Source organism: Dendropsophus ebraccatus, chromosome 12, assembly GCF_027789765.1.
Source record: "Dendropsophus ebraccatus isolate aDenEbr1 chromosome 12, aDenEbr1.pat, whole genome shotgun sequence".
NCBI classification, from domain to species: Eukaryota; Metazoa; Chordata; class Amphibia; order Anura; family Hylidae; genus Dendropsophus; species Dendropsophus ebraccatus.
The window spans coordinates 80558834-80621218 of NC_091465.1; the positions used below are offsets into that span (position 1 = coordinate 80558834).

General features: G+C 42.1%; 1 protein-coding gene across 1 annotated transcript; it reads right to left on the reverse strand.

Moving 5' to 3' along the window:
* Positions 1-18310: 18310 nt before the first annotated feature.
* Positions 18311-60440, reverse strand: LOC138768809 (sialoadhesin-like). Its single transcript, XM_069946763.1, has 23 exons — positions 60308-60440; positions 57033-57087; positions 54719-54976; positions 52420-52782; positions 50058-50321; positions 48698-48961; positions 44492-44752; positions 43550-43591; positions 43057-43188; positions 41558-41605; positions 39656-39714; positions 38185-38220; positions 35414-35505; positions 34265-34356; positions 33309-33674; positions 31119-31385; positions 27474-27509; positions 25272-25520; positions 23822-23857; positions 22590-22637; positions 21541-21663; positions 19667-19722; positions 18311-18713 (listed from the first exon to the last, which is right to left on the reverse strand). The coding sequence occupies exons 3-23, from the start codon at positions 54777-54779 to the stop codon at positions 18699-18701; spliced, it is 2910 nt and encodes a 969-aa protein (XP_069802864.1). The 5' UTR covers positions 54780-54976; positions 57033-57087; positions 60308-60440; the 3' UTR covers positions 18311-18698.
* Positions 60441-62385: the final 1945 nt, after the last annotated feature.

The following is a 62385-nucleotide window of genomic DNA, read 5'->3' on the forward strand; positions in this document are numbered from 1 at the left end:
TTAAATTATACCGCACCCGCTGCCGCGTACACTTCTCACCCGTGACTCCTCCACCTGGACGGGGGCCAATCCTCATAAACAAGAGAAGAACGGCCAATGAATTACCGCTCCTCACTGACGACCAGGCATTTTACTTATATACAGATCTCATCAGTCACCGATCCCGGGGACGGCTCTCACCTTCCTCTAGGTTTGCACCTTGCGGATACATACGGAGGTAGAGCCAAGACTTTTCATTTCTTTCTGTGGTGGGTTTCAGAAAGTTATATAGATTTGTAATTTACTTCTATTTAAAGATCTCTAGCCTTCACATACTTATCAGCTGCTGTATGTCCTGCAGGAATTGGTGTATTCTTTCCAGCCTGACACAGTGTTCTCTGCTGCCACCTCTGTTTATGACAGGAACTGTCCAGAGCAGAAGCAAATCCCCATAGAAAACCCCTCCTGCTCTGGACAGTTCCTGACATGGACAGAGGTGGCGGCAGAGAGCAGTGTCAGACTGGAAAGAATCCACCACTTCCTGCAGGACATACACCAGCTGATAAGTACTGGAAGACTTGAGATTTTAAAATAGAACTGAATTACAAATCTGTATAATTTTCTGAAAACAGTTAATTTGAAAGAAAAAGATTTTCATTGGAGTACGCCTTTAATTGCACTGTATATAGGAGTTTTGGTGGTCTGGCATACATCTCCATGCTTTACACTGCAGCTCCACTCTCTTCTAATACAGGGATCAGTTATCTATAGGAGCCAGAACCTGTGATTGGTGACTACATCTTATCCACATTGTCTGTTGGAGGCCAAGGTAATCTAAAATCCACATACTGTATCATCAGAGCCTCATCTCTCCCCCATGCTTTATACTCCCGTTACGCCTGAGTAGATTGTCACATGGGAGGTGGGGGCCCCAATACACATATCACATTGGGGACCAGGAACTTATAGATAGAACTCTGGCCAAAACGTGATATAAAAATCAATTATCATTAGATGGTAAATAATTTATTGTTATGATTGCCACTTTATTATTTATAAATACGAATAATAAATATTGATGTAAATTTATTAATAATAATAATAATAATAATAATAATAATAATAATAATAATCTCAGAATCGGATACAAATAAGAACTAAACTATTTAGTGAATGAACAATATTATTATTTTTATTGAATTTTATCATTCTCTTAGAGGTGCTTTGGCATCACCCTCTGTCCAGTGTCACGCCGGGTTTCAGCTCGCCTCGCCCGTCAGACGTGACCTGGTTTTTCTGATGTTATTTGAAACTATTGATTTAGGCGAAGATCTTTAAACCTTCCCATGGTATCACATTGCGCTCCCAGAAGCTGCTGCACGCAACGTCCACCGCAATGGCCTTTGGACTATTTTGACAATAAGTGATGGATTGGCGTATTTAGAGAGGGGGATAGATGTCATTCTAGAGCGGCTTTAATTATTTATGTCCCGGGAGATGTCGCCTGCCCATAGAGCTTCACACGATTTGTCACACAACTTGGTGGTCTTATGGGAGAGCTCTAGTTCTTATCCCTATAACATATGGACATAGAGATGATTTTTCTAACATGGAGGGAGCCATGCTGGATTTTAAAGGGGCATCAGCCCTCCACATTGGGGATGTTATAGGTTTCCATTACAAGTCACCTTGCATGCATGTGGCTCCATCTCTATCTAAGTACAGTATATGACTGGCCTAGCTGTCTCCATAACTTACATGGACGTAGAATTGGGCCATATGGGGTGTCTGGTCCAATACCACAAAGGACACTGCTGAAAACATTCCTGTTGGCTGTGATAGAAAGAAGTCAGAGCACACAGGACATCACAGCTCGCAGTCAGGGCGTCCATGGTCCCTCTCCACCACTGAAAGTGTCTACTGTGTCTATGATGGACACACAAGCAATGGAAGAAGGTGTCTGGTCTGATGCATCATGTGGACGGCCGGGTGCATGTGCGTCACTTACCTGGGGAAGAGATGGCACCAAGATATAAACTGTGGGAAGAGGACAAGATGGCGGGGGCAGTGTGATGGGCAATGTTCTGTTGGAGACCTTGTGTCCTGGCATCATGTGGATGTTACTAGGACCTACCAAGCCATTATACACTAAGTTCCCCCTTTCATGGCCCCTAATAGAAGTGATCAGAAGGATAATACCCCGAGGGCCACACTGCAGACACTGTTCAGCAATGAGGAACATGACGAAGAGATCAACGTGGTGACCACATCTCAATGTGATGATGTGCTGGAGAAACAAGTCCAAGGAGGCCGCACCGCACACCTTACAGAAGACACCACGTGGCTCCTTGGCAAGCCTATGGAGTCCAGGCCTCCTCAGGTCCAGAGATGACTCGAAGACGTGGAAAGGACTGTATGGATTGATCATTCCCTATTAGATTCTATAGGATACATGGACTGAACCTGCCATAGACAGTGGAGATGTATTGAAGTGTTCACTTATACTGGACACCCTAGTGATAACCCACCACCTATCAGACACTCACAGCAGACCAGACCTGTTTAGCACCCCACACCATGCGCCAATCCTGGATACTTTGCAGCCTTCACCTTCTACATTCATATTTGTCTTTTTTTCCCTCAGAATCTGAGCGTTTCTGAAGACAGCCAGACATCAATCCGGCACATTCCCATGCCCCGCAGCAGACGAGAGGAGGCTTCGTTACAAACAACTTTGTCCTCTTCCTCAAGGTTGTGCACAGTGAAGCTTTTTCCTTCCTGTCACTTGAGTTCTTGTTCCCGCTGCTGACAGCCTGATTCTTCTGCAATCCTTGCTGCAGCCCAGGTCAGTCATGCAAGGGTAACCTAGAGGAAGGCGAGTGCTGCTGATGTAGATAAGTGCTGCTATATTGTGTCTACGCGTCCTGTATGGAGCACTCTGATCCATTAACTGGATTCCACTATCTTGCTGCGGAGCTCTCACCTGCCTGCCTCCCCTGGGATCCCGGAGTATTTGTGATTTATTACACCTGACTTTTCTTCATAGTCCCATTCCTCCTGACTCTTTATCATTACGAGGGGGGATCAAACCTGAGAGCACCTTAAAGCTTCAGATATTTTTAGAGCGGATCCATCACTTGAATTCGCTGCATTGCGGCCTACAAATTTGCTGACGCATTTTGGTTAATGGAGGATATTATGCTACAACCAGCAGTGCCTGGCAAGTGGTGACCAAGCTGTATTCTGGAGGTGTCATCACGTTGCCTTCAGCTACCATATATATAAGGTTCTCACATATCAATGGTGTCTCCATAACCTCCACCAATTCTTCCCACTAGTTCCTCCAGTGAAGTTTGTCTTCTTATAACATTTTTGTCTTGTAAGAAAGATGAGGCCGGATTAAGGTTAATGAAAGTATCTGGTGAGGAATCCAACCCAACTTCATCTGACCATCCCACCATTTATAACCATATGAAACCTCTTGACATCATAACTCAAGTTGCATTGAAAAGTGGTTCTCTCTAGAGAGGTGGTCTTCTAGAGAGATGGTCTTCTTAACTAAGGTGGCCATTATGAATACTATTTGGTGGAATAGTAAATCTGTCACAGAAAACCTACCCTGGATTAGGGGTGGTCTTCTCAAAGAGGTGTTCTTTTGGAGTGGACTCACTGTTTAAAGTATTAGAATTGGTTGTTCATCGCCTTTGTAGTTTCTGCGTAGTCTATGGAAATTATGATGACAACCAAAACCAAGCTCTACAATTGTTTTTTTGGCTAAGTAGGATTACCAAACGGCCATCATGGATGGTACCCAAGGTGGAGGAGGATCCAAGGCATGTGCTCCATGCGCCTTTGTTATAATCCATCCTGGGATAGTTCCACTTGATTTGACTCACAAGACCAACTTTTTGTATATAATGTAGAATATATGTGCAGACCAACTCGAATCCAAGATGGATTAGAATCAATTGCACTCCTTCTCATAACTAGAAATCCTTAGGATCTAAGTTTAAAATATATAAGGGTAAGGCCATAAAATTGCCATATTGTCCTCAGCCTACTAGATTTTAGCCAGGTATTTAAGATCAGACCCTTGTACCATGGACCGGGAGGTCATCATACACAATGGACAATCCCCTACTCAGTAGACATTAGATAATAATAGGATGGTGCCACAGCTGCCACTGCTCTCCAGTTTGTATGGAGTTCTTAAAGGACCAATGGAAAGGTCCTATACTAGACAACCAATAGGGTAATGGTTACAGATGACCCAATTGTCATGTTTCTTACCTTCTTACACTTCTTAATGACAAACCTACCAAGTTACACACCAGTAAACCGATAGCTTTAATAATATTCATCATCATAGTGGCCAAAACCAGTAATTTTTACCCCTTCGGGCGGCATGTAGGCTCTTCTATTGATATGGCCATTTTAGTCACAACAAATCTAAAGTAAGCTACAAAGCAACTCTGCGAGTAGGCTTCAAGATATCCTATTATTTGTGTACACAGTTTTTATTCAACCCTAATTGGTTAGTTCATCGGCTGCTTAATACAAAGAATTTCTTTGATAAAGTTGTATCATTATGTAAAATAACTTTATTAAAGGGGTTATCCAGCGTTACAAAACATGGCCACTTTTTCCCCTCTCTTGTCTCCAGATTGGATGGGGTTTGGAACTCAGTTCCATTGAAGTAAATGGAGCTTCACTGCAAACCACACTTGAACTGGAGAACTGAAAGAGAGGGGGAAAAGTGGCCATGTTTTTGTAGCGCTGAATAACCCCTTTAAAGAAAATGTAAACTTTTTAGACGTTCCATTTGGTAGGTTTTAGGAGATTAAGCAGTTGCATACAGTTAGTTTTCTGTATGCTAGCGTTGCATCGATGTGTCCCCTGTGTAAGTCGATTGCTTTCTACCCCGCCAGCTTGTTTTGTGTATATTGAGTTGTAAAAGAAGGGTTTTGTTCCAATGTTGCTATTGGAAACGAAAAACAGCCACAATGAAATTAAAACATTCTGTAAGAAGTAAATATACAGCATACAAGCTGCAGGATAGAAAACAGTCGGCATACACAGGGATCGTGTCTATTGCTTTCTTGCTTTCTTTCTTGTTTTGTGTATATTTACTTATCACAGCATGTTTTCATTCTAATGTAGAAACATTGGAACAAAAACATGTTATAAAAAAAAAAATACACAAAACTATTTGGTGGGGAACACCAGAGAGCCATAGAAAGACATCAGGAAAGCACAGACATGTAAGCATAGGCTCTTTTTTTTCTTATGTGTATCAAATTGTGGGGCTGCCATCTTTACAAACTGGTTACCAGCAAAAAGAAAAAATTGGTCCGGTAATGAAGCAATTTCGTATGAAATCTCGGTTTGTGATGTTCGGTTCGCACATCTCAAATTTTTACATTGTTTAGCAGCAGGAAGGAGTAACACTGTCTCTCTGCTGCCCCCAGTGGCTGTATTGGGAACTGCTGGGCAGCACAAGCCCTGGACCAGACGCACTATCGCTAGTGCTGCTACATGCTGAGCCTCCTTTAATAAATATATTAATACATTAGAATAGATATTAGACTTGGGGAAGCAACCTGTGTCATTAGCATTGTAGCCGCAGCACAGTGTAGCAGAGCAAGCAGGAATACCCCTTTAAAATTATTTATATATATTATATATATATATATTCCTGAGAAGTCTTCATAGCTGTATTTAATAAGCATGTGGAAAGCAGACACTAGGACAAGGAGAGGAATTACATAAGAGATAGCAGCTTTGTGGAGAACACCCACTGAGCCCTGAACGTGCAGCTGCACAAGTAGTAGAAGAAGAAACAGAGACTGACTCAGCAGGGAATAACTTCACCCTCTGGAGATATATAGATACATATTTGGAATGACTTTTCCACGGCAGGTATAAGGCCTTGCTCCATTGGTCCTTTAACAGTATGTTACCATATCAGCACCAGTGGGCCTCACCATTCAGCTTAACACAAAACTGGAAAAAGAGCCGCCGCTCCTCCATCCTACCATAGTTATTCTCCTCTATGTAGTCATAGAATTTTATTGATTCTCTTTTATACCTTCACAACCCCTTTATTCCCAGTTGGGAAAAGACGACGGTCAGTGAATTATCAGCCACGGGCTTCAAATCTCGTGTTTCATGGAGAATCTTTTAATCTGCGACTTTCCTTCTTTTCATCCTAGCAGTGAAGCAGGTGTAGGCGAATATAAATATGTCTCTTTCCTATGTTCTGCTTGGTTAGGATGTATCCACCTCTTATAAATTGCCTTAAACAAAAAGATGTAAAAGGAATGGTCCCCGGGGGCCGGAGTGAATCCAGAGAAGCCGGCAGGAGACAGGCACTCGCAGGGTTATTGAGAAAAATGTGTCCTTTCAGCGGCTCTGCTCCGGCCTGACCCCCCGCTGGTCCTCGGCCCAATCAGGTGGCATTTTACAGCAGATGGTTTGAATATTGATGAGGGAACACAGAGGAAGAAGTAATAAAAGATTCACAACATGAGGAATAATGTATGGGCAGCCATGCATGGGAAGGCTGGGTCACTATGGGGGGGACTTCGATTCCAAAGTGTAGGCCTTAGGAAGAGAGTTGGTGCCTTGCTCTCTCTCTCTGGACACACGTGGAGCATTCTCCATTGTTACAAATGTATTTCAATCATTCCTTTCACATCACAGTTTTACATTGAATTTCTTCCCTTTAAATCCGCAGAGTTTTTCACACAAAAAAAAAAATAAATAAAATTTTTTAGAATTTTGGGCTGAAGAAATAGTAAGAAAACTTTACATTCTTTAGTATTTCAGCCAAGACGTTCTCCAGCAGGTTATCCAGGGGACGGGAGGATCGGGAGTTATGATGAGACCTACAAGAAATAAAGAGATAGAGAAATAATGGAGACCACAGGGGAAGGGGGAGAAAAGAATGTTACCTTAAAGGTCATTAGGTTATTCATAATATGGGAGAGGATCTGTGTATCCAGGTGCTGAGAAGCAGTATTATAGTAGTTATATTCTTGTATATAGGAGCAGTATTATAGTAGTTATATTCCTGTATATAGGAGCAGTATTATAGTAGTTATGTTCCTGTATATAGGAGCAGTATTATAGTAGTTATATCCCTGTATATAGAAGCAGTATTATAGTAGTTATATCCCTGTATATAGGGGCAGTATTATAGTAGTTATATCCCTGCATATAGGGTCAGTATTATAGTAGTTATATTCTTGTATATAGGAGCAGTATTATAGTAGTTATATTCTTGTATATAGGAGCAGTATTATAGTAGTTATAGTCTTATATGTAGGAGCAGTATTATAGTAGTTATATTCTTGTATATAGGAGCAGTATTATAGTAGTTATATTCTTGTATATAGGAGCAGTATTATAGTAGTTATGTTCCTGTATATAGGGGCAGTATTATAGTAGTTATATTCTTGTATATAGAGGCAGTATTATAGTAGTTATATACTTGTATATAGAGGCAGTATTATAGTAGTTATATTCCTGTATATAGGAGCAGTATTATAGTAGTTATATTCTTGTATATAGGAGCTGTATTATAGTAGTTATATTCTTGTATATAGGAGCAGTATTATAGTAGTTATGTTCCTGTATATAGGGGCAGTATTATAGTAGTTATATTCTTGTATATAGAGGCAGTATTATAGTAGTTATATCCCTGTATATATGAGCGGTATTATAGTAGTTATATTCCTGTATATAGGAGCAGTATTATAGTAGTTATGTTCCTGTATATAGGGGCGGTATTATAGTAGTTATATTCTTGTTAATAGGAGCAGTATTATAGTAGTTATATTCTTGTATATAGGAGCAGTATTATAGTAGTTATATTCTTGTATATAGGAGCAGTATTATAGTAGGCATATTCCTGTATATAGGAGCAGTATTATAGTAGTTATATTCTTGTATATAGGGGCAGTATTATAGTAGTTATATTCCTGTATATAGGAGCAGTATTATAGTAGTTATATTCCTGTATATAGGAGCAGTATTATAGTAGTTATATTCTTGTATATAGGAGCAGTATTATAGTAGTTATATTCTTGTATATAGGAGCAGTATTATAGTAGTTATATTCTTGTATATAGGAGCAGTATTATAGTAGGCATATTCCTGTATATAGGAGCAGTATTATAGTAGTTATATTCTTGTATATAGGAGCAGTATTATATTAGGTATATTCTTGTATATAGGAGCAGTATTATAGTAGTTATATTCTTGTATATAGGAGCAGTATTATAGTAGTTATATTCCTGTATATAGGAGCAGTATTATAGTAGTTATATTCTTGTATATAGGAGCAGTATTATAGTAGTTATATTCTTGTATATAGGAGCAGTATTATAGTAGTTGTATTCTTGTATATAGGAGCAGTATTATAGTAGTTATATTTTTGTATATAGGAGCAGTATTATAGTAGTTATATTCTTGTATATAGGAGCAGTATTATAGTAGTTATATTCTTGTATATAGGGGCAGTATTATAGTAGTTATATTCTTGTATATAGGAGCAGTATTATCGAAGTTATATTCTTGTATATAGGAGCAGTATAATAGTAGTTATATTCCAGTATATAGGGGGCACTACTATAGTAGTTATAAATAATGAATGGAGAAATAAAATGCCGCACTCACCATCTCTTCTTGCACGCTTTCACTTTATTTGTTGATCAGACAACACGCTGGGGAGGGGATGGGTACAGAACGCGTCTCCTGTGCTAGAAGATGCATCCTGCACCCTGCACAATCCCCTCCCCAGCGTGTTGTCTGATCAACAAATAAAGTGAAAGCCTGCAAGAAGAGATGGTGAGTGCGGCATTTTATTTCTCCATTCCTTATTTGGAACGTTGCTGTATTCTTTACATGCCTAGCACCCCGTACGGCCACTTTACCACTGTAGAGTATGCCTAATCTGACAGCTTCCCAAGACTCATCAAGATTTATACAGGTAGTGCCAGACCTCTGTACCTGCCTTACTTCAATTATAGTAGTTATATTCTTGCATATTGGCAGCAGTATTATAGTAGTTATGTGGATATGGTGAGATAAAAGAAGCGGGCACTGACCAGTCATATGTGTCTTCTGGTCGGTTTATTTAGAGGTTCACTTCATACATGCAGGGAGGGGGGAGTGGGGAGCAAACACGTCCTCACAGGTAGACTAAAATTGTTTCACGCGATGATGCGCTTCTTCCGGTTTGCTTTTTATTTTCAATTCATGCAATCGCGCATTCAGGGCAGAAAGAGAAGGATCAGTGTACAGGCTACAGCTGTTTCGTGTGCAAACTCCCGCTTCCTCTGTCCAAAATTTGTCATGGCCCCGGCAGTCTGCAGTAACAGCCAATTGTGCAGTTTTTATATGAACTTGATTTGTGGGATAACCCTTTTAAGAGCCCTAGTCCCTTCTAAACCCCCGGTTTTAGTAAAGAGATGCTTGGGGTCAGGAACACTGCGGCTCACATTTGTCTCTACCTAGAGGCTGCGGCATAACCCGTAATGGCCGCACCAGCAATTACAGACACAACCTGCCAGAAAGCCAAATATCAGGAATATCAAAGTTTCTGCTGTAATGAGATGAGGAAATGTTACAGAGCGTTCCTGAGACTTTACCCCCTGCAAATCTCACATCAGGGGTCTTAACAAATTTCACAGACATTTCAATGTGTTATCATCAGCACATTATGTATATAAAAATACATATATATTGTGTATATAGATATATACTCTAAGTACACCTATACTGTATATACAGATATCTACTCTACGTACACATATACTGTGTGTATATATATATATATATACTCTACGTACACCTATACTGTGTATATAGATACTTACTCTACAATCAACTGTACAGAGTTGGAAACAGACTAGAGCAGTGTAGAGGAGAGTAGTTTGTCAATGGAGTCCCAACCCGATGTAGTACTGCGCCCTGCCAGAATGAGAAGTTCACTTGTACCCGTGTTTAGACTATAGTCTGACCACCTTCTCCTCTACAGTGTCGAGGCTAGCTCCTCCTGTATATCAGGATACTGCCCTGCACTTTCTAGACTAGTTCACGGCGTGAGCTAGAATGTTCCCTGACTCTTCTCCCTTGGTAGTTTCTAGCACTAATTAATAGATAGAGTGTATAGACTGAAAGAACTGAGTGTCTCTGGTTGCTTCTGCATACACATGTCTCTTAGACTCAACTCACCCACACTGTCTGAACTAGACTGAACTGAACTTGTTCCGGACAAGAGTCCTGGCAAAGCCAGGCCCTGGCTTGGCTACAGCAGGGACGTCTGTTCTGTGTGTCCTTCTCCCATGAGAATCTGGATAAGACTGACGCTACACCTCCTCCCACCACATAAGTTCCTACAGGGATTATGCAAGAGACCCTGTGAGTGGTGGAAAGGAATGTGTGCAAAGAATAAAACAAAGAGTGACAGGCTAGAAAGGAAGAGCATCTCCCATAGGTTAACAAAATCACATGGTACACATAAAACAATAACACTTTGTTGGCTTCAGTTGTGCAACACATAAGAGCCTACAAATAAAACACTGACATTTTGTGGCGAAATTATAAAATACCTTCATCACCACTTAACCTGGAGAAAGAAACTTTTGCGACAGGTGTAAGAAACATGAAACACCCATGGTGGGACACCACAATTCTATAACTTAATCTTTGTCCTTTAAGCCAAGGGCAGGGAGGTATACAGTCTCTATTCTCTAAGCCAGGTGTGGGGTGGTACACAGTCTCTGTCCTCTAAGCCCGGGGCGGGTGGTACACAGTCTCTGCCCTCTAAGCCAGGGGTTGGTGGTACACAGTCTCTGCCCTCTAAGCCCGGGGCGGGTGGTACACAGTCTCTGCTTCAGGGCTAACACTGAACAGTCGCTATCTTTTCCAGCTTTATACTAATAACCCTTGTATATACTAATAACCCTTGTATATACTACCCTTCCATATACTAATAACCCTTGTATATACTAATAACCCTTCTATATACCGATAACCCTTTTATATTCTACCCTTCTATATACTAATAACCCTTCTATATGCCGATAACCCTTATATATACTACCCTTCTATATACTAATAACCCTTCTATATACTAATAACCCTTGTATATTAAAATTTTATGTTTGTCTTTTTTTCCCCACTTTTTTTTTTATTATCAAAATTCATCAAAACCCACAGCCTCCATCTCTCTAGGATCAGGTCGGGCTTTACACTTCTTTCCATCACCTATGGGGTTGTACATGTAACGTATTAGTTATTTATGAGGGTTTTATGCTCCAGTTCATCTATCATATATTGCTGCTTATTACTTACATTAATATAGATTAACCCAGAGGGCTCCTGTATTTTCCTGCACTCCGACCCACCAAGACCATTGTGTTCTGCAAGAGTCAATAGAGGAATGTTATAGGAATATTATAAGCAGTTTTATATATCTTATATACTGGCTGTACCCCATCAGAACCACATGGGTGCAGGGTGCACAGAGGGTCAGCGCCCCCTAGTGACCACATAAACTGACTGCTTATAAAGCTGATGCCGATACTGTGACTCTCTTTACAAATATCCTTCTTGGAAGGAATAATTGATTTTTCAAAGCATTAGTTGGAATATTTCCGTATATACAGAGAAATAGGGGAATATCACATTTATACTCTACTGACATCTACAGGACAACTGGTGGAATGACCTCCAACCTTTTATGGCGCAGGAAACAATACCTGGTGTTATGCTGACATCTAGTGGTGATTTCTGGTTAGCACACTTTGGAAGTGTGGATCAATGATAAAGTATAATATATCTGTCTAGTCTATAGAATAAAGCACTGCACTTCTATTTAGTAACTTTTAGTTAGTATGACAACATATATGGTACAAACCTTGTGCCGAGGAGCAGTGGCCTATAGTGACCATTTAGATTTCAGCCTTTCTTTTTAGAGACCTGCAGTTTTGTATTATGACAATTCATGGCGTCTCTATACAGAATATTATCCTCCTATGGAAGTGCCCAGCTATAGGGGTGCAGAGATGACTGTAGTACCTAGGTTCTCATTGATCATCATTGTTAAGGGGCCTTATTACTGATTTTGCATTGGGGCCCATGAGCTTATACCTCTTATTAGAATGATTACCTCTATAATATACTAGGCTATGGGCTTAATGTTACATATCACTTATATGATTGTTTGTGTGGTTTTAACCTTGTCCTTAAAGGGATTATCCAGAATTAGAAGGACACAGCTGATTTCTTGCTCAAACAGCGCCCCCCTTTTCTTCAGGTGAACACAGGAGCCAGAAGCAACAAACTCTGCAAGCTAAGTGCTTTTATATTGTATTGTGAGCGAGTTTTGGAGCGTGCGAGTTTTAGATCTGAAGTGTGTTTTTGTCTCAAGTGTGGGACTTTAATATTCTGGGACTTTAGATTTGGGGAGTTTTAGAGGAAAACAAATTGTTTATTTACTTTTGAACACATTGTTTGCTTTTGTTGCTTGTTTGTTTTTTCTTTCTTTATACATAATATCCCCATATAAATGAGCGCCATGTTTGACAATGCGGCCCAATGTACATCTTGTGCGATGTATGCAATCCTTGATCAACCGATCGAGGGTGCATACCATTGTGGGAGATGTGTGCATGTTGCTGGTTTGGAAGCCCAGATCCTGGATCTAAATGAGCAGCTGCAACGATTGAGATGCATTAGCAAACTGGAAAGGGGTCTGGTGCTCACTGAGCAAGCACTCCAAGGGGTAGATGGGGGAGAGAGTGATAGCATGGAGGTACAGGAGGAAGAGGCAGCTAGTTGGGTCACAGTTAGAAAAAGGGGTAGAGGGAAGAGTGTGAGGGAGGCCAGTCCTGATCTGGCACACCCCAACAAGTTTGCCAAATTGGCGGATGAGGGGGATGTTGATTCAGGGGTGGCATTGCTGCAGCAGGACACTGCCTCTGAAAGCCAGGGGGGTGTCTGCTCCAGTAAGGTGGGAAACAGGAGTTCAGGGCAGGCCAGGCAGGTACTGGTAGTGGGGGACTCAATTATTAGGGGGACAGACAGGGCAATCTGTCACAAAGACCGGGATCGTCGAACAGTGTGTTGCCTTCCTGGCGCTCGAGTTCGTCACATCGCGGATCGGGCTGACAGATTACTGGGAGGGGCTGGCGATGACCCAGCAGTCATGGTGCACATTGGCACCAATGATAAAGTTAGAGGTAGGTGGCGGGTCCTTAAAAACGATTTCAGGGACTTAGGCAGGAAGCTAAAAACTAGGACCTCCAAGGTGATATTCTCTGAAATATTACCTGTACCACGAGCCACACCTGAGAGACAGCGGGAGATTAGGGAGGTAAATAAGTGGCTCAAGAGCTGGTGTAGGATAGAGGGGTTTGGGTTCATGGAGAACTGGGCCGACTTCTCGGTCGGTTACAGGCTGTACGGTAGGGACGGGCTGCATCTCAATGGGGAGGGTGCAGCCGTGCTGGGGGAGAAGATGGCTAAGAGGTTGGAGGAGTGTTTAAACTAGGGCCCGGGGGGGAGGGCAACTACAATATAGTAAGTGAAGACAGAGTAGATGGAGAGCTGGGCCTAGATTATGGAACTGGGGGTGGAGCGGCGGGAGGGGTTAGAACAGTCACTAGTGACAAGAGGAAAGGGAATATGGACAAATATATTAAATGTATGTATACTAATGCTCGAAGCCTCACTAATAAAGCTGAGGAATTAGAACTCATAATGGTTGAAGAGAAATATGATATAGTGGGGATAAGCGAGACATGGCTGGATGAGAGTTATGACTGGGCTGTTAATATCCTGGGTTATAGTCTATTCAGAAATGACCGTAAAAATAAGAAAGGGGGAGGGGTCTGTCTATATGTTAAATCATGCTTTAAGCCTATTCTGTGGGAGGATATATGTGATGATAATGTGGAGTCTCTTTGGGTAGAAATAAGGGGAGGGACGAAGAATAATAAAATTCTTATAGGAGTGAGTTATAAACCTCCAAGTATAGTGGAAAAATCAGAAAATCTTCTTATAAGACAAATAGATGTGGCAGCGAAGCAGGGGGAAGTCATTATTATGGGGGACTTTAACTACCCAAATATCAACTGGAAAGCAGAAACCTGCAGCTCCAGGAAGGGAAGCGTGTTTTTGGAAATAGTAAAAGATAATTACCTTTCCCAACTAGTAGAGGAACCAACAAGAGGGGGGGCCCTTCTGGACCTGATCTTAACCAATAGGCCCGACAGAATATCAAAAATATAGGTGGGGGGTCACCTAGGTAATAGTGACCATAACATAGTAAGTTTTCAATTATCCTTCAATAAAATTATTAGTAGAGGGGCTACAAAAACATTAAATTTCAGGAAGGCTAATTTCCAAAAACTAAGAGAGGACCTTGGGAACATAGACTGGGACAATGCCTTCAGAAATAAAAGTACACAAGAGAAATGGGACATATTTAAGAGCATCCTGGGTAAATCGTGTGAACTACACATACCATATGGGAATAAACGTAGTAGAAATAAGAGAAATCCAATGTGGTTAACTTCAGCTGTAAGGGGTGCCAGAAATGATAAGAAACAAGCATTCAGACAACTAAAACAAGAAGGTAGTGGGGAAGCATTGAGCAACTATAGACTGAAGAATAGAATGTGTAAAACGCAAATAAAAGAAGCAAAAATAGCAACAGAAAGAAGGATAGCCACAGAAAGTAAAACAAATCCCAAAATGTTCTTCACTTATATAAATAACAAAAGACTTAAAACCGAAAATGTTGGTCCCCTCAAAAATAATCTGGGTGTAATGGTGGAGGGGGAAGAGGAAAAGGCCAATCTACTAAATACATTCTTCTCTACTGTATTCACAGAGGAGAATCCCATAACAGACGACATGACTAGGGATAATGTTAATCCTCCCATAAATCTCACCTGCCTAACACAACAAGAAGTGGGGAAACGCCTTAAAAACATTAAAATCCATAAGTCACCGGGCCCAGAAGGTATCCATCCTAGAGTTTTGCAAGAATTAAATACTGTGTTGGACAGACCGTTATTCCTAATATTTAAAGATTCTATTACGACAGGGATTGTTCCACAGGACTGGCGCATAGCTAATGTGGTACCGATATTCAAGAAGGGGTCAAGGAGTGATCCTGGAAACTACAGGCCCGTAAGTCTAACATCTATAGTAGGTAAAGTATTTGAGGGGATTGTAAGAGATGCTATACTAGAGTATCTTAATGAAAATAATCTTATGACGCTGCACCAGCATGGATTTATGAGGGATCGGTCCTGTCAGACTAATCTGATCGGCTTCTATGAAGAGGTAAGTTATAGACTGGACCTGGGGGAGGCTGTGGATGTTGTGTATCTGGACTTTTCAAAGGCATTTGATACTGTGCCGCATGAAAGGTTGGTCTACAAAATGAGGATGCTGGGACTCGGGGAAAACGTATGCAAATGGGTAAGTAACTGGTTGTGTGATAGAAAACAGAGGGTGGTCATTGATGGAAAATATTCAGATTGGGTTTTAGTTACTAGTGGGGTACCTCAGGGGTCAGTGTTGGGTCCACTTCTTTTTAATATTTTTATTAATGATCTTGTAGAGGGGCTACAGAGTAGAATCTCCATTTTTGCAGATGATACTAAACTGGGTAAAGTAATCAGTACAGAGGAGGATAATATCATATTACAGAGGGATTTGGAGAAGCTAGAGGCTTGGGCGGAGAAATGGCAAATGAAGTTTAATGTGGATAAATGTAAGGTTATGCATTTGGGCCATAGAAATAATAAGTACAGTTATGTGCTAAATAATAAAACACTGGGTAAAAGTACTTCCGAAAAGGACCTGGGGGTATTGGTGGACAGTAAACTCAACTTTAGTGATCAGTGCCAGGCAGCAGCTGCCAAGGCTAATAAAATAATGGGGTGCATCAAAAGAGGTATAGATGCTAAAGATGAGAACATAGTTTTGCCTCTTTATAAATCACTGGTCAGACCACATATGGAATACTGTGTACAGTTTTGGGCACCGGTATATAAGAAGGACATAGGTGAACTGGAGCGGGTGCAGAGGAGGGCAACAAAGGTCATTAAGGGAATGGGTGGGTTACAGTACCAAGACAGGTTATCAAGCTTGGGGTTATTTACGCTAGAAAAAAGACGTCTTAGGGGCGATCTGATCACAATGTACAAATATATGAATGGACAGTACAGAGATCTTTGTAGTGGTCTTTTTACTCCTAGGTCTGTAACAATGACAAGGGGCATCCTCTACGTCTAGAGGAAAGAAGATTTCATCATCAGCATCGACGCGGGTTCTTTACTGTGCGAGTGGTAAGACTGTGGAACTCTCTGCCACATGAGGTTGTCATGGCCGATTCATTAAATAAGTTCAAGGGAGGACTTGATACTTTTCTTGAACAATATAATATAACAAGTTATGGGCATTAGATTTCTGGTGATACGTTGATCCGGGTATTGTTCTGGTTGCCATTGCAGTCGGGGGGGGGGGGGGGGGGGGGGGGGAGGGGGGGGAGGGGGGGGGGGAGTTTCTCCATGTGGTGGGGCGGTTGTCTTCTGCCCCATAGGGGTTTTTCGCCTTCCTAGATCAACACAGTAGGATTCTCCTAGGTTGAACCTGATGGACTCTTGTCTTCTTTCAACCTTATTTACTATGTTACTATGTTACTATATTAACTCCTTCAATGGAATTGAGCTGCAATACCCCACACAGCCTGGCGACAAGAGTGGCGCTCTCTGTAATCCTGGAAAACTTCTTTAAGGACATGTTCTACAATGCCCAATCTGTAACAGGGCCCCTACCTACCATGTGCCATGTACCTGTGGGCCCCTCAGGCAATAGTTGGGACTGCTAACTGCTTTCTATGCCTCCATGGGCGGCTGGTCACATGACTGCGGCAGATAGGAGTTATATTAATCCTGCAGGCAGTCTGCTCGGAGTTACACACGTGGGTGCAGCCGGGAATCAGTCAGGTTCATGTTATTCCGCAGATGAAAGCTTCATCTGATCCATAAACTCGCTGCCAACAAATCCAAATGACAGCGACAGCTGCAGGGTTTACAGCTCCCCCGGGGGCGGCTCCGGCATCTCGCTGTACGCCACCTAACACCGCAACATCATCATCTCCTGATTATAACTTTATAGTCACATTGTGGGGAAGAAGAATCTTAGACTGTCAAAGTTTTTTGTAACAATTTGTTGCTTTAGGCAAAATTTTAAAGCTCCCTGTGACTTACAGCGGTGATTGAAAGTTTGTGAACCCCTAAATCTGACCTTAAAACTTCATCGGATCTAACGAAATCTGATCATGAGACGAAATAGAAGAAATTTATTTAAGGCCAGGTTCACATATCTGGGGAAAAAAAAATAAAAAATAATAATAATAATAATAATCATCAGTAACAGTAATTTTTTATCCGCTTAAAGGGGAACTCCGGCAAATCAACTGGTGTCAGAAAGTTATATAAATTTGTAATTTACTTCTATTTAAAAATCTCCAGAACAGGAGAGTTTTTTTATGGACATTTGCTACTAGTGTCAGACTAGAAAGAATACACCACTTCCTGCAGGACATACAGCAGCTGATAAGTACGGGAAGACTGGAGATTTTTAAATAGAAGTAAATATCAAATCTATATAACTTTCTGACACCAGTTGATTTGAAAGAATTTTTTTGTTGGATGGAGTTCCCCTTTAAGTACTGCAAAACAAGCAGACACAAGGTGATCTCTCCAGCATCCATTTGTATTAGTTAACATCTGTTATTGAACAGACCATCTGGTTCCGCTTTGTGGCATTGAATGGACCTTCCAAAGGAAAGCAGCTCATGTAGTGTATCAGAGACCAGAATGGTCATCAATACGGAAAGTTGCTTTGTGTTCAGCACCGTGGACAACACATTGAACACATCAAATAGCTGTGCATCACAGAGAACTGTTGTTAATACCTTTTGATTCATAAGAGATATTGCAATTGTGTGGCAGCAATCGGTTTCTGATAACATCCCGGTCTTTCATACGCTACAGGACCAACTTCCTATTGGGAAAACCTGATCCAATATGGCGGCTTTTAAGATGGCGGCCATGTTCTGGACATTGTCTTAACTATAAACCCCTCACCCATTACTTACTGGGGTATAGAGGGCACTTAGGTTTAGGTCAAATATGGGGCCCCAAGGTGCTAAAGGGGCCCAAAAGTGACCCATTTGAGGGAACCAGTAGTGTAAATGGAAGGCGGCTCCTGGTACAGACAACTCCTTTACACACAGAAATGAACAAATGTTAATTTTATTAGCTGTAAAGGTGTAAACATTATAAAAATAACTTCTGTTCTGTATATGAGGATTACAGGCAACATCACAATACACAATATCTATCAAACATATCTGTAATCTATGACATGAACATCCCTCACATCAGCCCCTGCCCCCAGGAGCTCGCAATCTAATCCCCCACAGACACACAGGTTCTCTAGTAGAAAGTCCCTTTAATGCGATAATAGATCCTAATCCTGCGGTTTTCGGCTGAGAAGCGATTCCACTCAGCGGTGATACACTGGACGTCATCTCTGGGCTGGGCAGGACGTTCTCTGGGCTGGGCAGGACGTTCTCTGTATCACTGTTATTCGCAGGCGCTGATGTTGTGGATGATTTTGATTTTCTATTCATTGAGATTCTACAAAGAAAGAAAACAACAAAGATATATATATATATATATATATATATACATACACACACACACTATGGGGGAGATTTATTAAACATGGTGTAAAGTGAGACTAGCTCAGTTGCCCCTAGCAACCAATCAGATTCCACCTTTCATTTTCCAAAGAGTCTGTGAGGAATGAAAGGTGGAATCTGATTGGTTGCTAGGGGAAACTGAGTCAGTTTCACTTTACACCATGTTTGATAAATCTCTTTCTCGTTGAGCCATAAGTACTTAAAGGGGTGCTCCAGCGAAGATAATTATTTTCTTTCAAATCAACTGATTTTTGAAATGTATATAGATTTGTTATTTACTTCTATTTAAAAATCTCCAGTCTTCCCATACTTATCAGCTGCTGTATGTCCTGCAGGAAGGGCTGTATTCTTTCCAGTGACACAGTGCTCTCTGCTGCCACCTCTGTTCATATCAGGAACTGTCCACAGCAGGAGAGGTTTTCTATGAGGATTTTAAACTGCTCTGGACAGTTCCTGAATTGGACAGAGGTGGCAGCAGAGAGCACTGTGTCAGACTGGAAAGAATACACCACTGCAGGACATACAGCAGCTGATAAGTACTGGAAGACTTGCATTTTTCAAATGTAAGTAATCTACAAATCTCTATAACTTTCTGAAACCATTTGATCTTAAAGAAAAAGATTTTCACCAGAGAACCCCTTTAATTTTACTACATCAAGTGTTCAAAAATTAATTGTACCTCAGAGCAGAAATCTAATACTCTAAAATGAGCTTTGCTATTTAATCCATTATTTTCCACCATTAATTTTTTAATTCCAAGACATTGTTAATTTCCTATTTCCTACTTTTATAATATATCCAAATATTGGTTAAAGCCGCCTTATTCTGTTAGAGCTTCTACAGTATATAGCATCCATATATAGGTAAGTATAATGTATGATTACCTACCTTGTAGGCAGTGGCCGTCCCCTGAGCACGGAGCTCCTCCCCATTGTGTATGATGGCTAAAAACATACAGGATTAGTGGTGTGCAGGTTATATCTCCCTGCAGCAATGTATCACCTTCCTGATCTACTAATAGGGGGTCTTACTTCTACCACTAATAGGGGGGGTCTTACTTCTACCACTAATAGGGGGTCTTACTTCTACCACTAATAGGGGGGGGGGGGGGTCTTACTTCTACCACTAATAGGGGGTCTCACTTCTACCACTAATAGGGGGGGGGTCTTACTTCTACCACTAATAGGGGCTCTTACTTCTATCACTAATAGGGGCTCTTACTTCTACCACTAATAGGGGGGTCTTACTTCTACCACTAATAGGGGGGGAGGGGGTCTTACTTCTACCACTAATAGGGGCTCTTACTTCTACCACTAATAGGGGGCCTTACTTCTACCACTAATAGGGGGGTCTTACTTCTACCACTAATAGGGGGTCTTACTTCTACCACTAATAGGGGGTCTTACTTCTACCACTAATAGGGGGGTCTTACTTCTACCACTAATAGGGGGGGTCTTACTTCTAGCACTAATAGGGGGGTCTTACTTCTACCACTAATAGGCGGGGGGGGGGGGGGGTCTTACTTCTACCACTAATAGGGGCTCTTACTTCTACCACTAATAGGGGGTCTTACTTCTACCACTAATAGGGGGGTCTTACTTCTACCACTAATAGGGGCTCTTACTTCTACCACTAGTTTGCTAGTCTGTATATATAGACCTGTTCTTATTTACCTCATCACAATATAAAGCAGGTCACTGCTCCCCACAAAGCCAACACACTCCTTCCTGAAATACTCTGTGCTGCTGTGATGATCCGGCAATTTTTTTTTTTTTTAATTATTGTATTGCCCCCCCCCCCCCCCCCCCCAAAAAAAAAAAAAAAAAAAGTTATACAAATCCCCAACATACACTTATTACGGGAAATGCTCATAAAGTGTTTTTTTCCCTGCACTTACTACTGCATCAAGGCTTCACTTCCTGGATAACATGGTGATGTCACTTCCTGGATAACATGGTGATGTCACTTCCTGGATAACATAGTGATGTCACTTCCTGGACAACATTGAGATGTCACTTCCTGGACAACATGGTGATGTCACTTCCTGGATAACATGGTGATGTCACTTCCTGGATAACATGGCAAAGTCACTTCCTGGATAACATGGTGATGTCACTTCCTGGATAACATGGGTATGTCACGACCCGACTCCCAGAGCTGTCCGGGCTGTGGCTGCTGGAAAGGATGATGGCAGAGGGACATGAGGGACACAGGGCACTGGAGGGACAATGAGCATCCCTCTGCCATCATCCTCTCCAGCAGCCAAAGCCCGCACAGCTCTGAGAGTCGGGTCGTGACATCCCCATGTTATCCAGGAAGTGACATCCCCATGTTATCCAGGAAGTGACATCCCCATGTTATCCAGGAAGTGACATCCCCATGTTATCCAGGAAGTGACATCACCATGTTATCCAGGAAGTGACATCACCATGTTATCCAGGAAGTGACATCACCATGTCATCCAGGAAGTGACATCGCCATGTTATCCAGGAAGTGACATCGCCATGTTATCCAGGAAGTGACAACACCATGTTATGCAGGAAGTGAAGCCTTGATGCAGTAGTAAGTGCTGGGAAAAAAGCACATAAGCATTTCCCCTAATAAGTGTATATTGGGGATTTGTATAACTTTTGGGAGGGGCAATACAATACTTTTATAAAACATTTCGCTGGACTTCTCCTTTAAGCATTATTTACATACTGGCTACTATACATATAGTACATAGGTTGTTAGGTATGACAGTCACACATCTAAGGCTCTACCTTCTCGTCTTTTCTTCATGTTTCTCCTAACAAAGCAGAGAAGAGCCAAGGCGATCAAGGAGAGGATCAAGAGGTTCCCAGCTATGAAAGCTCCTAGAATGGCTAAGTCCACGTCCCTAGGACCTTAGATAGAAAGGATCTGTATTTACATCTCCATATGCAGAAAACCAGCGTGACCAAGAGCATACCAATAAGAAGCGACGTCCCTTGTGCTGTCTATGGAGGGGAGGAAGAGCGACAAGCCCATCTCCAACTGCCCCCAGAGCTGAGATCCATGACTCCATCCCAGTTAGAGTGTTCAGTGGAGTCTATTGGTTTCCCAGATGTACTTCATTCCAGTGGCCCAGGGTGTTACACCCTCTTACCTACCTCTGTCCATCCCCCATGCTTTACACTGCAGCTTAGATTACATGTCCTTGCTTTAGGGTACTATTACACGGAACGATAATCGGCTGAATCGGCCCGATTCGGCCGATTATCGATCCATGTAATAAATACAACGATCAGCCGATGACAATGATCATCGCCTGATCGTTGATATAGGTTCTGACCTATCTTCGTCGGGCGCCGACCGCGCACCACTACGTGTAATAGCGGTGCGCAGCCAGTGACTGACGATATACATTACCTATCCACGCTCCAGGGCTGCTGGCGTGGCGGTCCCGGCCTGTGATTGGCTGAGCGGCCTGTCAGCTGACAGGTCGCTCTGAAGCTAGAGCGCGCGGGACCTGTGGAGAAGCGGACCGCAGAAGCAGCCCTGGAACGTGGATAGGTAATGTATGTAGTTTAAACAAGGGCTGCAAGGACATCGGTAACGATGTCCTTGCAGCCCTTGTTAAATGATTATCAGGCTGTGTAATAGGCCCAGTAAACGTTTACAGGTATTATCGGGCCCCCATCGGCCCATGTAATACCACCCTTAGGTTCTGTGTATAAGCACAAGCCCATTGTCCCACCACTATGAATACTACCCAGTTCATGGGGTGCTATTGTATTCATCCAGTGTATGGGGACCCAACATATTATATCGACAATAAAAAATTATTTACCGCACTGCGGGGATATAGAGGTCACCACATCTGGAGCTGTAGCTGTTTCTGTAATGGAAACACATCAATTTACCTAGTGCACATACTTTTAGAGGTTATAAGACCCCTATTCCTTTTAGTTAGGACCTCCTGAGATCAGCAAAGTAACTCAAAGACAAGTGTTTCATTTTCAAACAGTGCCCCAGCAGGACAAATGGAGTATTACACAGTTTTAAGTGACAATAAATGGCTGTCTACTTTTTACATGACACTGTTGGGTCTTCCAGCTCCATTTTCTTGCTTATTGAAGTTACCCCCTCTAACTCTAACTCTCAAAGAACTTTGGTAATGGTAACAATAGATATTCTTAATCAGCTAGCCAAGTATAAAAATATATTTAAAAATAAAGTTATAGATTCTTTGGGGGAAATAAAGGAACTGTTAAAGGGGTTGTTTGCCCCTAATTTTTAGCTAGTGCCAGAGATTTGTAATTTAGTTACTGTATGTTGTGTAGGAAGTGGTGTATTCTTTCCAGTCTGACACAGTGCTCTCTGCTGCCACCTCTGTCCATGTCAGGAACTGTCCAGAGCAGCAGCAAAACCTCTCCTGCCCTTCAGACTGGATCACTTCCTGTAGGATATACAGCAGCTGATAAGACTTTTTTAATAGAAGTAAATTACTCATCTCTGGCACTTTCTGGCACCAATTGATTTGTGGGGGGGGGGGTGGTGGGGGGGAATCTTTTGGTGAACAACTCCTTTAAAGAGGATGTACCATCAGGTATATCCTCTTTAATCTGACCCAGGGATAGAACAGCGCCGTCTCGGGCAAGGCGGTGCCACGGTCCGTTTTTTTGAGCCGCGGCGGTGAAAGGCGCCGTTCTATCCACAGGTACTGGGTCTGAGCTGAAGCACAGGGGGCCGGCCGCCCCCCCCCCCCCAGTGGGAGGGAGTTCCCTCCGGCCTCGTGTGCTTCAGCTCAGACCCGGTACCTGTGGATAGAACGGCGCCTTACACTGCCGCGGCTCAAAAAATGGACTGTGGCACCGCCTTGCCCGTGATGGCGCTGTTCTATCCCTGGGTCAGATTAAAGAGGATATACCTGATGGTACGTCCTCTTTAAGTGCTGGTGGTCATTACTTCAATGTCCTAAGAACCTAAGAAGCAATGGGGTCTCTATGATATAGCAATTGCTTGAAGCTCAGCACATATACTGTAGTAGTATCTATATATAGGTAAATAAATCACTCTTACCCAGGGTGAGCTTGTCATCCGAATCTTCGTTTTTAGCTGTAACAAAATGGCAGTAAAAATATTGAGGTCAAATCCCAACATAGTTAACAAGATGCAACACACCCCTTCCGGGCTTATAAGCGTTCATAAGGTTTTTGACTGTTTGATCCATATTTTTATATATAGATCTTGAACATCATGGGGTCGGATCAGTACAGATATTACTTACACCTTTCTGTGTCTAGTTCCATCCCCTTTACCTTGCATCCCCATTCAGTTTGTTAAAGGGGAACTCCACATAAGGAAAACATTTTCTATTAAAAGTACATTAAAAGTTATATAGATGTGTGTATACAATGTATTACCGTATCTGTACGGTTCTGCCACACTGGTAGCTGATAGAAATCCAGGAAGTAAAGAAAAATGGCCTCTGTGTCAATTCACATTGTCTCCTGCTCCCACTGCTCTCCCACCTTAGGAGACAAATCTTCCATGCTTCTGTCTCACATTGTGTGTGTTTGCTGAGCACAGGCTGATGATACAGACAGGGGGCAGGGCGTGATGTCACAGGAGGCGGGGCTTGATTCCCCCAATCCCCTGAGTGATTCACCATCTCTGACCGGCCAGAAGCAGCTGCTGCAAGGACTGTGGACTGTGATGAACAGCTGAGGGAAAGCATTGCATTCTGGAACCAGTACTGCCTTCTGGGGACTGCTCAACCAGGAAGTACAGAAACACAATACAGAACAACCCCCCCCCCCCCCCCAAAAAAAAAAAAAAAATAGATTTTTGGTAGTTTCAAAAGTGGGATAGATAGGTAAGTAATGCTTTATGCTAAATTTGCTAAACACTTGGCCTTTGATTCTCCACGGCTGCAGAAGTTGGATGCCGCCGTAGAGAATCCTGGAAAGCATGGATAGAGCTATGGGCCATAGGCTACTGTATGTTCCTGGCAGCCCTGGGGTGGCATCCAACATCTGCAGCTGAGGGGAATCAAATGCTGATCGTTGAGCGTTCGGGTTCAGAAAATGTTGCCGAACCAGGACAGTTTGACAGATCCACTCAACACTAGTTCTAGTCACACTAGCAGGGTTGTGCACAGAATTTTTTAAAGTGGTACTGTAGCTCACCCCCCAAAAATCCTTTCAAAACTGGTGCCAGAGAATTGTAATTTACTTCTATAAAAAAAAATCTTGTGTTCCAGTTCTTATCAGCTGCTGTATGTTGTGCAGGGAGTAGTGGATTCTTTCCAGTCTGGTTTTGTATAGGGATTTGCTACTGCTCCGGTCAGTTCCTGACATGGACAGAGGTGGCAGCAGAGAGCACTGTGTCAGACTGGAGAGAATATACCACTTCCTGCAGGACATACAGCAGCTGATAAATAATGGATTTTTTAGAAGTAAATTACAAATTTCTGGCACTTACTGGGACCAGTTGATTTAAAAGAATTACCCCTTTAAGATTACCTTACCTCGCAAAATGATATCAACAAAGTCACTGGTGTCGCCGTGTGGATTCCAGGCAGAGCAGCTGTAGGTATTAATATCGCTGGATGTTATGTCTGTCAGATAGAGCTCCAGACCCTGTCCCGTCACGCTGCTGACCACCGTGTTCTCTCCTCTCGTCCAGGTCAATAAAGCTGCAGGGTTACTGGTCACCGAACAGTTAAGGGTCACAGAATCCCCTTCATTCAGCAGCACCGTGTGATTCCCTATTGTTCCTGGAAAAGCAGGAAAAAATGAAATTATAAATACAACTAATATCAGTAGTAAGGGGGAATACTGGGGGCACTGGGAGGTCTGAGGGTCTCCGTGGCTCCTGGTGTGGCCGCACAATGTCACACACTCCTGTAAGTTATTATTAATAATCTGGTATATACCCTTCTCCTCAGAAAGTAAGACCTAGCAGATCCGGCCCGCCCCTTCTAATGATAATCAATGGAGCGGGCTGGCTGGGGACAGGCTGGATCTTTGCAATGCGGGCGGAGCAGTGCTCCTAATAATTTGACCGGACCGAGGAGTAAACTACTAAGTGCACGGAAATGGCGCCAAGGAGGAAGGTAGGAGACCGATCTTCATCCTCAGTGCCCGGCCGAATGCAATAGGGGGCTATCAGCAGGTTAGATTCGTCCTATCCCTAAAGAGAGTGTCAAAAGGTGTGCAGAGTCTTATAGGCCATGCAAGCTCCATTGAAAGCAAATATACAAAGCAGTCCTCAACCATAAGGAAGGGATCGGACTACCCGGTGCCACCAATTGAAGGTAATCTCCTTGCAAGTCCATAGTTGCCAAAATTTGAAAACTTTTTCCAGGGACGCTTTAGCGTTAAAAAGGGGCATGGCTTATTATGGGTGTGATCTCGGTGGGGTGTGGCCTATTATGGGTGTGGGTTTAAAATTTTCCAGTTAGTATTTACAGTCAGAACAACACAAAAGGAGCATTACACACCCCAGTATTAGGTCCCCAGTATATTACACACCCCAGTATTAGGTCCCCAGTATATTACACACCCCAGTATTAGGTCCCTAATATATTACACACCCCAGTGTCAGGTCCCCCGCATATTACACACCCCAGTATTAGGCCCCCAGTATATTACACACCCCAGTGTCAGGTCCCCAGTATATTACACACCCCAGTGTCAGGTCCCCCGCATATTACACAGCCCAGTGTTAGGCCCCCAGTATATTACACACTCCAGTGTCAGGTCCCCCGTATATTACACACCCCAGTATTAGGTCCCCAGTATATTACACACCCCAGTGTTAGGTCTTCAGTATATTACACACCCCAGTGTCAGGGGCCCAGTATATTACACACCCAACTCAGAGCAGGCTGAGACTCAGAAATAGCATTCTACTGACTGACTGTACATACTGGTAGTTTGTACCCATATGATGCAGCTGCACCCCATATCATCATACTAATACCCCCTTCATCCTCCTGCCCCTCCATCATCATACTACTACTCCTTCATTCTCCTGCCCTACCATAAACATAGTATTACCCCTCTAATCCTCCTTCCCCCTCTATCATCATACTACTACCCCTTCATCCTCCTGCCCCTTCATCATCATCATAGTACTACCCCTCTCATCCTCCTGCCCCTTCATCATTATACTACTTCCCCCTTCATCCTCCTCCTGTCCCTTCATCGTCATACCAGTACCCCCTTCAGCATCCTCTTGTCCGTTCATCTGTATTTAAAACAAAAAAAAACTATACTTACCTCACCAGTATGGTTCCTCTAGTCCCCCAGTGACTTCTCTCCCTGCTCTGCCTGAGTGACAGCACTTGCGCTGGAAGGGGGGGGGGGGGGGCTTCTCGCGGCGGGCGTGGAACTTCCCGGGACATACCCGGGACATGGTTTTGCCGGGGCTGTCTCCTCAGAATCGGGACAATCCCGGCAAAAACGGGACTGTTGGCAACTATGCAAGTCATTGATCAGCCTGCAAAGGTGACTAGAGAATATGGGCCAGAATCTCTACCAGAAGGAATAGTGCAGACAGCTGTGGTGTATGGAGACTTACAGGCCATGCAAGATCCACTGGGGAAAAATATGCTCCCTATTGGGATTGATAAATCTAATTCAGCCCCTTGAGTTATTATATAGCACAAACACTGTAATCACACATAAGCTGTAAGAACACCATGCATAAAGAGGAGACCAATTACCTGAGGAACCAATATAAATATCTATCCACGGAGGATCTGAAATAAAGCAGTGAGAGACATGTAATGGCTGTACAGCAATAATAACTGCATGATAGTATCTGGAGGTCCCTCCTGGCCCTGGTCTGTCCATCAGCAGGACAGTACACTGAGACCACAATAGATAATACAGTTCTGTAATTTACAATATGAAACTGAGCCTCAATACAGGATCAGTCATTTAAATATACAATGACTCCACCAGCAGAATAGTAAGTGCAGCTCTGGAGTATAATACAGGATATCAGGATAAGTAATGTAATGCATGTACACAGTGACCCCACCAGCAGAATAGTGAGTGCAGCTCTGGAGTATAATACAGGATGTAACACAGGATCAGTAATGTAATGTATGTACACAGTGACCCCACCAGCAGAATAGTGAGTGCAGCTCTGGAGTATAATACAGGATGTAACTCAGGATCAGTAATGTAATGTATGTACACAGTGATCTCACCAGCAGAATAGTGAGCGCAGCTCTGGAGTATAATACAGGATGTAACACAGGATCAGTAATGTAATGCATGTACACAGTGACCCCCACCAGCAGAATAGTGAGTGCAGCTCTGGAGTATAATACAGGATAAGTAATGTAATGCATGTACACAGCCACTGAGATTTGTTAGAGCATAAGCTGTAAATTGTGCTTAAAGGTCAACATATCCTTAAAACTTGACTGAACTGATTTATAAAAAGTACAATTAAAGGGAAAATACAGTAGGGGAAAATAAAATGAGGATTTATGTTTAGCCGGCCTGCATACATTAGACTTTATGTCACTGCAATGTGAAATGGCCGAATGCCCAGCAAAAGGCTTTACTGATCCTGGGAGGAGGAGGAAGATGGATAATGGCCAATTTTGTCTAGAACATTTCAATCCATTGAAAAATGAGAGCGGTAAATCCTGACTTATGTGGCCTCAAAACAGCTGGGAGCGAAAGAGACATAATAATGTAGTGATCTGCAGGTCTAAAAGATGGCGGATATAGTCCCAGAACGGAAAATCTGCGGCCAAAACTCATCCCGGTCTGTAAATATCAGAATGATTCTAGATACATTGACAACCTGTTATCTGACCCATAGCTGGTGGTCTACAAGCTGTGGTCTCCAGGTGGTGTAAATCTATGACCCCCAGCTAAAAGGAGTGGTGGCCCCCAAAATGTGGGGATAACAGGTCGCAGACCACTGACTTCACCTGTACCAGAATTTTTTTTCCAGCTTTTCTATTTGCCATTTTATCAGAGTTTCCAGATGATGACACCCATTGTCAGCTGTCTGATAAATGAGCGTATATTGATAAATATGTTTATTTTACTAGCTTTCTGTGATCTTTCATGCTTTCTGTATTGTCTTCACTGCCTCGGTTCATACTGTATGGTGTGTATATGATGTAACAAACTTCCTGTTCCTGCTCTACACTTTAGCTGGGAATTTACTGCTGTCTGGTCTGTAACCACTCCCCTTGTGAGATGGAACCTTACCATATATGGACAGCAGGGGATGGTGACTTCAGTAAGTTTTTTACTGAGCATATCAGGAAGTTAGTGAGGGAGGAGTCAGTGAGGGAGACAGACAGGTCTGTGACATGTGTGCAGGAATGAGTTTGTGCTGCTACCACCGCTATGGTCTATGATGCAATTAGTTCTGTGTGCAGAGTCAGCTCCATCTTACCAAGTGATTATCACTAGCAGAATTATAGGGGAGCTAACCTTAAACTTTACCGCCACTACAGCTTGATCGCATGGGAACAGTGATAATGTCCATATCAAACAGTGGAGCAGTTACCATAGCAAACAAACAGATCCCAGCTTTCATTTTATAAAAAGTCTTTGAAAAATAAAAGCTGGGATCTGATTGGTTGCTATAGTAACTGCTCTACCGCCTCTCAGCACAAGGTATAATAAATCTCCCCCAAGGATTGCAGAATCACACAGAACGCTATGGCACTACTATGAGTCTACCAGTCACAAACATCTAAATATCCCACACTTAGGGAACTTGTATGTTAAATGCAGAGGCTGCAAAGGCCTGGTGTCCCACTACGGGTGCAGTCGTATGCACCTTAGTAAGTCGTTCTTTCAGGTTAACAAGCGGGACAGGAAGTACCTTGTTTTCCCCACTAGGTGTCACTACTGTTTCTTATGTCTTCTGTGCACAGCTGTAGAACCAAAAGGTTAATTGTTTTGTACCATGTGCTGTCTGCTGACCACTTGCAGGTACTCTTCTTTCTTGTCCTATCCTATTCTTCTTCTCTTTCACCCACACTCAGTCCCACAACTCACAGGAGGGTTTAGATATACAGTAGCCCCTGTAGAAGGAGTTAGTTCAGTGTAAGATGAATGGGGGAGTTAGTTAGTTAGTGTTTAGAGACCTAAGCCTACAGACGTGAGACACAGATGCAGCAAAAAACTTTATTTTCTATGTAAGCAGCTACCACAGTTATGCAGTGCTTAGCTCAAAGTAGGGGAGAGAAGCCACCTAGGATAACCGTAGCCCATGCCAGGAACCTCTCAAAACCGTGCAGGGCAGTCTTCTGATACGAGAGGAGCTGACCACAGTAGGACAAAGCTACCAGAATAGGTCTATGTATCCTACTGCGCAGTGCAGGATGACTGGGTAATCTTGGAATCTGCTACACCCAGATAACCGACGACTGGCGCTCGTGGTACCCACCTAGGATGGGTTCTACGCAACTAGGGGGCAGAAGGCGGTCAGACTATAGTCTAAACGTGAGTAGGAGTATAACTTACTTCTTCTTATCTACACTTCAGTTCCGCCAGAGTACAGATTTTACATTGGGCAGGGCTCCTCTGGCAACTCCTCTCCTTTTCCTTCTCTTTACAAAGCACTTACTACTACCAGCACCTACTTCGACTAAGCAATGGTTTAACTCTACTGTCAGCAAACACTTTTGTCAAGATTTGCACTACCTGTATTAAGTGTACTGTTTACCGGCAACTTTTTTCGGTAAACTGTTCTATTTTTGTACTAAACACGCAGGATTCTTCCCGCACCAACACACACCACTGTCTACTTTAGGATATTTTTTGATACAGAGTATCCACAGTGCTCTCTGCTGCCACCTCTGTCCATGTCAGGAACTGTCCAGAGCAGTAGAAAAACCCCATAGAAAACCTCTCCTGCTCTGGACAGTTCCTGACATGGACAGAGGTGGCAGCAGAGAGCGCTGTCTCAGGACATACAGCAGCTGATAACTACTCAAAGGCTGAAGATTTTTAAATGGAAGTAAATTAAAAATCTACATAACTTTCTGACACCAGATGATTTGAAAAGAATATATATATTTTGCCGAAGTTCCCCTTCAAAGTTGTATCTGTAAAAACTTGTTGCATAAAATTTGCCAAGTCTGCACCACTCTATATATGTGGGGGAAAGGGAGGGGGAGATCAGATCTTTATCCGCTATGCAGCTAAATTCATATGCAGAGTCTTAATCAATATGTACACAATAAAGACCACAAACTATCAATATATATCATCTAATAATAGTCAGTATATTGGTATTTAATTCCAAATATAAAGCAGAAGTCCCTTTGAGCCTTTCTTGAATTAGTCATAACCCATATTCATAGCCCAATGCTAACACTTACACTGTACATCCAGGATGACTGTCTTCTGGGTGGAAGACTTGACGGCCGGGTAGTTCACCTCGCAGGATACAGACGTCTTGTCATCACTTAGTAATGGGGTAAATGTTATGGATGGTGATTTCCCCCACGTCCCATCCACATTGTCCTTCCACCATGTGATTGTGGGTCTGGTACCATCACAATTCCCGGGAGGGGTACATGTCAGCGTCACCTTTTGACCGACTCTCAGATTCTTCAAATTGGAAATTTCAGGTTTTTGTGTAAGATCTGTGGCATAAAAAATAGACTAAATAATTAAAGAGGTACTCCGAAGATTAAGGGAAAAACATTTTTTTGCTAAAACATTGCTTTAATAACGTTATATTACTTTACTTTATAAAAAAAAAAATAATATATATATATATATATATATATATATATATATATATATATATATAGTGGTACCTTGGTTTAAGAGTAACTTAGTTTGAGCGTTTTGGTTTAAGAGCTCGCATTTTTAAAAAGTTGTTACTTGGTGTAAGAGTATTGATTTGGTGTAAGAGCTCCCTGTACTGGGTGGGAGGGGGAGTGGGGGAGGGGCATGGTGTGCATAGCGGGGTCTACAGCACTGTACTCTGACCCAGGAAGTCTCCCTCACCTTCCAAATCATAGTAGATCCACTTCAGGCTGGGGCTTGCATCAGGGGACATGACTGTGGAGGTAATCTCTCCATAGCTGTAACCCCTCTCTCCCCGGACAGAGAGTGCTGCTATACTGTGCCCACATCTGTCCTGCTCATTCCTTCATGCTCCATGCAGTCCCTGGGTTTCCCATCCTCTCCTTTTCTGTTATAATGTGCCTGCACTTACACTCAGCTATACACACTACTGCAATAATGTGCCTGCACTCACACTCAGCTAAACACACTGCTGCTATAATGTGCCTGCACTTACACTCAGCTATACACACTGCTGCTATAATGTGCCTGCACTTACACTCAGCTATACACACTGCTGCTATAATGTGTCTGCACTTACACTCAACTATACACACTGCTGCTATAATGTGTCTGCACTTACACTCAGCTATACACACTGCTGCTATAATGTGCCTGCACTCACACTCAGCTATACACATTGCTGCTATAATGTGTCTGCACTTACACTCAACTATACACACTGCTGCTATAATGTGCCTGCACTCACACTCGGCTATTCACCCTGCTGTATAGAGAGGTTTCTGTCACTGTCTTCCTGCACAGCTCTGTGATTCTCACTTCCTGATTGGTCCATGCTGAACACACACCCCTCCCCCATTGCTTCTCCTCCCCCACACAGACCTCTGACAGCAGCCCTGCCTCTCTATTCTAGCCTGTTGTACTACACTACTGTATTATGGGGATCTGCAGTTCCATCCTGTATCTACAAACTGCTGCTGTGTTATCAGGGTTATACAGTTACTATACATTATACACCACATGCTGCTATACTGTACAGTAACTTATATATCACATATCCAGCTGCTGTGTTATCAGGGTTATACAGTTACTATACATTATACTCCACATGCTGATTGCTATACTGTACAGTAACTTATATATCACATATCCAGCTGCTGTGTTATCAGGGTTATACAGTTACTATACATTATATACCACATGCTGCTATACTGTACAGTAACTTATATATCACATATCCAGCTGCTGTGTAATCAGGGTTATACAGTTACTATACATTATACACCACATGCTGATTGCTATACTGTACGGTATTGGGGAACCAATTTTCTACATTTCAATTATTCCTTATAGGAAAATTTGCTTTGGTATAAGAGTAAATTTGGATTACAAGTGCGGTACCGAACAAATTATGCTCGTAATCCAAGGCACCACTGTATATGTAAAAAAAATAAATAAAATATATATATATATATATATATATATATATATATATATATATATATATATATTTTTTTTTTTTTTTTTTTTTTTAAATAACGTTAAATGACAAATCAATATAATGGTCATTATGTGTGATATAGGGTCATCATGTGTGATAAGTGGGGGGCACTCACCTGTAACCAGCAGGGTCATCATGTGTGATAAGTGGGGGGCACGCACCTATAACTAGCAGGGTGGTCCTGTGTGATAAGTGGGGGGCACTCACCTGTAACCAGCAGGGTGGTCCTGTGTGATAAGTGGGGGGCACTCACCTGTAACCAGCAGGGTGGTCTTGTGTGATAAGTAATTATACTTAATATCAGTCTCTTTATTGCCTACAAATCTGAAGAAATAGGTCCCGGTGTCTTGTTTCCTGGCGTCGGTGACTTTTAGGGTACAGTCCCCATTATCCGGATTCCCTATAAGGTGGAAATTCTCCTTTTCTACCGGCACGGACGTATCACTAGAGGCCATGTTGGTGTCATAATCACTCTTCCAGTATCCGGTGGAATTTGTAAAGGTTTTCCTATAGTTTGCAGTAAAAGCACAGGGGATGGTTACACAGAGACCCTCCTGCACCGTGACACTTGGCAGCACCTCAATGGAGTAGCCCTCCGGAGTGTCCTGACAGCGGGGACCTGGAGAGAGAGACATCATGCAGGAGCACACGTCAGATCTACAATGTAGCCACAAAATTTGCGTTGAACATAGGGTTTAAAGGGGTTGTTCACCTTTTTTTTTTCTTTTCAAATATACTGGTGCCAGAAAGCGCCAGAGATTTGTAATTTACTTCTATTTAGAAATCTCCAGTCTTCCAGTACTTATCAGCTGCTGTATGTCCTGCAGGAAGTGGTGTATTCTCTCCAGTCTAACACGGTGCTCTCTGCTGCCACTTCTGTCCATGTCAGGAACTGTCCAGAGCAGGAGAGGTTTTCTATGGGGATTTGCTACTGCTCGGGACACTTCCTGACATGGACAGAGGAGGCAGCAGAGAGCACTCTGTCAGACTGGAAAGAATACACCACTTCCTGCAGGACATACAGCAGCTGATAAGTACTGGAAGACTGGAGATTTGTTAAACAGAAGTAAATTACAAATCTGTATAACTTTCTGACACCAGTCCAGGCCATGCCCATAGGTGGAACCAGACTTTGCACCAGGGCCCACGAGCCTTCAGTTTTGCCCCTGTACCTAAAAGAAACAACTACAATTTGTGTGTTTTACTTACACATCCAGAGCTGAGACAGAACGATAACCGCAAAGTACGCCTTGTTGCTGCCAGTGCCTTCCAGCCTCATCTTGAGATCTCCAGTACACGATCTGACAGTGAAAGAGAATGTCTACATGGATTTATTAATATTACTTCATAGCAAATGGGGAATTTACTGCCTATAATCAATGACCTAAAATCTATTATTATTATTACTACTACTACGACTACGACTACTACTACTATACTACTACTACACCAATACTACACTACTTATTATTATTATTATTATTATTATTATTATTGTGACTACTACTACGACTACTCTACCACCACTACTACACTACTTATTATTATGATGATGATTATTATTATTATTATGATTATTATTATTGTGACTACTACTATTATTGCTGTTATTATTATTATTATTATTATTATTATTATTATTATTATTAATACTACCACTCTTATTATTATTATTATTACTACTTTTATTAATACTACCATTATTATTATTATTATTATTATTACTACTACTTTTATTAATACTACCACTATTATTATTATTATTATTATTATTATTACTACTACTTTTATTAATACTACCACTATTATTATTATTATTATTATTATTATTATTATTAATGACACTTGTGCATTTCAGCCTCTACAAACTCTTTTCAGCCTCTGTACATTCAGCAGCTCTATAACTACCAATGAGATATATGTAATATTTATAGTCATGACTCCAAACAGAAAGCAATCACACTCCAAGCGTTTGTATTTTACCAACTATGCCTAAAAACATTGGCAAATTATTGGAAATGTATATTCCAATGTAAAAAGTGATAGTTAGAATTTCCTGTACTTGGAAATAATGTTTACTTTTCTGCCCTGTCAGGCCATGGCAGGTGGGCTTGCTGATGCCACCACCTCCGCCACCTCCCCACCAGCCCCTCTAGCTATGGACGTCTATAAGGCTGAATTCACACAACATGTTTTCTGTCAGTCATTGAATCTGCAGCGGAAGTCACATGTCAGTATAGAAGCTTTGCATTAGGATCAATGACAAACACTAAACATAGTTAAGTTAATATGAACGGAGATTATGATAAAATAAACTGTTATCTATAGACAGAGAGTAAGAAAGAAGACGTAACGTACCCACAGTCAGTTCCAGATTGTGTAAAGTTCAAAGCCAAAAATATGATCATGAACATCACTATAAACATGTAGAAGAGAGTGACAAGCGCCATCTGGTGGTGAGTCACAGAATAGCATGGTGTATTTATCTATTTATGTTATGGAAATAAAAACACAGGCACAGGGAGCGAAGATTTTTTCTGAATACTTGTACTGATCCAGCGGTGCTGCCGGCTCAGTAGGCTGTCAGGAGGTGACAGAATCACTTTCAGTTATCCCCTGCCAGCGCACGGACACACTGGATGAATGCTGATGTGTCTGGCTCCATATAAATCCAGGCTCAGCTAAGGCTGCCCGTGCACCTTCACTGAAATCTATGGCAGCGTGGAGCAGTTGTTGGTTTCAGCCAAATTTATGTCCGCTTGTAGGCATTAAAAAATAAAAATAAAGTTATGTTCCACCTTTCATTCCTCACAGACTCTTTGGAAAATGAAAGGTGGAATCTGATTGGTTGCTAGGGGCAACTGAGCCTGTTTCACTTTACACCATGTTTGATAAATCTCCCCCATTGTTTTTTTTCCCTTTTTTGCAGTATCCATCTGGAATGCAAAAGTGTAAATCCTCCCCAAAGAGAAATGATAAAATATATTCTTCCCCTCGTCACCATTAGAGGGTACTAGCTGCATAAAGTTTGCATTGGGCTCTTAGGCGCCCTCTAGTGGTGACGACAGGAAGTCAGAATTTTATTATTCATCTCTATGTAAAACCCCCTCAAAAGACAAGGGGGCACTGCCTCCTCCTGAAGAGAAAAAGGTTCACTCTCCGGAGGCAACAAGCCTTCTTTACCATGAGAACAGTGATCAGTGGAACAGTCTACCCCAGGATCTGGTCACAGCAAAAACTGTGGAGGCTTCACTACAGAAGAGACACATTCTTAGAGCAAAATAACATTAATGCATATGTATAGAACCTAGAGATCATATGTATAGAACCTAGAATCAGAGATGAGCTAATCGGGTTTGGGTTCAGGGTCGAGTCCATCCGAACCCGAACAATCGGCATTTGATTAGCGGTGGCTGCTGAACTTGGATAAAGCCCTGAGGCTATGTGGAAAACATGGATATAGTCATTGGCTGTATCCATGTTTTCCAGACAACCTTAGAGCTTTATCCAAGTTCAGCAACCACCGCTAATCAAATGCCGAACAATCGGGTTCGGATGGACTCGAACCCTAATCCAGAGCTGTGCAGGCTGTGGCTGCTGGAGAGGATGATGGCAGGTGGACACTGAGGGACACAGGGCATTGGAGGGACACTGAGCATCCCCCTGCCATCATGCTCTTCACCAGCCACAGCCCGCACAGCTCTGGGAGTCGGGTCGTGACATCACCATGTTATCCAGGAAGTGACATCACCATATTATCCAGGAAGTGACATCACCATGTTTATCCAGGAAGTGACATCACCATTTTATCCAGGAAGTGAAGCCTTGATGCAGTAGTGCAGGGAAAAAGCACTTTATAGGCATTTCCCGTATTAGGTGTATATTGGGGATTTGTATAACTTTTGGGGGGCAATATAATATTTGAATAAAATTTTTTCTGGGCTTCTCCTTTAAGAATCAAAGAACAACATGGTGTTTGAATCCAGATATTCTCATTAAATAAGGTTTCCAATTGAAGTGAAAAATTGTCCACCTATTACTCATAAAACATTAGATCAGTGACTAGAAGACAACCAGAGGGATTATTAAAGAAACTTTTATTACAGCTGTGAAAAATAATGAAGATATATGAGAATGCAGTGATATATATATATATATATATATATATATATATATATATATGTGTGTGTGCAAATCATATATACCTGTACTGCATCTTGACATGGAAAGCGTATGCGGAATTGCAGTATAACTCTGCAGCTCAGGTTAGAATGGTATACCTCACCAGTATATCCACTATAGGACTCACCTCCCAAGCTTTTACATTTAAATTACAAGTGGCCTATATTAAAATCACAATCAAAACTGATACCCCAGACCATTCCAGGCTTCCTAAGCAGATACAGAAGACCAGACCAGTCCCTCTGAATATGTATGAACACCAGACCACACTCTCTAATTGAATACAGTCTCCGGATCAGACCCCAAAACTAATTATGAACCCCAGACCAGATCCTCTATACATATAGAAGTGCCAGGTCAGGCTCCATAAGTTAAAGGGGTACTCCGGCGGAGGGGCTATTTTGGGATCTGGCCGGGGAGGAGGTGGCTGAGGGAAACAACGTCCACTCACTCCCCATTCCAGCAGCGGGTCCTGTATCGCGGCGCTCCAGTGTCTGACCGCTTCCTGGTGTCTGACTCAAGCCCGCTCAGCCAGTCAGTGACAGAGGCGGGATCCGCTTCAAGTCCGCTCAGATCCCCCCCGGAGTACCCCTTTAATATAGACCCCAAAACCTACTTAGATAAACACCAGACCCCATAAATACCAACCTCAGAATAAACCTCCCAAGAGAAAACCCCAGACCTTTTCAGATCACATCATGTAAAAATATAAACTCCAAACCCCTAATAATACAGAGCCCCCAGATCACCTGAAATAATACAGAGACCCCCTGAATAAATAGCTGACCTATATAAATATTTATCCCAAACAAGCCCCCAGAGCCCAGAGCAGGCCTGCTTCCTGTGAGTCCTTTATGGAGGGTTGCCAGGTATGATATCTGTCACTCCTCCTGGATATAATGTATATTGTTTTATAGTAAGTTGTAAAAGTTCTTCTTTCCTTAGACATTAGCGTAAATGTTATCTTCTGCCTCCTGCATAGACTAAAGTGAAAGAGATAGAGACATTAAAGTAGTTACAAAACAATACTATAGGGGAAAAAATTATATATATATATATATATATATATATATATATATATATATATATATATATATATATATATATATGTATATATATATATATATATATATATATATATATATATATATATATATATCCGTGCTTGTAATCCAAATCCACTTTAAAATCAAAGCAAATTTTCCAACAAAAAAACAATGATTGGTTCCACACCCCAAAAATAATGATTTTCTATTTTGAGCAACATGTATAGCAGATAAAACAAACATTTATAAACAGCTTAATAGGTGATATTATAAGTTACTGTACAGTATAGCAATCAACATGTGGAGTATAATGTATAGTAACTGCATAAACCTGATAACACAGCAGTAGTTTGTAGATACAGGATGGAGCTGCAGATCCCCATAATGCAGTAGCGTAGTACAACAGGCTAGAATAGAGAAGCAGGGCTGCTGTCAGAGGTCTGTGTGGTCACATGACAGCAATGGGGAAGGGGTGTGTGTTCAGCCTGGACCAATCAGAAAGTGAGAATCACAGAGCTGTGCAGGAGGACACTGACAGAAACTTTTCTATACAGCAGTGGTTATAGCTGAGTGTAAGTGCAGGCACATTATAGCAAGAATGGAGAGGATTGAAAACACAAGGGCTGACAGAGACTCAGGCGGATTAACTTTACCATAGGCCTCGGGCTGTTCACCAAGGCTGGGCTCCCCAACCCCACTGTAACTGCATGGTGTTCATAGTACATGATAGAAAATGTCATGATGCCCTGAATTGTGCAAAATTGCTGTAGAGAAGCCACATTTGTTTGCAAATCATGGCAGAACTGTAGCCAGGAAACAATACACCACTAAAAGTATCAGTCTTTTTGGGTGTCCATGGGCCCCCCAGGAGCTCAGAGAGCCGGGCTATTGCCCAAAACTGACCTATTATAATCCACTACTGCAGAGACTGCAGGGAGCATGAAGGAATGAGCAGGACATATATGAGCACAGTATAGCAGTGCTCTCTGTCTGGGGAGAGAGGGGTTACAGCTATGGAGAGATTACTGCCACAGTCCTGTCCCCTGATGCAAGCCCCAGCCTGAAGCAGCGGCTCTGCTTTGATTTAAAAGGTGAGGGATACTTTCTGGGTCAGAGTACAGTGCTGTAGACCCCGCTATGCAGACCATGACCCTCCCCCGCTTCCCCTCCTTCCCAGTACCCAAACCAAGTTACAATTTTGAAAAACTGTGAGCTCTTAATCCAAGCAAAATGCTCTCAATCCAAGTTACTCTTAAACCAAAGTACCACTGTACAGAAAACACAAATGGGCAAATCACAGGGGAGAGGGCAACACGAGTCCCACGTTTTTTTTTTATCTTACCACAATGTTCCTGGCTACACTCATACTCACCTTCACAGTAAAACATGTTTCATCCTCCCGTCCGACAGTCATCGCATTTACATACAAATCTGGCAAAGAATGAAAAATCAGAAAGTGTGGATTTTTTTTGTAAAAGTGAATTATATATACAGCCCAGCTAATTGTTATATATATATATATATATATATATATATATATCCCAGCATACCATTATATATATACAGCCCAAGCATGACATTATATATATACAGCCCAGCATACCATTATATACTGTGTATATACAGCCCAGCATACCATTATATATATACAGCCCAGCATACCGTTATATATATACAGCCCAGCATACCATTATATATATATATATATATATATATACAGTCAGCATTCCATTATATTTACAGCCCAGCATGCCATTATATATATAAAGCCCAGCATACTATTTAAGGCCAGGTTCAGACTATGTAACTGTGCGGCTGTATTTGCGGCTGTAATTGTGCGGTGGTATTTTTGGTGGTTCATGCGTACGCTGGAAAGTATAGGATATACGGCTGCACAGTGCACACTATGTATGAATCTACGGACCCGTAAAAAATGAACAAGACCATTGTTTGCGGCTGGACATGCGGCCGAGGATTGACAGGCGGTCCGTACGGAGTACTTCAAAAATAGCCGGCAATAATGCCGAATGCCGATGCCTCTAATAGTTAATATATTAAATTAATAAAACACATTTTCTTTGTAATAAAGTCCCTTTCGTTGGTCAATAATTTAATTCTAACGAATCCATCATTGTGCAATTAAATATACTGTCAAAAAATAAATATATATATAAATATACATTTATTTATATATATATTTATTTTAACAGTATATTTAATTGCAAAATGATGGATTAGTTTAAATTTAATTATTGAACAACGAAAGAGACTTTATTACAACGAAAATGTGTTTTATTATTTTAATAGATTAACCATGAGAGACATCGGCATTAGTGCAGAGGATCGCAAACCCCGGTAATAGCAATTCATGTAAACTGTTTCCCTGCTTTCCCAGATGCTTCCAGAGGTGTTTCCATCACTTTCTTAAGATTTTATTTGTTATTTCTAGTTGAACCAGATTTCCAAGTAAATGACCGTATGTTTTGAGCCGCATGTCTATTTTTTCCCACGGCCGGAGTTTCATCCGCACATTTACAGCCGCATAAAAAATACAGCCGCACAGTTACATAGTATGAACCTAGCCCCATACTGTATATATACAGCCCAGCATACCATTATATATATACAGCCCAGCATACCATTATATATACAGCCCAGCATACCATTATATATATACAGCCCAGCATACCATTATATATATACAGCCCAGCATACCATTATATACTGTATATATACAGCCCAGCATACCATTATATATATACAGCCCAGCATACCATTATATATATACAGCCCAGCATACCATTATATATATATATATATATATATATATATATATATATATATATATATACAGTCAGCATTCCATTATATTTACAGCCCAGCATGCCATTATATATATAAAGCCCAGCATACCATTTAAGGCCAGGTTCAGACTATGTAACTGTGCGGCTGTATTTGCGGCTGTAATTGTGCGGCGGTATTTTTGGTGGTTCATGCGTACGCTGGAAAGTATAGGATATACTGCTGCACAGTGCACACTATGTATGAATCTATATATATATATATATATATATATATATATATATATATATATATATACAGTCAGCATACCATTATATTTACAGCCCAGCATATGCACCACCATATCCACCAAGTGCATCATTTTATATTTGGAAACATTGCACTGTACTTTCCTTTGTTCTAAAACAAGCAAAATCATTTTCCATAAAAATAGATCAGCAATTACACAAATAACCGGATATAAATGACGTACCATCTTCTTCTACCTTCATACTGGCTGGTGACTCTCTGGATAAGGCACCTTGGAAAAACAAATGTTACAGGATTATGATATTGTCTCCATGTACCACTATGAGGCCAGAATTGGCAGAACGAGACAACAAATTACTAAGTCACTAAAGTTGCACTTCCCACCACTTTCTCTCTCGCTATGGTAGTAGATAAACCTGCAGTGGACTATAGGAACCCAGCACATGGAAGTGTATGGGACTATGCTGTACTGTATGGGATTATAGAGATATTTTCCTTTAGAAACATGCAGAAAATATCTACATCATACAGCGTCATACAGAGGTGCCATATGGCGGCACACAAATCTGTAACCATAAGGCCCATTGTAGAATGGTTTCACATATAATATAAAATAATAATTACTACTACTACTCCTACTACTACTACTACTACTACTACTATTACTACTGGTGAGATGAGTGTACTACTACTACTACTACTACTACTACTACCACTACCAAATACTACTACTATTACTACTACTACTACTACTACTACTACTACTACTACTACTACTACTGCTGCTATACTACTACTACTACTACTACTACTACTACTACTACTGGTGAGATGAGTGTACTACTTCTACTACTACTACTATACTACTACTACTACTACTACTACTACTATACTACTACTACCACTACTACTACTACTACTACTACTACTACTACTACTACTACTACTACTGCTACTACTACTACTACTACTACTTCTACTACTACTACTATACTACTACTACTACTACTACTACTACTATACTACTACTACTACTACTACTACTACTACTACTACTACTACTACTACTACTACTACTACTACTGCTACTACTACTACTACTACTACTACTACTAATAATAATAATAATAATAATAATAATAATAAAAGTGCCACTCACATAATCCCTTATACAGTTATACATTCACCACTAAAAGCAACAATTAAAGGAGAACTCTGGGCCGGGCTGATTTTTGGCAGAGTGTCGGGGGAAGGGGGAATGAAAGACATTACAGGCTCTCACCTCCCCCACTCGCTTCCTGGTAAAAGGGGGGACCTGGCACATGATGTGTCAGGCCCGCTCAGCCAGTCACTGTCCGTAGCAGGGTCCCGTCTCGCCCGCTGACTGGCTGAGCAAACCTGACACGTCACTTTCCATGTCCCCACTCAGACCCAGAAGCGTTCGGGACCAGAGAACCGGAGCTGCAGGTTACCGGCATGAGTGCTGGAGCGGGGGAGGTGAGCGCATTTCATTTCTTTCATACCCCCCCCCCCCCTTTCACGGCACTCTGCCAAAAATTCCCCCAGCCCAGAGTTCTCCTTTAAATATTGTATAAAATGACGGTTAATTTTTCTAGAAGGAGAGAATCAGTGGCCAATGCTACAGGTAATAGGCCGTACTCTCTCGGCACAATATCAGCCGGTCACCTCAGGTCTAAGACATACATGAGTAAAGATACATACTTGGTTCACTAGGTTCACTTCTCTTTCTGTTCCTCCTCACAAGGAAGACGATCCCCAAGAGAGTTGTGAGAATAATTATACTTCCTCCAGTTATCAATCCAGTTATGACTTTAGGGTCTTGAAGAAAAGGCACTAGAAAGTATAGAGGACAGCTATGGATGCTCCCAGCACATTACATACAACTGGTTTGCGCCATTTTGTAAATTTTTTTTACGATCATTTCAACAGAGAAACAGATATTTACAAGGTGTTTTGTTTAACATTACATTACAGTTGCATCATTTCCTGTTTGCTGCCAAACAATGTTTTTCCTTCTATCATATGTCCATATATATTATTTATAGCAAAGCACAACATTTTAAAGTATGTAGTCTCATAGATATGGCACATTGGCTGTATCTGTTATATTAAAGGGGTATTCCACTCAGGTAAAATACATGTTACATCACTCTTCCTCCTAGAGGCTAACAATCCATTCCATACATGCCATTACCTTTTTGGTCTCCTTCTCCCAGTTCTGGGCTGCTGCTTTCTGCTGAAGACACAAAAAACTTTGTGTGAGCTGTTCTCTCCATATTCCTCTCCTCCCCCCTTCCTTCCATTACAGCTCACATAAACAGTCATATAATTATGATTATGTCTTATACTGGCTAATGTGAGGTGGGAGGTCCTTCCTACCTCCTCCATCTGGATGGGAACGAAGACTGATGTACTTGTTTGTCACGTATATAAGCATGTTAGTTGTGCAAGTTTATTCAGCCACGACTAAGGCGCTTTGCTCCGAAACATGATGTCCTTTTGATATGAAATTTTTTTACATGCCGCAAATAAATTTAATTTGACTCAATCTACAATGAAGCCAGAGGATTCCATCTTTGTGCTTACATTTGTCAAACCGGAATTGTCCCAGCCTTCACCTATCGTGCTTCATTACTGGAATATGTGCATCCATAAGGGATGGTGAGCTGACAGCATTTTCTCATGGAAGGTGAGGTAGGGGGGGCATGTGAAGATGGCGAGAATAGCTCACACACAGTTTTCTGTGTCTTCAGCAGAAAGCAGCAGGTCAGAACTGGGGGTAGGAGGCTGAAAAGGTGACATTTATAGAATTAATTCTTAGTCTCCAGGTGGGTAGATGATTTAACATGTATTTTTCCTAACTGAATAACCCCTTTAAAGGGCAAAGTAAACCTGTTCATGAATTTCCACTCCAAGGGGCTACAATGTTACCAAGCAGAGGTGTATGGAATCTTTCTGTGGTTTACCAGTAATGGATGCCACAAGAGAGAATGTTCTGTAGGAAAAAGTTTTGAAACTTTTTGCATTTCTGGCAATTTTTTTTATGTGGCATTATTGGTAGAATATTTAAGCTAGAAAAACAATGTCCATTGTTTGGTGCACAATGCTGATAACTGGAAATCTCACATTTACTTACCATAGACATTAAGAAGAATGGTTTTCTTAGTGGTCTTCCCCTTGGAGTTTGTCATCTCACATGTGATGTTTTTCTGGTGATCATCTGGAGATGGGGTAAATGTTATAGTAGGTGAATTCTTCCAGATGCCGGACACATCACTCTTCTTCCATTGGAAAACAAAGGATGTGGTGGAGCAGTTCCCAGGAGAGCAGGTCACTTCCTTATCTATACCAGCAGTCACCGTCCCAAGGTCTGAGATCAGTGGTTCTTCTGCAAGATCTATACTAGGAAAGATCAGCGAGTTAACAAAATTGATATGATTTATGTCAGTATTATTACTTTTATTAGATATTCAGATCCTTTTTCTTCTATAGAGGAGTTTAAATACATGTGCAGTGTCCCACTATGTGTTTTCCCGTGTCTAAACTAAGCTGTAGGACACACAACTCCAACCCCATGTGCATTAACCTGGGGTTACCATTAGATTAGCATTGGATAAGCAGTGGGCTGGGTGTTATAGTGGGTATTAACTACGCATTTATCACAGTGGCCAGGAGTGGTACAACTTTTTAAGGTAGAACAGGTGTAGGTGTGGAGACAGAGTAATCACAGAGTTTTAGTTCTTAAAGTGTCACTGTCACTTCATAAACTTTTGCATGTCATAGAGACATGTCAAAATTTTTTATCGGTCCGGGGTCTTAGTGTTCAGACCTGTATTGATCGGGAGAACAAGCCGGGAGAAGACCGCACTTAGCACGGTTCTCTCCCGGCTCTGTGTCATGTGATCAGTCAGACTTAAAGTGGAGCTGTAGGGAGGCTGACTGATCTGTCCAACTGATCACGTGACACAGAGCCAGGAGAGGACCACACTTAGCATGGTCTTCTCCTGGCTCTATCTTTTATCAAGATTATCTACAAGCCAGTTGCCCTAGTCTGTTGTATAAAGGTACAGACTGTGTACTTAGTTTACCTACTAGATTAGGTTAAGGTCTTGTTTGGTGTTGGCTTGTAGAAGGCTAAGGGACTACAAGGGGCCTTGCTTATTTAGTAGCAGAACTCTGTGAGGGCAACTGACTTGTAGATAATCTAGATAGAAGATACCCAAATTCATGGTTTAGGAAAATATACCTCCTCTTGCCAGACAGATCACAGAATGCCAGTTCTGGTAGCACGAGCCCCAGAGTTCCACAACCAGGCACAGCTACTCAAGCCACACATGGTTCCCCAAGATGAAAATCAGTGGGGTACTTCAGCTTTAGCTGCACTTTGCTTCACTGCAGAAGAACCACTGTGACAAAGGCACTGTGTATATGAAGCCCTCACAGACAGCCCTTTGCACTTCAGCTCTGTGCCCCTTGTGTTAGATAAGGGGCGAGGAACCTTTTCCCTGTCGAGGGCCAGTTGGGCATTAAAAAAATCATTCGAGGTTTGCATACTGTGTGCAGCAGTTTGTAGTGTGGGTTAGCAGCACCCGGCTCTAGTTAACTCCTTATTGATTCCCCTGGTAGCTCTGGTTAACCCCTTATTGATGCTCCTGTTAGCTCTAGTTAACCCCTTATTGATGCTCCTGGTAGGTCTAGTTAACCCCTTATTGATGCCCCTGGTAGCTCTAGTTAAAGGACAACTCCTGTGAAAAGCTTTTTTCCCAGTAACTGAAACATGTTGCAAAGTTATATAACATCGTAATATGCTTCAATCACCTATCTGCCCCCCTTCCCTATGTTTTTCCCCCTCAACCCTCAACCAGGAAGTGAAGTAAACTCATTTATATCTGATGACTGTTGTCACCAGGCTGCTCTGTGGCAGCCATTTTGTGACAATGATGTCATCAAGAGGGAGGCTGGTATAAGCCCTGTTAGGCCAGCCTCCCTTGTCAGATGGCTAAGCAAGCTGTAAGCCATCTAACAGTTTTACAGAGTCAGTGAATGAATCTCCTTCTCTTTCCCCAGCAGTTACAGGGGGCCCTCCTCCCCCTCTCTCCCAGTGCCCAGTACTGTAGGTGAACAATCCTGTTATCTCCTCTTTCCTCTGTGCAGATAAGCACTTCTCTCTCTGGAGCTCAGGCAGTGAATGAGTCATTTGCTCTTTCCTCTGTCACTGCTGCCTGTCTCCCCCTCCTCTCTCCCTCAGCCCTGCAGCCCTGAGCTAATAGCTGTCAGATTTCACTGTGTGTGTGTGTTTGTTGGGGAAGGGGTGGGGTGGTTGGGCACAGACATCACCGTCATGCCCCTGGTGGCTCTATTTACCCCCCACCCCAGTCATGCCCCTGGTGGCTCTAGTTAACCCCACCCAGTCATGACCCTGGTGGCTCTAGTTAACCCCACCCAGTCATGACCCTGGTGGCTCTAGTTAACCCCCCAGTCATGCCCCTGGTGGCTTTAGTTAACCCCCCCCCCCAGTCATGCCCCTGGTGGCTCTAGTTAACCCCACCCAGTCATGTCCCTGGTAGCCTAGTTAACCCCACCCAGTCATGTCCCTGGTAGCCTAGTTAACCCCACCCAGTCATGTCCCTGGTAGCCTAGTTAACCCCACCCAGTCATGTCCCTGGTAGCCTAGTTAACCCCCAGTGTCTGTCTGAAATAAAAAAAATAAACATCCCACTCACCTTTCCTCCGCTCCCACGCTGACCAGGTCCTCTTCTCTCCCCTCTAGACTGTGCCCATTTTCTCCTGCAGGCGCGCGATGCAGTGACATCATTGTGCGCGGCCTGCAGGAGAAGGAAGACATGCGCCCCTCTGACGGTGAATGGGACGGCACTCACAGCATCCTCCTGTGTCTGGCAGCGGCAGTGGCGCCTGTCACAGGAGAGCCCCGGGCTGCAGGCTACATTTGGAGGTCTCAGGGGCCGGATTCGGCCCACGGCCAGTAGGTTCCCCACCCCTGTGTTAGATGGAGGCAGCGTGATAGGTAATCAGGCACATCCATCTCACACTAAGATCCAGACCTGATGAGCAGATGCCAGAGCAGCATGTGCTGAGGACAGCGTGAGAGCAGGATAGGTGAGTATAAAACACTGCACAGAAGTACTTTGGGAATATTGTGTATAATAATATATGCCCCTGATTGAGATATATTACACTATCCCCTCCTTTAATGAGATAGATCTCATTAATGGGGGCATAGTGCAATATGTGTCAATAAGGGTGGGAGCATAGTGTATCATATCTAACTAAGGGGAGTGCACAGTGCATTAAAGAGGCACAGTACATTATAACAAATTAAGTGGAGGCACAAAACATTATACCCCATGGGGGGGGGGGAGCAGTGCAGTATATGACATTAGGGGGGCACAGTTATTATACCTCATTCAGGGACAGTGTATTAAGGGGGTACAATTCATTATAGCTCAGTAAGGGCATCTCAGTGCATTATACTTCATTGTGGGGGTGGGGGTGGGGGGTGCAAGTGCAAGGCAGACCTGCTACATCCTATAATAAGAACTGAGCACACCCTTTAGGGGCCCTTTTACTCAAGACAGAATTGTGACCAAAATCATGACAAGGCTGTGAAATAGAGAGTGAATCTTAAAAAAATTCAGTTTGCAAAGTTTGGGAATTTTTACCACAAAATGTGCGGACTTCGTAAACTGAACCTTAACAAATCTATACTTACCTGTCTGCACTCCTCTTCTGTGTCTTCAGCCTCCAGTCCGCTCAGGCAATCAGTGTTTGGCTAAGCGGGCTGTCACTTTTAAATCTTGAGTGTGACAGCCTGCTCAGCCAATCACTGGCCGTGGCGCTGTTCCTCAGTCAGTCACTGATTGCCTGAGCTGAGCGGACTGGAGGTGGCTGAAGACAGAGAAGAGGACAGCGAGGGAGTGCAGACAAGTGAATAAACCTGCTTATAATAAACCTTCCTAGTGAAGCTGCTTATATATAAAAAGGGAGGTGGGCAGTGGGGAAATGCATGGTAAAGGCAGCAGGACACCGAGGCATCCTGGATACGCTATTTCATGCGGTGATGTGCGGATGACAGCCGCTGATCTTTGAATTTGCTAAAAGACAACGATCAGCCGATGATCGACTCCTCAGCTGATTGTTGTCTGTATTACATGGATCGATAATCTGTGGAATCGGCCTGATTCAGCAGATTATCACTCCATGTAATAGGGTCCTTAGAGAAAAAGATCTGAGGAGCAGACAGGAGGACAGCAATGAAGGCCGCTATGTTAGGATCAGAGTCTGCATTGTTTGGTGCATCACAAAATATCTAATATGTACTTACAGCAGACATCGAGAACAATGGATTTCTGAGTTGTCTTCCCCCCGGAGATTCTCATCTCACATGTGATGGTTTTCTGGTGATCATCTAGAGATGGGGTAAATGTTATAGTGGGTGAAGTCTTCCAGATGCCGGACACATCACTCTTCTTCCATTGGATAACTACAGATGACGCAGGGCAGTTTCCAGATGGAGAGCAGGTAACTGTCTTCTCTATACCAGCAGTCACTGTCCCAAGATCTGAGACGAGCGGTTCTTCTTGGATATCTATATTAGGAACGATGAGTGAGATAACAGGATTTACTCACATTTATGGTCATTTTAATGTTAATATTTATTTTTAGGTCCATTGCATCCAGGGTGAGGCACTTATTAAATTCAGAATGGTTTACATACATTTAGTAACATGAAGAAAAAAAAATTAAATCAAGAAAGCACAATAATCATGAACCTACCTACTGTGTGATAGACTGGAACTGAGGAGAAAAAAAAAATGGAGTTCAAGCTGATTTTGAAAGTTTTGGATTGTTGGAAGGATTCTGATATGTTGTGGTAGGGAACTCTAATGGCAGCAAGCCATTCCTGCATATAGTAGTGCTGTAGTGGCTGGTAGGTTGATTCTTAGGGTTAGGCATACAGTGCTGGCCCTGGGAAACTACTAACAGTGAGCTATGGATGCCTTATGCATCCCTAGCTTACTGTCTTTATTGTAGTTTTCATGGTGCCATATGATAATACCACAGGGTGTCACAGAAGCTACACATCTAAGTACTGATGTCTGACAAAAGCAAATGTCCCGACTTTTTGCAAAATATACAATGCTTTAAAAGGGGTTATCTAGTGCTACAAAAACATGGCCACTTTTGCACCGCTCTTGTCTCCAGATTGGGTGGGGTTTGAAACTCAGCTCCATTCAAGTAAATGGAGCTTAATTGCAAACCACACCTAAACTGGAGACGAGAGGGGGAAAAGTGGCCATGTTTTTGAAGTGCTGGATAACCCCTTTAATGTCATGTTTTGATGCAAATCTATTCCTTCATCTAGCGAAAAAGACTTCTTTCCTGAAAAAGTCCAAACAGTGTTGTCCATTAGGTCTCTCACTCAATCTGCTGTTAACTGCCTGCTGTAATGCAAAGTCCTTCTCTAGTAACAGCTAGATCAGGGTGGAATACAGGCATGTTTAAAAAAAAATTCAAAAAAATTCAAAGACCTGGAAGACCGGTATACTGTAAAACTGATGAGAAAAAAAACATACACTTTTCAAAATGATGTTTTTGGTGGCCTACATAAGCTGTATGAGCAGTAATCCCAGTGCAAGCACAGAAGCAATGCTAGGAAAAATGTTAAACTAATATGTACTTACAGCAAACATCAAGAAGAATGGTTTTCTTAGTGGTCTTCCCCTTGGAGTTTGTCATCTCACATGTGATAGTTTTCTGGTGATCGTCTAAAGATGGAGTAAATGTTATAGTAGGTGAAGTCTTCCAGATGCCGGACACATCGCTCTTCTTCCATTGGATAACTAAGGATGTGGCAGAGCAGTTCCCAGGAGGAGAGCAGGTCACCGTCTTATCTATACCAGCAGTTACTGTCCCAAGATCTGACATCACTGGTTCTTCTGTGAGATCTATTCAAGGAACGATCAATGAGATAATAAAATTAACTATGATATCAGGGTGAACTGTAAAAAAAAAAAAATCAAAACAAGTTCAAGAATCATGAACTTACAGAGTAATAAGTTGGTGCCAATGAGGAAGGGAAAGGTTGAAAATAGAAAAAAAGGACAGAGAAAATGTATAGCTGAGAGATATTGCAGAATTAAAGGGGTAGTGCGGCGGTAAACAATTATTCACAGAATAACACACATTACAAAGTTATACAACTTTGTAATGTATGTTATGTCTGTGAATGGCCCCCTTCCCGTGTCCCCCCACCCCCGCACGTGTACCCGGAAGTGTGGTGCGCTGCTCAGCCGCGATTGGCTGAGCATAACTGTGCTCAGCCAATCGCGGCTGAGCAGCCTATGACGCTGAAGAGGGCGGCCGGCACTCAGGACGCTCAGAGGGATTCGGCCGGGCCGCCCGAAGACGACATCGCTGACTGAAGATCAGAGACGAGTCGGCACGTGACAGGTATGTATAGCGCACCACACTTCCGGGTACACGGGTGGGGGGGGGTGGGACACGGGGAAGGGGGCCATTCACAGACATAACATACATTACAAAGTTGTATAACTTTGTAATGTGTGTTATTCTGTGAATAATTGTTTACCGCCGCACTACCCCTTTAAGGTCAAGATAAGAGGTCGATGGTTTTAAGTTGGAAGGGGCAGAAGACTGTGATCATTTCGGTCTAAAGAGAAGGTGGGATCAATAACCTTCATCTGGACAACGGCTATGTGAGGGACACCTAAAGGTCTGTCAGAGACCTTGAGAATGGGAAAAGCTAGAGTGGTGAGTAAGAGACTTGCTCTGCTCTGGCAGACAGTGTGAGCATTAAGTAGATTCTGGGAAGAGCTAACTCAGAGGCCTCTAGAAAATCTGTGTTGGGGTGAGGAAGACAGTAATCTTTGGGGTCTGTATAGTGGCCTGAATGTGGATTTTTCAGCTGGTTTCCCTAAAATTGTTCTGCCTGAGTGATCTACTAGGCATTGCTCCCGCTAGCCAGAATCCTACGCCACACTGATGAGGGGCAACACCCCGAAACTGCTATATGTGATTGGATACCTGGATTTGGTATTTCCTTTGTCATATTTACCTATCATGGTGGTTTTGGTGGTCTCCTTACTGAAACCACCCTTTTGCTAGGTCCTTCCTTGGAGGAGTATCTGGCTATTCCTGTGTTTTGAATCTCTTGACCAAGTAATGTTAGATAAGCCATCCCTTTCCATTATACAGGGAAGGCTGGGCTGTATCAGGTATGCTGCAAATCACAGCATGAGACAGGCCTGTGGCAAGTTGGTGTAGTAGTGGTGTAGAGTTAGGAAATTGGAGCCACATTGCAATTAATATTTCCTTAACGAATCCTGGCACATCTGAAAATACTAATTATATACATATAAAGTCTTGGGGACCTTACCAACATACTGACACCCCACATGTATTATTAGTTGTAATGACCCCTTTGATCCTTTGTATCAGCACTATGTTAGTGTTCCACAGTGATTCAAGCCTGACATACATTGGATGCAACACGTCTTACTTAAGTACCATCATGTTTCCTCTGGTACCACATCTGTTTGCAGTACACATCAGAACTCCCCACTGCACACTATGGAGTGTAGCGAAAGATGCTGGTTGTTCCCAATGAGTTATGTGCAAAATGTTGTACAAGTAGAAAAAAATATAAAGGTTATAAAAAGAGAATATACGGATAGACGAAAGAAAAGAACAAAGTGTCAGCGTAGAAACCTCAAAGCAAATACTGAAAAATAGAATATGTGCAACAAAATAAATAGGCAGAAACAGGAGTCGATGACAGAAGTGAAAGAAATGGGTTGACTGAAATGGGATTTACTTATAAAAATGCCACGCGTAAACCAGCACTAATATCTACACTGATGAAAACAAGGGTACTGAGGACTAAAGAGAAGAATAATGGAGTGTGGATGACTGGATAAAAGTAACTAATCAGTCACCAATCTGCATTGGTCTTTTTTCCAGCATATTTTTTCCATATTTTTCTAGGTGTTGAACAGTAGGATCCTGCACATCACTCACACTTACCAGTCACTGTAATAGTGGTTATTTCTTTGTAATAACTATATTTCACTGTTGTGTCTTTTCTTTCTTCAAATCTAAAATAATACGTCCCGTGATCTTCCCTCCCGGCATCAGTTATGGTCAGGGTGCAGTCTCCAGTATCCGGATTTCCCATCAGATAGAAGTTTTTCTTAGCATCACTGGATTTTTCCTTAGAGGCTACAATTTGCTCTGGACCAGGAGTCATCCGTCTCCAGTATCCCGAGGAATCCCTGAATGTATTTCTACCATCAGCAGTAAAGGTACAAGGAATGGTGACACAGAGACCCTCCTGGACACTGACACTAGGAGACACTTGGATAGAGTAGCTCGGATGACATGTGATACCTGTAGGAGGATAAAGGATGATGTTATTACATGTAGCAAATAAGCCATATAGATTTTCTCTTAATAATTCTCTATTTTGTTTTATAATTCAGTTAAACTCACTCAATCACAAAATATATATTATAGCAAGTTTATATGTATAGGGCAGTGATGGAGAACTTTTGGCACTACACCTGTTGCCAGACTACGATTCCCATGATGCCTGTGCATCTCATTAGATGCACTGGATTCATCAATTTAAACTGCATAAGTTTTGTTAATTGTCCATTTTGTAATTTTTGGATCAATGTTTGTAGCAAAACAACAACAATCCTCCCCCTCATCATCCTCCCCCGCCTCTTCATCCTTCGGATTTCCCTTTTCCTTGTATAACTACTAGTGATGAGCGAGCATCCTCGTCCGAGCTTAACCTAAGGACTCAGTGACTTGCAGAAGGGCACATAGGCGAGTGGCACTTCTCCATCCACTGACTGGAAACACTGCGGATAGCAGGACTTGCAAGAACTTGTAGAAGCCAGCCCCCTTAGCGTGGATAGGCTGGTTCCTTCGGACAGTAGTTACACCTCTGGTGTACTTAGGAAGGCATGCTAAGCTGGATCAGGAACTGAAAAAACTGGAACAAACTGTAGCTCCCACCACCCTTCATTTTATAAGGGCAACTTAGCTTGCCTGTGATTGTTGGGGTTGTGGAAGAGAGGACAGAGAAGATGTGTAAGAGGCAGAAAAGTGAGGAAAAGCACCTACACCTGTAATAGCAGGCATGTGATAAACAAACTGTTAACCCATAACCTTCATCAGTAATTTATACAGAATGTATAATAAATAAGACAGTCACACCTAGTGAGGAAAATACATGTCACATCTCCTTCATCCCCTTTAGTGCGAAACCTGACAAAGGCACTTTACCCAGGTGGTATAAAGACTTAGTGGACCACCCGTACTGGGATACATCATATGCCTCAAAGCTTTCACTCAGTGGTCAGATGCACCTCTCAGTGTACTGTACTGGAGCAGGGAATATGATGGGTCTCCCTGTAATGGGTGTCCCTGCTCCTGGACATACTTTCCATAACCAAACTTGTAAAGCATTTGGGGCATATCAAAATGTGAGTCTAATCTGATCTGGAATCTAATCTTGGGAGATTCTTTCATTTTTAGATCTATAAATAGAAACAGAAGGAAAAAAAAAAGAGAACATTTTTTAGATCTATGTACTTGCCGAAAAGACACAGAACTATCCAGGAATACAGAAAAACAAGAGATCTGTACACACATAGCCTCCTATTGTGAACGTAACTGGTGAATGGCATCACTGGCAATAGGGTCTCAAAACATGACTGTGGTAGAATAGAACTGAACACCCTCAGCAGGACAGCTGTTTCGCGTTTCCACGCTTCGTCAGACGAAGCGTGGAAACGCGAAACAGCTGTCCTGCTGAGGTTGTTCAGTGTCCTCCCCGTACCCTGCTTTTAATCATGTATTGAAGAATATTCACTACAATTAAGATTACAGCACAATATTGGTGAGTGCCCTTGCATCTTTTCTTCCTCGATGTCAATTTGAAAGCTGTACTGCAATTCGCATAGTGAGCACCACCATAGCTGTAGGACTTCTCTACAAGTAATACTCCTATCTTCTCACTTATGAACCAAGCCGCATGGAAGTGGTAGTGCCGGCACCTGTATCCTAAATAGACATTTACCTTCTTATTAGTGACAACCCTTCTTTAAGACTCTTCAGTTATGCACTAACTATATCTACATTGACCTTGTCAAATTATATTCAGATACAAATCCAAACCATTTTCCACTTCATTGGGACTCTTAGAAGTTACATTGAAGTTCCCCGTAGAAAAGAACTGACACTTGAAGAATACATTGGGATGGCATAGGATTCTACAGGATAACATAGACAGGTATATATATATTCCACTTACCTCTCCACAGCTGGGACAGGGTCACCAGTAATATCCATGTGCTGTAGATTCTTCTCTTCATCCTGACCCAGATATTAGTGATATTTTAGGCAGCTTGAGAACACTGACCGTGTGTTACAAGGTTATAAAAAGGACATTGAAGTTCCCTGTAGAAGAGAACTTCGAGAGAATATGTAACTTTCGCCTGAGAAATGCAGAACCATCTCTGTTATTCTTCCTTCTCACATGCTTGTATACCCATTACATGACCACTTCCTCCTACTCTTACAGTGATAGAGAAAACAGATTTTAAAAATTATATTTTTTATAAGTGAAATACATTTTCTTTTTAAATTAACTGGTGACAGAAAGTTATATAGATTTGTAATTTACTTCTATTTAAAAATCTCCACTTTTCCAGTACTTATCATCTGCTGTATGTCCTGCAGAAAGTGGTGTATAATTTTCAGTGCTCTCTGCTGCCACCTCTGTCCATGTCAGGAACTGTCCAGAGCAGGAGAGGTTTTCTAGTCAAATCTCTTTTTATTAAAACACAGAAATGTTTCATAGGCATTTAAACACAAAGCCCAACAACAAGAAAGGGTAGGGGCCACACAGCCCAATAACACAAATACAGATCTGTACAGGGTATTTTTAGATTAGAGCCAGTTAGGCAGGAGAGGTTTTCTATGGGGATTGGCTGCTGTTCTGCACAGTTCCTGACATGGACAGAGGTGGCAGCAGTGAGCACTGTGTGAAAAGAATACATCACTTCCTGCAGGACGTACAGCAGCTGATAAGTACTAGAACACTTAAGATTTTTAAATAGAAGTAAACTACAAATCTATATAACTTTATGACACCAGTTGATTTAAAAGCATTTTCACCGGAGTACCCCTTTAAGCAGTGCTTCTCAAACTGTGAGGCGGGCCTCACCAGTGAGGCACCCCCTAGTTGTTGGTGAGGCCCAGCTGGGGAGGGAGTTTTCAAAAAAGTAACTAGGATCTGCTTAGTCCTTTTGCTGGTTGCAAAGATCTCCATTTTAGTAACATTATTTACTTATTTTGTACTTGCTTTATTAGTATATAGAGCTTGGGAGATGGGTGAAAGGCAGCCCTAGCATTATTTTCAGATTTTAAATAAACTTTCACCACAGATAGTGAGGCCCAGGCACCCTCTTGGTCAGTCTGGTGAGGCCCTGGCATTGCCTTGGTCTGTTGGGTGAGGCTCCAATAGAAAAAGTTTGAGAAGCGCTGCCTTTAAGGACTAGCTCAAACCCTATGTCTGACTTACACTATGCTTAAAATACACAATAATTATGAATGTACTTGTACAGTGTTGGTACATTTTACTCAGTAATAGTATCATCACAATAACGTGGTGACCTTTATGCTAATTCTATTCTTTAATTAAAGGTTTTTTTTTAAATATATTATTTATTATATCAGTTAGTATTACCTCATTTAATTTTTTCTTTCTATTGAAAATTTCCTGAAATAGTTTTCGTCAGTTAGGTCACATGACCTCTAAGTTATGACACTTTTTTGGGTGTAAACACCTGTGTATAAATTTTGCTTCACTAATCACATGGTTGTGCTTCAAAATGGGTGCAAGAGGCGGTTGAAACTTTGCTATTGTTTGGAATAGAATAAACACCCACGTCACGTTTGCTACTTTGGAGTGCTGCTAGTTCATCTTTATTAGATAGATAGATAGATAGATAGATAGATAGATAGATAGATAGATAGATAGATAGGAGATAGATAGAAGATAGATAGATAGATAGATAGATAGATAGATAGATAGATAGATAGATAGGAGATAGATAGATAGATAGATAGATAGACAGATAGATAGATAATAGATAGATAGGAGATAGATAGATAGATAGATAGATAGATAGATAGATAGATAGATAGGAGATAGATAGATAGATAGATAGATAGATAGATAGATAGGAGATAGATAGATAGATAGATAGATAGATCATAGATAGATAGATAGATAGATAGATAGATAGACAGATAGATAGATAGGAGATAGATAGATAGATAGATAGATAGACAGATAGATAATAGATAGATACGAGATAGATAGATAGATAGATAGATAGATAGATAGATAGGAGATAGATAGTAGATAGATAGATAATAGATAGATAGATAGATAGATAGATAGACAGACAGATAGGAGATAGATAGATAGGAGATAGATAGATAGATAGATAGATAGATAGATAGATAGGAGATAGATAGATAGGAGATTTGGGACTGGAGGACACGAGACAGGTGAGGCCCTAGCACTGACACCCGCTGCGCTGACCCTGCCTTCTTACCTCAATTGCCCTAAGTGTCAGCGGATAAATGGGTGACAGTCCCTGGCCTGAACAGCTGTAACACAAAACACGGACAAGATGTACAAACACAACAGCTCGTGGTCAGAAATCAAATCAAAACAAACAGTCAGCGATGTACAAAAATCGTGAGTCAAAAAAGGGTAGTCAAATAGCCAGAATCAATAAACCAGGAACAACAATAAGGATAAATGCTAGGTCAAAGGACACTCAGGAACTGAAGCTCTATCACAGGCACGGAAGGACACACAGGGGAGGGTATTTATGAAGGCCAAAGCCCAGCCCTAGACCTCTATGCAAAGCTGACTGGCGGTGGTGGCCGCCAGTCAGTAAATAAAAATACATAACACCTGCGTGGAACGGTTGGGGGCCGTGAAGCCCTGGCTGCAGCAACAACAATGTGATGTTGCCACATCCCTAGCAACTGGCCGAGCTGGTCACCAGGGACGACATCAGCGCACTACTCGCAACCAGTCGTATGCTCCGGCGTACACTTTGGCGTATGCTTGCAGGAGGCCGGACATACGCTGGGAGCCGAGCGTGACGGCCGGCTCCTGACATGACGATGATTGTTGTCATCGGCTGTTCGTTGATTTAGGTTCTGATCTATAATTGTTGGTGTACTAGCGGTGCGCGGCCGGCGACTGACGATATACATTACCTATCCAGGCTGCAGGGCTCCTCTTCCTCTGTGCTCCTCCGCGGGTCCCGCACGCTCCAGCTTCAGAGTGGCCTGTCTCAGCTGACAGGCCGCTCAGCCAATCACTGGCCGGGACCGCGGGGACGGGGAGAAGCACAGAGGAAGAGGAGCCCTGCAGCCTGGATAGGTAATGTATAACGTTTAAGCAAGGGCTGCAAGGACATCGGTAACGATGTCCCTGCAGCCCTTGTTAAACGATTATCGGGCCGTGTAATAGGCCTAGTAAACAAGTGCTGATCTAGCACTCGTTTACATTTATTATTGGGCCCCCATCGGTCCATCTAATACCACCCTAAGTATGTATGTGAACCTGAATCCCCTGGGAAATTTCTGCATGCTCAAGTCTGATCGTTCAGCATTTGACTACCGGTGGCTGAAAGAGTTAGATGCAACCCTAGGGAGTCCTGGAAAACATGGATACAGCCATAGGCCATAGGCTGTTTTCCATTGTCAGCCACTGGTAATCAAATGTTTAGCTTGTCTCTACTAATAATAGCGATTTACACTGAATGTTAAATGATAGAAAACAGAGATGGAGTGAACAGCTCACACACAGTTTTTTGTATATTCAGCAGAAAACAGCAGCTCAGAACTGGGGGAAGGAGACAGAAAAGGTAATAACAAGTTTGGAAGGAATTGTTAGATTTTAGGAGGGGGGATGATTCAACAAGTATTTATTTTACCTAAGCAGACTACCCCATAAGGCCATGTTCACACAACGTATGTTTAGCATAAATCACGGCCGTTGTTGCAATTTGCAACAACAGACGTGATTGATGCTAAACATCCGTTGTATTTGAATGGATGGAATCCTGGCCTGTATGTATACACATAGTATACGCTCCAATCAGGATTTCATTCGACCGCACAAAAAACTGTCATGTCAGTTTTCTGCGGCCGCTATTCATTGGGAGACCATGGTTCCCGTACTTATCAGCTGCGGATATACTGTGGATAAGGGATAACGTTGTCAGATGGAAAACCCCCCTTTAACTCCTTCATTTCATGTTATGTTGGTATAAAGAACTGCAATTGATTGTTATTTCATTCCATAAAAACGAGAGGCGCTCAGAGGAAGTGAATCCTGCAGAAGAGGAACTCACACCCATGGAGGAGGATCCCAATACTGCAGACTCACAGCTTTATGAGAACCATCCTGGCACTGATTTATAAACTGAGGTTATATTACGTTATAAAAAGAGACATTTCTGAAGCAATTCTGGGTGGATAAAGAAATGATACTGAAAGTGTAACAAATAGTGGAAAACTATATGTGAGGTCTCTGGGGTTGTTTTTAACTAGTGAAGAGATCAGTGAGGCCGGGTCTCCACACTGCAGTCCCCGAATGCCTTTAATACTGCGACCACTTGGCCAAACTGTGCTGCGAAAAGTCCCGGCCCCTTGGAGAACACAAGGAAGTGTGGTTTAATATGCATCCGGGGACCCACACATACTCACCTGGCCCACCACAGTCCCCTGAAGTTCTTTTGTTTTCCCAGCTCCCCGGCATCAGTCGTGAGCCAGAGAGCTGGGAGAATGAACATAGGGGCTGCACCAGGCAGGTGAGTATGTGTATGGGGGACCTCTTGTGGCTGGAGACTGGCAGGAAGCCAATATGTCGCAGCATTTAACTGTGAGAGGTCAGCACAAATACTTACAGTTAAAGGACCAAGTGTCCCTTTAACTGTATGGCTCGTAGCAGTGGCATGGTCTGCCTCTATGGTAGTTACCTCACTGCTGGTACATTTTTTACAGCTGACAAATTTCATGTGAACCAGTGGACCTGCACGTGGTACATGAGGCAATATGGTTTGATCAAAATATATACCAACATCCTGGCGTTGGCTTTTAAATGTAGCCGAGAGGCATTAGTGTGAGCCATGTGTGAGGTGCAGCAGCTCCTTTTTAATTTTCTCCCTTTTCTGAGTAGCTAGCACTCCTCCTTGTAAGACCCATGTGACCCAAATTAGCAGAAGGCACCTGTACACACATGGCAAGTACCTCCTATTCTTCACATTCTACCTGCAGGTGCAGTGGTGAGTAGTTAGACCATGTTCACACTTGTGTTGCTTAATGGCCACTCTCTCCGTTGGCGGCACCTGCTGGGTTTGGGGGGCCCTTGGGGGTTTGGTCCTGTGACATTGGGGTTGCCTCCCTTCCCTGCTTGTGCTCGCTTTGCGGGGTTGGTGGTCGCTGAGTTAGTGTAGGGACTCATGTGAACCAGGGGACCTGCATGTGGTACATGAGGCAATATGGATTGATTAAATTATATACCAACATCCTGGCGTTGGTTTTTAAATGTAGCTGAGAGGCGTTAGTGTCAACGGGTGGTGGTAACATAATAAAGAATCTATACTCACCTGTCCCCTTACCCCTGCAGCACAGCCTTCCAGTTTCTCCCAGCTTCCTGTATCGTCACGACCCAACAGAGAGTAGGTGGTGTCCCACATCAGTCACTGGTCATCTCTGAGCTGGGTTGTGATGTTGCAGCATGAGGAGCTGCAGGAGGCAGGGGGTATATAAGGATATATAAAGTATAGTTTAAGAGGGAGACTACCTTGTAGTCGGAGTCTCTGTGTTGCCCAAAGAAACTAATCACAGCTCAGCTTTCTTTTCTCACATCACTCTGGTTGGTTGCTATGGGCAACAGAGGAAAACTTTCTACTCCGCACTTTTTACATAATGGGGAGATTTAGCAAACATGGTGTAAAGTGAAACTGGCTCAGTTGCCCCTAGCAACCAATCAGATTCCACCTTTCATTTTCCAAAGAGTCTGTGAGGAATGGAAGGTGGAATCTGATTGGTTGCTAGGGGCAACTGGGTTTGATAAATCTCCCCCACAGGTGTGTGTTGCTGACAACATAGCTATCTAGAAGTTTCTTTATTGTTTCAAGTGATGGGGTGTTAAGACTGGCCGTGTCACCACATAATGTACATGGTGCTGCCATGACTTCATACCCCAAATATAGAGAGAAGACAGAACAGAAGCTGTGTAGATAGGCCAACCAGCAAACTCAGCACAACAGTCAATCAAAATAATAAATCTTTATTGATAACAACCCTGGACATTATGGTAATTCTATTTACAAGACAGTGTTTTTTTGCAAAAGCAGGTAGTAAATAATGAGTATTCAATATCTGGACGGTCATAATCAGTTACAGCCGTTATATACGGTGTGCACTGCCGGCCAATTTCCCATCGACTTTAATAGAGCTCATTATTGTATTGAAGCTATGTTCACACACTGTAAAATAAAGGTAAATTACAGACAGACTTTTAAGTCAAAATATGGTTATGTTCACACGTAGTATTTTCGTCAGTCTTTTTTGTACTAAAAACTAGAAGTTGTGCAAATCTTACCATTATAATTTTTCCCTGTCAGGCCTACTCCTGTTTTTTTTTAAAAAGACTGGCCAAAAGACTGACGGAAATACTGTACTATGTGTGAACATAGACTATGATTTCATTTCAAGCAATGGGCTCCATTGAACTCTATGGGGAAATAGCCGGTAATTGATTACAATTGAGCACATTGATTATTTAACGCTTGATTTTGCTAAATATGCCCATTTTTTTTTATCTGTTTTTTTTTTTTATCAGTATTTGATCAATATTTTTCAACCAAAACCAGAAGTGGATTGAAAACACAGAAGGGCTATGTCCACACACTGTTGAAATTTAGTGGATGGCCGTCATTTAACGGCAAATAACGGCCGTTATTTCAAAACAATGGACCTTGTTTTAAAATAACAGCAATTATTTGCCATTAAATGGCGGCCATCCACTCAGTTTCAACAGTGTGTGAACATAGACTTTGTGTGTTTTCAATCCACTCCTGGTTTGGGTTAATAAATACCGACCAAAATACTGAACAAAACACTGAACAAAAATACATAGCCTCCAAAATTTTCACAAAACTTTGTGCTATGCTCATACACCGTAAAATTAAAGCGAAATGTCTGTTTGTGCGAGATGTTGTTTAGGATGGGACATTCTTTTTTCAGGAAATTCTCAATCAAATTGAAAATTTGGCCACATTTTGGTCATCAACTATTAGCGCAGTGATAAGACTACAGGGATTATATGGAAACCGCTAATACAGCTGTGAAAAATAAAGATAGTCACATATATACTGTATGTATACATCAATGTTCATTCCCTCCTCCCCTCCCCCAAAGAAAATACATACCCAAACCTCTTAAACACACAGAACCCCAAATATAGAAGAAATACAAAACCACAAAAAAATACAGAGCCCCCATTGTATTGTAATAATCTGTTACTACTAAAACAGGGGATCCATCCTAATATTCCCATGCATTGTGAAGAGTTAGTCTGTCTTTAAAAATTGACATAAATGTTCTCTTCTGCATCAATTTTGGCCTAAAAGATGAAAAAACAAACAAACAGACAATGAAGTAACAAGAAAAGTACATAACTGATACTAAAGAAACATTATATGGTAGAATATATGACATTTACTGTCCTGATAATTCGGCTATTCTTATATAGGACCAAAGCAGAAGCAGAGGAGAGTGATATGTCAGATATTAGTACAATCGCCGCCACTCCGATCACCCCCGCCGCCCCGGCCACGAGCATACGTAACCTGCTCCACGTAGCAGGTCTTCAAA

Bases quoted from the DNA above. Each gene is read 5' to 3' on its own strand.
- LOC138768809 (XM_069946763.1), bottom strand. From the start codon at position 54,779: ATGAAGAGAAGAATCTACAGCACATGGATATTACTGGTGACCCTGTCC. The intron at 38,221-39,655 runs GTGAGTATGAGT...CTTTCACTTTAG, and splicing joins AAACATGTTTTACTGTGAAG to TCTATGCAGGAGGCAGAAGA. The intron at 33,675-34,264 runs GTAAGTAAAACA...CTCTCTCTCCAG, and splicing joins TCTGTCTCAGCTCTGGATGT to GTCCCCGCTGTCAGGACACT.